General features: G+C 34.1%; 7 protein-coding genes across 8 annotated transcripts; 4 read left to right on the forward strand and 3 right to left on the reverse strand.

Moving 5' to 3' along the window:
• Positions 1–2,514: 2,514 nt before the first annotated feature.
• Positions 2,515–3,651, forward strand: LOC113766213 (probable leucine-rich repeat receptor-like protein kinase At1g35710). The gene has a single exon (XM_027310425.1). It carries the CDS (start codon positions 2,515–2,517, stop codon positions 3,649–3,651), a length of 1,137 nt encoding a protein of 378 aa, XP_027166226.1.
• Positions 3,652–11,284: 7,633 nt separating this feature from the next.
• Positions 11,285–14,806, forward strand: LOC113764745 (MDIS1-interacting receptor like kinase 2-like). 2 transcript variants are annotated; one of them, XM_027308724.1, is made up of 4 exons: positions 11,285–11,586; positions 13,323–14,096; positions 14,202–14,502; positions 14,598–14,806. In XM_027308724.1, the coding sequence occupies exons 1-3, from the start codon at positions 11,310–11,312 to the stop codon at positions 14,492–14,494; spliced, it is 1,344 nt and encodes a 447-aa protein (XP_027164525.1). In that variant the 5' UTR covers positions 11,285–11,309; the 3' UTR covers positions 14,495–14,502; positions 14,598–14,806. The 2 variants fall into 2 exon arrangements, with proteins under 2 accessions (XP_027164525.1, XP_027164524.1); XM_027308723.1 differs by having other exon boundaries at positions 14,202–14,475.
• A 2,611-nt stretch (positions 14,807–17,417) lies between these two features.
• On the reverse strand, positions 17,418–18,421 carry LOC113766215. Its single transcript, XM_027310426.1, has 2 exons — positions 18,054–18,421; positions 17,418–17,939 (listed from the first exon to the last, which is right to left on the reverse strand). The coding sequence occupies exons 1-2, from the start codon at positions 18,369–18,371 to the stop codon at positions 17,418–17,420; spliced, it is 840 nt and encodes a 279-aa protein (XP_027166227.1). The 5' UTR covers positions 18,372–18,421.
• A 13,588-nt stretch (positions 18,422–32,009) lies between these two features.
• On the forward strand, positions 32,010–32,690 carry LOC113766216 (monodehydroascorbate reductase 4, peroxisomal-like). The gene has a single exon (XM_027310427.1). The coding sequence runs from the start codon at positions 32,010–32,012 to the stop codon at positions 32,688–32,690; it is 681 nt and encodes a 226-aa protein (XP_027166228.1).
• Positions 32,691–38,841: 6,151 nt separating this feature from the next.
• Positions 38,842–40,658, forward strand: LOC113764744 (UDP-glycosyltransferase 92A1-like). The gene has a single exon (XM_027308722.1). The coding sequence runs from the start codon at positions 38,998–39,000 to the stop codon at positions 40,504–40,506; it is 1,509 nt and encodes a 502-aa protein (XP_027164523.1). The 5' UTR covers positions 38,842–38,997; the 3' UTR covers positions 40,507–40,658.
• A 1,520-nt stretch (positions 40,659–42,178) lies between these two features.
• Positions 42,179–53,691, reverse strand: LOC113764743 (signal peptide peptidase-like 3). Its single transcript, XM_027308721.1, has 15 exons — positions 53,280–53,691; positions 52,011–52,169; positions 51,353–51,464; positions 51,049–51,168; positions 50,061–50,218; positions 48,822–48,995; positions 47,667–47,701; positions 47,396–47,552; positions 46,186–46,239; positions 45,991–46,083; positions 44,152–44,294; positions 43,690–43,760; positions 42,814–42,897; positions 42,580–42,701; positions 42,179–42,495 (listed from the first exon to the last, which is right to left on the reverse strand). Exons 1-14 carry the CDS (start codon positions 53,430–53,432, stop codon positions 42,586–42,588), a joined length of 1,629 nt encoding a protein of 542 aa, XP_027164522.1. The 5' UTR covers positions 53,433–53,691; the 3' UTR covers positions 42,179–42,495; positions 42,580–42,585.
• A 3,614-nt stretch (positions 53,692–57,305) lies between these two features.
• On the reverse strand, positions 57,306–60,758 carry LOC113766217 (MDIS1-interacting receptor like kinase 2-like). The gene is made up of 5 exons (XM_027310428.1): positions 59,831–60,758; positions 59,214–59,425; positions 58,212–59,103; positions 57,672–57,952; positions 57,306–57,347 (listed from the first exon to the last, which is right to left on the reverse strand). The coding sequence occupies exons 1-5, from the start codon at positions 60,756–60,758 to the stop codon at positions 57,306–57,308; spliced, it is 2,355 nt and encodes a 784-aa protein (XP_027166229.1).
• Between the last annotated feature and the right edge of the window lie 11,331 nt (positions 60,759–72,089).

The following is a 72,089-nucleotide window of genomic DNA, read 5'->3' on the forward strand; positions in this document are numbered from 1 at the left end:
ATTTGGTCCGATCCGAAACTAGGATTTGGCTCGTTCCAGTGGATTCTCTCTCCATTTTTATTTTTACAATGCACAACTAAATACATGATAATGTATTTCATTTATTAGTAAGGGTTAGCATTAGTCAAATTTAAAAATAATCATGTGCCTTCCTAATAAATGAAACACGTACATTTGGCTGTGTATTATGCAAAATGGAGAGGGGATCCTCTAGAGAGAAGTTGAAATCTATGAAGATTCAAAAGCCACGATAAGAAATAAGAATTGTCTATAAATACTTACTTAATTGTCTGTGCTCTTCATAATTTGTTTCTAATTAGTATTCTTGACTTTTTTTGGCTGCTAGTTTTATTTTCATGAAACAAATTAATTTTATCATTGACTTGACTTGTTATTGTGAACACACAAGTTTGACTTATTAGTATTCCGGACAATGGCTTGATTATTTATCCAATCAAGTTTGACAATGGCTTGTCAAGCATGGATAAATGGGCCCTAAATGCAACAACCTTAGTCAAATGAAAAGTGCAGCTCTTATTGTAGGAGTGAAATTTCATTGGACGTACATACTCCATTTGTTCATGCATCGACCGTTTTTAGACACATTTAGCCTAATTGACTAGTTTTGATAAATTGTTGCTAGAATCCACTCATGTGAGTAGCACGTGATGGTAGCTAAATTTTGAAAAAAAATTAGAAAAAAAGAAAAAAAATGTTGGGTGGCCATATTCTGTAATTAAAGGGTACAAATTAGTCATATGTTGACTCGGTTGTATATACAATATGCCAGAGGTGGCCTAATTAGCGCCTTTAATTGTAGATTATGTCCACCAACATTTTTTTTTTTCCATTTTTTTCTATTTTTTTTTTTCAAAACATAGCCATCAGCACGTGCTATCATGTGACTGGATTCCAATAATAATTTGCCAAAACCGTCAATTGAACCAAATGTACTTAAAAAACATTTAGAATTGAATTTGCTTTCATATGAACTTTAGGGATTAAAACGGCCGATGTCCCAAAAATTTGATACAAAAACTGCAATTTTCTCTGACCAATTTTAATAGACTTTGCCACAAAAGAAATTCTCGAGGAGTCACCGAATAGTAAAATTTATCTTTATTCTTAAAACTAAATTTTAAAATCAACAAAAGAAGAAAATTTTCTGTAACAAAATATTTAAAATTGATTATTGATGGTGCATTACCTTTCCTTACTTCTTGGAGAAGGAGTGCTAATTGCCTAATATCTAAACCACAATCAGTAGGCTGAGCCATTTATGTTGTAGTTCTATATTAGATCAGAAGTAAGATTAATTTTGGCCAGAATTAGGAGAAGCATTTGTTTAAAATTCGAGAAATTTTGGACTAATTATATTGATGGATTCTAAAATTTTATTAGCCTAAAAAGTTCAATAATAAGATAACTTACTCAATAGAAAAATACAAGCATAAAATTGTGGGGATACATACAAGAAAGCTACTAATTTTGTTTCAAGAATCAATTCTAGCATACAACTCTTTATCATTTTACAATCTATATTAACACAAATTATTGTGCTTCACAGAATTAGAAGAAACTTGAAACTTCACACTTTTAACATGTAGCATTCATAACCGAGTCAGCTGTTTGGCCACTTGGGAGTCTCTGCCACTGACTAGTTGGTTGTGTTTGTTAAATTTGTACTCTTCTTCTTTTATCTTCACAATCTTTTTTCAAAGATTTTTACACAGTAATTTTTTCCCTCGAACAATAAAATTGAAATATTTGTCAATTTATCTAATAATCTTTTCTCATCTAGAACAAATTTTTACTTTTTTCAATGATGAGTTTAAAAAAAAAACTATTTTTGTTTAAAAATTATTAAAAACAGCCATAGAAAATGGATTAAAATTTTTTTATAGTGAAATCATTTTGGTTTTTTTTTTTTTTAATTTTAATTTTTGATGAATGAACTAGATTGCATCTACCACACTCATTCAGTATTGAAGCATATAAAATAATCAAAGGAAGGATCCAAAGAATCGTTAAAATGCGCAATGAAATGATAAAAAAAATAAAAATACTCGTTTTGAAGTTGCACTCCGAAGAGCTCAATTACACAGTATAATTCCAATCTCTAATCGACTATGAACAAAATGGACTAAAATTTAACTTCGAACAAAAAGAAACTAATTGGAAACTAAAAAAAAAAAAAAGGCTAATTGGAAACTGCAATTGACTAAAAGAGCCAAAATAATATGAAAAATGAGTGCTGTTGCTGTTGGCAAAGGTCCAAAGACTTGTAAGTCAAGATGAGGACATATCCCAAATAAGGATGTATTGCCTCGTCTTTCTAGACCATTTGAGTGGACATCTTATGTTTTTCAATCTCAAAATTAAATGAGAATAAAGAAGGGGGGTACAGAGCAGGAAGACCTCTGAAGTCTTCCATATACAATTAAGATAAATACCGGCTTCATTTGTGGTACAAGTAACAAGGTTAGCCAACTTGAGTTGAGTTTGAATGTAATCATGTGTTCTTTCAAAATAATCTCCATATTCCTTCTGGTCATCCTACTTTTCCCATCATTTCAACCCAAATGTGGAGCTTCAGCTTCTGTTGAAGAGGCTGCCGCTCTTTTGAAATGGAAAGCCAGTTTTCAGAACCAGAACAATAGCAACCTAACCTCATGGAACCTTCAATCCATCAACGCCAAGAATTCTTCTAGCCTTCCATGCACTTGGGCTGGTGTTTCTTGCATTCATGGAAGCGTCAACAGGTTAAACCTCTCAAATTGGAGAATTAAAGGTAGCCTCTACGATTTCCCATTTTCATCCCTCCCAAATCTTGAATATCTTGATCTCAGCCTGAATCAGATCTTTGGCAGCATACCTAAACAAATAGGTAGCCTGTCGAAGCTCATTTATCTTGATGTTTGGGTAAATGAATTGTCACAAGAAATCCCAGCCGAAATTTGCAACTTGAGAAACTTGACTCATTTAGCTCTTGCAAGAAATCAATTTTCAGGTCCAATTCCATTAGGAATAGGGAAGCTGCAGTATCTCGTGGAACTTTATTTGGATAATAACAATTTAACAGGTTCAATTCCAGCCAGTTTTGGTGACCTCAACAGGCTAGCGGATTTGAGACTTGTTCAAAATAACTTATCTGGTCCCATTCCCAGTGCAATCGGGAATTTGATCCCACTTCGATTTCTTCACTTGAATCGAAATAATCTCACTGGTGCAATCCCAAAGTCACTAGGTAATTTGACCAATTTGATTGAACTGGTACTCTCAAACAATCAACTTTCAGGTTCAATTCCTGTTTCAATTGGAAACTTGAGTAATTTGGAAATACTGCATCTCCAAAACAATCAATTTTCTGGTTCGATTCCGGTCACTTTTGGTAATCTCAATAGGCTGGTGAATCTAAGCCTTGACCAAAATCACCTATCTGGTCCCATTCCTCCTGTGATTGGAAATTTGACCTCACTTCAATTTCTTAACCTGTGTCAAAATACTCTTTCTAGTACAATCCCAAAGTACCTAGGCGATTTGACCAATTTGATTCACCTGAATCTCTCGGACAATCAACTTTCAGGTTCAATCCCTGTTTCAATTGGAAACTTGAGTAACTTGCAATATTTGTCTCTGGGACAAAATTAATGTTTTGGTACCATTCCACAAGAGCTTGGAAACCTGAATAAGTTGGTTGTTCTGAGATTGTTTAGAAATTAGTTCTCTGGTCCATTGCCAGAACTATTATGTCAAAGTGGAATTCTCCAAAACATTTCTGTAGCTGAGAACATGCTTACTGGTCCAATCCCTAAAAGCTTGCAAAGCTGCTCAAGCTTAGTTAGGGCCCATTTCAACGTTTAACCGTTTCCAAGGAAGCTTATCAGAAATGTTTGGATTTCATTGATCTTAGCAATAACAGATTCTATGGGAAACTCTCCAGCAACTGGGGTAAATGCAAAATACTGAAACTCTTGTGGTTGCAAAGAACAACATCACGGGTGGTATACCTCCAGAAATTGGAAATTTGACTCAACTACATACACTTAATCTTTCTTCGAATTATTTATCAGGGGAGACACCTAGGGAAGTTGGGAAGTTAGCTTCTATGCTTAAATTAGCACAAGAATTAGCACAAGAATTGCATTTGCACTCTCAATTGCATTAGCCCAAGACGAATCATTTACACTTTTAATTCCTCTATGTTTGAAGCTGAACCCGACCCAGAAATAGCAATGTTGATGGTTCAACCGAATGATTCGAACTGAGCTTTAACACAATATGTAGGACTTATGTATACATACTGTTAGGCCTAAAATGAAAACGCCCAAAAGATAATTATTCTCATAAGGGAAAAATGACAAATTGTTAAGTTAGGGAGTTTACAAGGAGATAAAATTTCATCTCCAAATTGGAGGCAAATTCACTGATACATTCCTATAAAGACTGAGAACGCAATCAGAAAATAGAATACACGCTTGTCAACATCAACAACCACTCATTCTTCATAATATCATAATATATTTTCTCTCTTTAGTACATTCATTAAGAATTAGAATAAAAAATAAATAAATGATGCCAATGTAAAAGAATTTCAATCCAATTTTTATGGTTGCTTTTAGGTTTTTGTTTTTTTTTTTTTTTTTGTAAAACAACAATAGTTTTTTAAAACTCATACAAGTAAAAGCATGTTTTAGATGATAAAAGATTATAAGATGAGTTAATAAAATTTTCAATTTTATTGTTTGAGGAAAAAATTTATTGCGTAAAAACCTTTGAAAAAACATTGTGAAGATAAAACAAGAGCAGCACAAATGTGACATACATGATGAGGAGGTTTTGATTTAGTAACCAAAAGTGAGGTTTCAAGGCTTAGAAGTCTTCAGCTCAATTCTCCGTCCCCCCTCCCCCTCTCCGCTTTCTAAATCCCACTCTTCTCCGACTGGAAAAAAAAACAGTAAAATAAAAAATTATTAGAAACAAAGTGACATACACAATCAACTAGCTTAGTGGCAAATACTCTTCTGTGTAACATGATCTATCTATCATTCTATCTAAGCCGAGTGGCTGATTTTGTGTTTGTATTTTTATATTGCGCAAGTTATCTTGGACCTTCTTGAACTTTTGGGTCTAATAAAGTGTTGGCATCCGTCAATATAATTAGTCCAAAACTTCTTGAACTGGCTAAAATTAACTCACTTCTGGTGAACATTGCAGGCTATTAACTACAGGAAAAGAAAAGGGTACCCTAACTTCAATGCACAAAATACTGGAAATCAAACAGACGGATATAGGAGTTTTGACAAAACTCCAATACCAATTAAATTCCATTTGGGCAAGTGCTACAACCAACTAAATCTGCCTAAAAAATTGGTCAACTATGTTAGGATTGTGAGTTTCCACTGAAAATTTTTACAATATTCTGTTGACATATTTTTCGACTACCTTTTTATTTTATATACATCACATTATTATAGTAAATTTTTCTACAACTCCTAAAAGCTCCAATCCAAACGGTTGATGTAATATTCTACCATAAAAAGTACATTTTCCTATAGAAACATTGCTGCAGCATTTCATGAAAATCGGTGTCATGTAATTTAACATAATCTATCTCCAGAAAATATAGAACTACAACATAAATAACTCATAGTATAGACCGATCGTGGTTTAGATCTCAGGTAATTAGTGCTGATTCTCCAAGAGGTACTAGAGTTACCTTTTTATGTATATTCAGTAAGAAAATTAGTCATAGAAGATAAAAATGGTCAATCTCACTAAAACGTTCCAATATTGCTTTAAATTTCATGGACCATTGCATCTTTAAGTGTTCCAATCTCAAAAAGAAAAGACAATGAACAAGGGAAGGATAAGGGACTGAACAAGAAGACCTTTGAAGTTTACCTCGTACAGTAGGGGTAATCATGGGTTCTCACCAAATAATCTCCATATTTATTTTGGTCCTACTTTTCCCATCATTTTCAAGACTTATAAATGCAGTTACCTTTGATTAAATCATGATGACCAAGTCAATCATGAGATGTTTGAAAGATATTGATGGAGGACGAGAAGGGAAAAGAAGAGAAATTGAGAAACGGGAAGCATTGGCAATGAACGCGTTGAGTTGAGCGGGGCAGGGATTGGAGGCAGAAATTGGACTTACAAGACTAGTTAGGGCCAAGTTTGACTTTAAATATATTGTCCGGAGATAAAAATTAAATTATTTGATATTCAAATTGAGTTTAGCTCGATAAAGCTCTGCTTGAAAAGAAATAATACTCCAACGAAGGCTAAAAAATGAATAAAATTACTTGATATTCGAATTAAGATTGGCTTGGTCAAAACTCGCTTGAATTTGGTTTCGCCTACTATTCAAACTAGACTTAATAAGCATTTTGTATTATGTAATTGTCAAACGCAACTCAAACTTGACTCTATTAGCATACAAGTGAAATTTACATGTAAAAATAATTTAATCTACTTGAACTCGATTTGTGTTTGATTAGATAAAAATCCATCTAAATTTGACTCTGCAAATAAACAAGTTGATGTTTAGCACAATTTCAAATTCATTGAAATTAAGAAAATAAGTTTGAATATTAAGGTGTTCAATTTGATTATATTCCTTTACTCCTCTGATTATAATATCAGAAATAAAATTTTTAAAATCTTAGGGGTTGGTCGCCCAAACTGCCACCCCACGTTAATGCATCGTGATAAGAAAGATACGAGGCAATACATCCATGTATCTTAAGGACCGGGATGGGTCCTCATCTTGATTTACAAGTCTTTGGACCGTTGCCAATCAGACGGGATCCTCTGTCCAATTTTCTGTGTCCAATTTCCTGTCCAACACAAAACTACGTAATTCCACTTATTCTTGTAACTGACGTGGCACATAAAAATAAATGTCTGTTTGGCTCAAGCACCAAGCAACAGCCCTGTCAAATTGTAACGATTCACCGTGAATTCCTCCAAAGCAAACCACTAGCCTAACGGAAAGACATAGCAAAATTTGGGACATACAGAGAGACAATCAAATCCTTGGAAGTACAAAGCAAAATTTGCAGCTGGGCCTAACGGAAAGAATAATCTAAAAAATTGGTGAAGGAAAACAAATTGTCCTTCTCGCTTTCTTTGAAGGACAACAAATTGTGTTTTAACATTTTCAGATAGAAAAAGTGTTTCTTGTACCTTTTGCAATCTATTTTTTATTCTGGTAAATTGATTCCTCTTTTTGTTTTTTAAGTAGAATTATCTCTTCATTGATACAGAAATATGGTTAAAAACTGACATATTTCATTGGCTTGGTTGACAAAGTTGCTAATTGAATGAAAAACCATGTGATGGATAAAAATTGAATACCTTTAAACATCATGGAGACCTCTGCTATTTTAAGATGTAATAGCTGTTTTCTTTTCTTACCCCCCCTTTCCCAGAGAAAAAAAAACACCACCCCACCCACATACACACATTTTATAAGGCATACGGATTGCGGTGGTAAACAAATATATGTGCTGCAATTTGATTCACGATGATTGTTGTTTCAGATGTCAATGCCTAGAAGATTATATGCTTAGCCAGTTTTTTTATTTTTTTATTTTTGGTTTTATGGAATTATATATTTCCTTTTCACATACAGTGATTTTTGTGATCACTACTAAACCGGGGGAAGTAGAAGGTGCTGTGATTTGATTGCGTTGTCTTTGAATTGTTTATCCTGTTTGAGCACTTTTTATGATGTTGCGGAGAGCGTCTATCATCGGCATCTTCTATGAGAAGCACTTGGGTCATTTGATTGATGTCATAACATCCTCATGCTCACCTAATAGCGTTGCTCAATAGGTAGTAATAGGGTATTGTTATGGATCAGTGTTGGGAATTGTTATGGTAGTAATAGAGTTTTGGGAATTGTAATAAAGATATGTAAATAAAGAAAATCCAAAAAAGAAGAGAGATCCAAAAGTATAATGGAGCCAAAGAGGCATTTATTTTTATGTGTCACGTCAGCCACAAGAATAAGTGGAACTACGTAGTTTTGTGTTAGACAGAAAATTGGACACAGAAAATTGGACAGAGGATCCCGTCGGGTTGCCAGACCAATACCAACAGCATTCGTTTTTCACATTATTTTCGCTCTTTAAGTCAATTGCAGTTTCCAATTAGTTTTTTTTTTCAGTTTCCAATTAGTTTCTTTTTGTTCGAAATTTAATTTGAGTCTTATATTTACTCAATAATGTTCATAGTCGATCAGAGATTGGAATTATACTTTGTAATCATGCTTTTCAGAGTGCAACTTCAAAACGGTTATTTCTAATTTATTTTACCATTTCATTGTATATTTTGACAATTCTTTTGATCATTCCATTTACCATTTTATATGTTTCAATGCTTAATGAGTGTAGTAGATGCAATCCAATAGATTAATTAAGAATTAGAAATTAAAAAACCAAAATAATGTCACAGTAAAAGAATTTTAATCCATTTTCTATGGTTGTTTTTAATATTTTTTAAAGAAAAATATTTTTTTTTAAAACTCATCATTGAATTAGAAGTAAAAATTTGATTTAGATGAGAAAAGAATATTAGATGAATTCACAAATATTTCAATTTTATTATTCGAGGGAAAAAATTACTGTGTAAAAACCTTTGAAAAAAGATTGTGAAAATAAAAAAAGAAGAGCACAAATTTAAAATACACGACCAACCAACTTAGTGGCAAAGACTCTCTAAGTAACATAATCTATCTATCTTGGTCAAGTGGCTAATTAACAGGCGAAATAGCTGACTCGGTCAGGCTTTGCAAGTGTTCTTTGGAATCTATCTTTATGCAATTTCATTTAGCTAACGTGCACGAACTTACATTGCTCATTGATTATGAATTCTGGCATGCTTCTAACTCTGTGAAGTACAATAAGTTTTTGGACCTTTGCCAACAGCAACAGCACTCATTTTTCATATTATTTTCGCTTTTTTAGTCAATTGCAGTTTCCAATTAGCTTTTTTCTTTTTCGTTTCCAATTTGTTTCTTTTTGTTCGAAGTTTAATTTGAGTCCTATTTTTAGTCAATTTTGTTCATAGTCTATCAGTGATTGGAATTATGCTTTGTAATTGTGCTCTTTCGAGTGCAACTTGAAAACGGGTATTTCTGATTTTTCTTTTTTTATCATTTGGTTGTACCTTTCAATGATTCTTTGGATTCTTCTGCTGACTATTTTATTTGCTTCAATGCCTAATGAGTGTAGTAGATGCAATCTAGTATATTCACCCAGAATTAGAATTAAAAAATAAAATAAAATGATGTCACTGTAAAAGAATTTTAATCCATTTTCTATGGCTGTTTTTAATAATTTTTTTAAATAAAAATAGTTTTTAAAACTCATTGTTGAAAAACAAGTAAAAATTTGTTTTATATGAGAAAAGATTATTAGATGAATTGACAAATGTTTCAATTTTATTGTTCAAGGGAAAAAATTACTATGTAAAAACCTTTGGAAAAAAGGTGTGAAGACAGTGGCAAAGAGTCTCTATTTAACATAATCTATCTACCTAGGTCAAGTGGCTAATTGACAGACCAAATAGCTGACTCGGTCAAGTTTTGCAAGTGTTCTTTCATTTAGCTACTGTGCTCAAACATGCATTGCAAAAGCATTTGCAAAGCAGTCTCCATATTCCTTTTGGTCCTACGTTTACATTCATTTTCGAAGACTTGCAAAAGCAGTCTTCATATTCTTTTTGGTCCTACTCCTTTTGGTCCTACGTTTACCTTCATTTTCGAAGACTTGCAAAAGCATTTGTCTGTTGATCAAAGTAATGATAACCAAAGTCAATCACGGAACGTCTGAAAGATATTGATGGAGGACAAGAAGGGAAATGGAGACAATTGAAGAAGGGGAAGTCTTTGCAATGAATATGATGGGGTAGGGGGGAGCTGGGAATCGCAGGAGGAGGAAACTTGGACATGTACAAAACTATGAAGGGCCAATTTTGAAATTTTGATTTTAAACATATTGTCAGGTGACAAAAACTAATTTTGCTAAGGATCCACTTGAAAAAAAATAATTTGCTAATAGGGGCTCAAAAACAAATCAAATTTTTTTATACTCGAATCGAGTTCGATTTGATTAGAGCTCGTTCGAGTTTGATTTTTCAATTACTCAAATTAGACTTAAAAATTATTTTGTATTCGATAAATTATAAAACTCAACTCGAACTTGATTCTATTAGAATAAAAATATAATTTACATGTAAAAAAGCTCAATTTGCTAAAGTTCGACTTGAGTTTGATTTGATAAATATTCATTTAATTTCAGCTCTGTAAATAAACAAGCCAATATTGAGCACAATTTCAAATTTATTAAAAATAATAAAAAATTTTGAACATTAAGATGCTTGTTTGATTAGACTCTTTTATCCCCTAATTTCAATTCCAAAAACTAAGAGTTTTAAAATTTCAGCAGTTGGTGGCCCTACCTGCCACCCCATTCCCCACATTGGTGCATCGTGAATCATGATAGGAAGGAGTCAGTGCAATGCATCTTTATACCTTAAAGACTGGGATACGTAAAAGTCCTTTGTACGTTTGCCAGCCTCAAATTTGATTGAAAACAAGCATGACTGCTCTGTCCCAAGATAGTTTTTAGTTCTGCGTCATTGGATTTATATAATAAAATCAAATATATGTTTTTTGATAGATAAAAGCCTGTAATATTAATAAATTGAGGAGTCCACATAAAGAGTGGACGGTACAAAATGTGGAGGAGAATCCCCCCAGGTGATAGAATCATCAATTGAACTAGCATGCTTTACCATCTCAAGGGCACCCAACTAACTTTCTAAGTCGAAAAATTTTGCAATGCATTCGTTACATCAGCAATTAGCTTTCTGCAATTTCTGACTTCCATTGCATTTCATGAAAATATACTGTCAAGTAACTTTGCGTAATCCATGTCAAGGAAATATAGAACTATAACATAATTTGCTCAGCCAATAGGTTCATCGTCATTAAGGAAGCAGGTGACAAGTGTTCCTTCTCCAAGAGGCACTAGAGTTATCTTTTTCTGTAGATTCAGTAGGAAAAATTAGCGGTAGAAGATAAAAATGGTCAATCTCATGGAAGCTTTCATTGCTTTAAATTTCTTGGCCCATTGGAATAGACATCATACGTGTTTCAATCTCAAAATTAAATGAAAACAAAGAAAGTGGGGCAGAGCAAGAAGACCTCTGAAGTCTTCCATGTACAAATAGGATAAATGCTAGCTTTATTTGTGGCGCAGAGTAACAATGTTGAGTTGAACTTGAAAGCAATCATGGGTTCCTTCAAAATAATCTCCATATTCGTTCTGGTAGTCCTACTTTTCCCATCTTTTCACCCCAAATGCGGAGCTTCAGCTTCTGCTGAAGAGGCTGCTGCTCTTTTGAAATGGAAAGCCAGTTTTCAGAACCAGAACAACAGCTTCCTAACCTCATGGAACCTTCAATCCATCAACGCCAAAAAGTCGTCTGTCCTTCCTTGCACTTGGGCTGGTATTTCCTGCATTGACGGAAGAGTCAACAGATTGAACCTTTCAGATTGGAGCATTCAAGGTAGCCTCTATGATTTCCCATTCTCATCCCTCCCAAATCTTGAATATCTTGATCTCAGCCAGAATCAGATCTTTGGCAGTATACCTAAACAAATAGGTAACTTGTCGAAGCTCAGTTATCTTAATTTCTATGCTAATGAATTGTCACAAGAAATCCCGCCTGAAATTTGCAACTTGACAAACTTGACTCATTTAGATTTTGGAAGTAATCAACTTTCAGGTCCCATTCCTGTGGCCATGGGGAATCTGATCTCACTTCAGTTTCTTTACTTGTGTCAAAATAATCTTACAGGTGCACTTCCAGAGTCACTAGGCAATTTAACCAATTTGATTATACTATATATCTATGAAAATCAACTTTCAGGTTCAATTTCCAAAGAAATTGGTGATCTGAAATTCCTTACCGACATGGAATTATCTGACAATCAACTTAATGGTTTCATTCCTGCTTCAATTGGTAACTTGAGTGCCTTAGAAGTACTGTATCTCCAAAACAATCAATTTTCTGGTTCAATTCCGGTCACTTTTGGTAATCTCAATAGGCTGGTGAATCTAAGCCTGGACCAAAATCACCTATCTGGTTCCATTCCTCCAGTGATAGGGAATTTGAGCTCACTTCAGTTTCTTTACTTGAATCAAACTAATCTCACTGGTGCAATCCCAAAGTCACTAGGTAATTTGACTAATTTGATTGAACTGGACCTCTCAGACAATCAATTTTCTGGTTCAATTCCTGTTTCAATTGGTAACTTGAATAACTTGGAAAAACTGTTTCTCCCAAACAATCAATTTTCTGGTACCATTCCACAAGAGCTTGGAAACCTGAGTAAGTTGGTTTTTTTGGAATTGTATAGAAATCAGTTCTCCGGTCCATTGCCAGAACTATTATGTCAAAGTGGAATTCTCCAAAAAATTTCTGTACGCGAGAACATGCTTACCGGTCCAATCCCTAAAAGCTTGCAAAACTGCTCAAGCTTAGTTAGGGCCCATTTCAACGGTAACCGTTTCGAAGGAAACTTATCAGAAATGTTTGGAATCTATCCAGTCCTGGATTTCATTGATCTTAGCAATAACAAATTCTATGGGAAACTCTCCAGCAACTGGGGTAAATGCAAAATGCTGGAAACCCTTATAGTTGCAAAGAACAACATCACTGGTGGTATACCTCCAGAAATTGGAAATTTGACTCAACTACACAAACTTGATCTTTCTTCGAATTATTTATCAGGGGAGATACCAAGGGAAGTTGGGAAGTTAGCTTCCATGCTTAAACTAGATTTACATGACAACCAGCTTACTGGTGGTATACCTCAGGAATTGGGTGTGTTAATGGAATTTCTAGACCTGTCCAAAAACTCCTTGAGTGGAACTCTACCCGAAAATTTGGGTGATATGAAGCACTTGTTTCACATGAACTTGAGCAATAATGTTTTAAGTCAAAAGATTCCATTGCAGATTGGGAGTTAACCCAACTTTCTGAACTGGATTTGAGTCAAAATTTCTTCACAGGAGAGATACCATCTGAGTTTCAAAATTTGCAGAGTTTGGGGACATTGGATCTCTCCCAAAATAACCTCTCTGGTTTGATCCCAAAGGCTTTGGCAGAATTGCCTGGTTTATTGCACATTAATCTTTCTTTTAATAATTTGGAGGGCCCAATTCCGAGTGGTAGAGCTTTTGTGAATCTAACCTTCGAAGAAGTAAAGGGAAATAAAGGTTTGTGTGGCAATATTACAGCGTTACGAGCCTGTGAAAGTTCCCGGTTGATTAAAAAGCATGTCAACGATAAAAGCAAGGAACTTGTTCTCATAATTGTATTACCTCTTCTGGGATCGTGCATACTTCTTGGTGCATTGTTCGGTGTTCTCAGATTGCGTGATCGGAGAAAACAAAATTCGAGAGCGGGAGATACGGAGGTGAATAAGGGCGGTTTATTTGCCATATGTGCTTATGATGGCAAAGCATTGTATAAAGAAATCGTGAGGTCTACAGAAGAGTTCAGTGAAACATTTTGCATTGGGAAAGGAGGTTGTGGAAGTGTTTACAAAGCACAGCTTCCATCAGGCGAGGTAGTAGCTGTAAAGAGACTTCACAACGTACCTAATGTGGCAAAGGATAAAAGTTTCTTGAATGAGATCAGGGCCTTGACAGAAATCAAGCATCGGAACATTGTGAAACTCTTTGGCTTCTGCTCAAATGCTCAGCATTCAATTTTGGTTTATGAGTACCTCGAAAGGGGAAGCTTGGCCAAAATCTTGAGCATAGAAGAAGAAGCTAAGGAACTAGACTGGCAAAAGAGGTTGAATATCGTCAAAGGCGTCGCTCATGCTTTATCTTACATGCATCATGATTGTTCACCACCAATTGTACACCGAGACATATCAAGCAACAACATTTTGCTTGATCCAGAATGTGAGGCTCATGTTTCAGATTTTGGCACTTCCAAGTTTCTCAGAAGAGACTCATCTAACTGGAGTTCTCTTGCAGGCACATATGGATATGTTGCACCGGGTAAAAAAGTTTTTTTTTCCCCTTTTCCTGTCATTAATTTGTTAACTAGTAAATTCAAGTATGATCACGTAACATGAAAAAACATTTTCCAACTTTCTCTTGCAGAATTTGCCTACACAATGAAAGTTAACGAGAAGTGTGATGTTTATAGCTTTGGGGTCCTGGCAATGGAAGTAATCAAAGGAAAGCATCCTGGTGACTTGATTGCTAATCTATTGTCTTCAAAGCTTGAAGAGATAGAGCTAAAAGACTTGTTAGACCAAAGACTTCTGTATCCCAATCAAGAAATTGAAAAGAATCTGATATCCATTCTCAAACTAGCAAGAGAATGTCTACATGTTGATCCTCAATGTAGGCCAACAATGCTCATTATTTCCAGGTTGATATCTACATGTTGATCCTCAATGTAGGCCATGTGAACTTCTTGTCCATTTCTTTTCTTGTTAAATTAATAGGTGAACCAGATATGTTGAACTTGGATGATGTTTTTGATTTTTGCAGGTACTATCAGCAGCAGATGATATGATGCAGAGTATGTATTCTGTGTAAAAATAAACTCTGCCTAGCGAATAGAGTTTATGGATTTGATACAAAAACTAGTATAGGGAGGAAATTGAGAGTTTGGAGATGTATGGTAATCTTGTCCTGAAAGTAATAATTCTATGACATTGTCTTCAGTCTTAATAGTCTTCGATCTACATTTATTATTATCTCCCTGAAAATCAAAAGTTTCTTCAGTTTTTTGGGACCATGAGAACCGACCAAGTTTCCATCACATGGCAAGGATTTGTGGTAGAAGTTTTTCGAGAGGATTAATGAGGCCTCAGTGATATTGTAGGAATAACTCTTGCAGAGTTGACACCTGATGTATATCATCAGGAAGAGATCCTGTGATCGAATTGAAACCTGCACGTAATATCTTCAGCTTTGAGCATTTGCAAAAGAGCTATTAGAACAATTGAACGAAAAGTCAAGAACAGTAATTGACGAGTAGGAGAAGTTGCATATGACGGTAGGGGGCAATAGAAATGAATCCAATTCCAGCTAATGTAGGTCTGTTGCACCCACATGACCCTGTTAAAGTCTATGACCAGTCATCCGCCCTTCTGCAGCTTGCTACATGGGAAGTCAGGATGGATAAGTTAGGTTCCCCTTCTCTTAGATCTGTTAAAGGCCTGTCTACCAAAATCCATATGATGTATGTTATGTGGCATCTTTTTTTTTTTTTTTTTTTTTTTACAGTTAATTACTGTACTCATAATGCAACAGTCTCCCTGAACTTTTAAGAAACAAAATGTATATTATTGAAAAAGGCTTTATGCATTAATTAATAACTTAGTATCACCCAGTAGCTGCCAAGTTCTAACGATTGGGAATTAGAGCCAAAGAAGCCATGCTGGTGATGGACCGTGGAATTGAAAAAAGGCTTTATGCATTGGTAATTTGATATCACCCAACAGCTCCCAAATGCTAATGTCATTTTAATATTCTACATTTAATTGAAATTGTTTAATTACGATAAGAAATTTTAAAGGCTCTAAGCCTTTGATTTCACAGGTTCGTCATAGTTAGGGGTGGCAAACGGGTCGGGTTCGGGTTGGCGGGTCGGGTTGAGGCTTAAGTATAACAAAGAACCTGCTGACCCGAACCCGACCCGCCAACCCGAAACGGGTCAGGGTACCTGACACGAACCCGAAAATTTCGGGTTGGCGGGTCGACCCGAAATGACCCGAAACTTAATTTTAATTTATTAATTTATCACTGTAATTTCTAATAAAATCAATTTTTCACAAAATTAATTACATCATCAAGTAATAAAAATTTAAATAAATAATTTCAAACCAAATCTAAAATAAATTAAACACCATAAAAGTGTTTTATCCCAAACCAAATATAAAATAAAATAAAACAACATAAAAGTAAAAAATAACATAATATATTATTTGTCCAAATATAAAATTTTAACTTCACACAAGTTAAATAAATTCATTTAGGATTAAGTAATTAATGCCTTTGGAAAAAAAGAATGATTTAGTTTAGTTAGATAAAATAATTTTTATGTTTATTAAATTAGTTTTAATTCGTAAACGGGTCACATCGGGTCATATCAGGTCACCACGGGTTGACCCGAAATTGACCTGTTTTCTTTTCGGGTTCATCGGGTTCGACCCGATTCTGACCCGAACTTCCAAAACCTCAACCCAAACCCATTAATTTCGTGTTAGGTTCGTGTCGTGTTTTCGGATCGTGTCAGGAATTGCCACCCCTAGTCATAGTTTTCCCCCATTTTTTTCCTTTGAAAAGTTACTTGTATTTTGACGAATGCCTAAATTTTTACTCTGAAAATTTACACTAATTACTGCTGGAATTTACACTAAATACTGCTAGAATTAACACTTCACTATGCAGTGATTCTTTTATTTTATTGTTAATTAGAGAGTGTTATCTACATTTTTCTTAAAGAGAAACTAGTTTTGAATATCTTGTGAATGACTAAACGTACCTCTTTTTTTTTTTTTTTATTTACTTTTAGGGTCCGTTTGGTTGGACTGAAAATATTTTCCCTAGGAAAATATTTTCCATCGAAGTCATTTTCCTGGAAAATCACTTCCTTCCCCATAATTTTCCAGTGTTTGGTTATTAAGTGAAAATATTTTCCAAATTCCTTTTTTCATAATTTTCCGGTGTTTGGTTTGTCAATGAAAATATTTTCTGATATATTTGTTGATATGTTGCAAATATCTGTTAAACCTGTGCCAGAGCCTGTTAAGATGCAACCCCCTCCCAAAACAACAATGCATGCAACTATTGCAGATCTTAGATTGGACCTCATAATGCCACACCATATCTATTAAAGGCCATAAGCAAAAATTGTCCTTCCTAAAGAAAACAAAATTCAGTTACATGCACTTCAGATTGCATACTAAACCCATGTACCATCGTATGCTGTAAACATCCAGCTAATTCAATAATCTAAGACATAAAATTGCCAGATTTTAGAAAATTCGAAGCAATAAAAGGCAATGGAGATGAACAGCAGCAAGATGTCAAAAACCATACCAGAAAACTGATTGTAATGAATCTTCAACGTCCACACTTTTAGAAACCAAAATAATGAATCAAAATATTCAAACTCCAGCCTCACGTACTATTGAAAAAGTAATATCAATCTACGTAACTGGTTTAAGCAAGTGACGGATGTACTCAGCCTACAGAAATCCAAAAGGAAACAAGTAGGATTCAGTAACTTCTCCATCATTATCAAGTACAGAAAAAACTCCTCTCATGCCATCGAAGCAGAATTTGCAACTTCAAAGTACTTTATTCGACGCCCCAATCTTTCTTGAACCTCTCGAGAGAAATCAAACGTAGTCTTTGACTCTTCGCCATAAATGCTTTTCCTATCTTCTCATTTTGCACCAAATGCTCGAATACCAAGTCTGGAAATTCTTCGCTATAGCCTTCTATCTTCATAATCTCTTCATGTAGTTGGTTGATATCAAGGTTGTTTGCACTAATTTTGTTCAAAGCAGCTGCCACTTCTCCAAGTTGTTGAAACATCTTTTCAATGTCTTTATTGCTGCGATTTCTTTTACGATGTTGTTTGGTTCCCGATGATGTTGCTCTCACTTCTGAGGATCTTGCACTAGTCACATCCTTTTGTTCTACACTTGTCTCTTCACTTGTCTCCACACTTGTCTTAGGAACAAATGGAGTTTCCAAATTCACATCAACAAATGATTTTGCAAAAGACCTGGTGGCCAGATCTTTCCCAACCACAACAGCCATTTCATCATACAACTCGATTTTATTATGAATATACTTGTCATGACCTGGATTTTTCTGCGTAATCATAAACCAGAAATTTCAATCAACAATATAACAAATCCAGGTTTAGTGCAAAAATTCAAAAGAACAAGAAGTCCTCATTTGACATTCCTAACTTCATTAAATTACCTGGATATAGGCATGATACACACTAGGACTGGCCGTTATCATCTTCAAAGTATCATCCCAGCCAAATCCACTTTTTTCACGAATTTTTACTATGGTGGACCAAGATGATCGCACTGTTCTTAGATGATTTTCCACATGGTCTACCGAGCACGTAACCCCAAACTTATCTTTCATGGCATCTACCACACGTGTAAATGAACTTGATTTAAAGCTATTGTTAGGCCTATTCCCAAGTTTCACCTCATCGGCAAGAATCTCAATCATCAAACGCTCCATAGGTCTTGACCACCTAAACTGTTTCTCTCCCTTCTTGCCCATCTTCAAAAAATTAATCAATTTCAATAGTCATCACCAATAAAACAAACTTATAACAATTATAGCCAACTATTTGCAGAAACATTAACAATTGCAACAAGAATGAAAATCATGACCCTGGAAAGCATAAGTTAGTTCTCAATGGACAATCAAGGTGGTAGTGTTAAACCTCCTATCTTGCAATAGCAAATCCCCCTGTCTATCTATCCATGTTTAAAGCAACTGCAGTAGATAAATTCAATCCATAGAGTAGTCAGAGTATACTATCCTAGTAGATAAATATTGGAATCTAGCAAAGCTCAATTCACTTCATGTTCAAGAGTAGTTAAACAATTGTACCACCATTTGACAGTGACAACATTGCTGGCCAAAATGCATGTTCTAATCTTTGCAGACCTAAATGACCCTTACTACTCAAAAACTTAGAAAAACATATATGCCAAAAATCACCAATCTCAAACTGAATTGAAACTGTTATGTCTGCTGCGGTTTGATGATCCTGTGTTTCTAAGAGCTTCTTGTCAACACTGTAAGAGTTTCTAAGAGCTTCAAGCCATTCATCCAAAACAAAACTAAAAAAGAAACTACAACCACCATCTAGATTATCTACTTTGTCTTCTTTGCATGTAATCTACATACATAGCATGTGCAATTGCGTCTCTTTTCCTTGCCCATTCTCTATTTTCTGCTCGTCTCTCACTTTGTGTTTGATAAGGTTGTGTGTAAGATGCTTGTTCAGTCAGAACATTTGGAGTTTCAGATTGTTCCTCTTGAATGACCTCTTCCATGAACATGTCATTTGGAGCTATACCCATAATGTGATTATGTATGATACAATATGCCAGAATCACATCTACTTGGGTTTTAAAATCCCAAAAGGGATCATTATCCACCACCTTAAATCGTTTCTTTAAAACACCAAAGCCTCATTCGATGGTTGTTCGCAATGAGGAGTGACGAAGATTGAAAAGCTCTTTTTCATTTTGAGGGGGATTGTCATCATACTCCTTTAGGTGATATCGAACTCCAGAATAAGGAGGAATGAAACCATTGCGAATGCCATATCCAGCATCTACAAGATAGTACTTGTGTAAAATTGAAAAAAAAAGTTACTTTTGCCTAATCTAACGATGTTTTACATAATTATATGACTCACATAAATTAAGACAAGTACCTTGTGGTACTTGTAGACCCCTTGGTCTTGTAAGAGCATCTTCAAGAACACGAGAATCGTGTGCCGATCCTTCCCAACCAGCAAGCACGTATGAAAACTTGAGGTCGAAAGAAATAGCAGCTAACACATTTTGAGTTGGGTAACCCTTTCGACCTCGAAATCTTCCTTGAATTCCAAGGGGTACACTTGCAACAACATGTGTTCCATCTATAGCCCCTACACAATCCTATTTTGTGATATCAATTAGATATAAAATAATTTCTATTATTTGAGTTAATTAATTTTTATACAAAGAACTGGACTTACAGCAAACCAGGGGTAGTATCTTCGACTATTACGGATCTCTCGTGGAGTCGCACCATTTGGCAATTGTATTAAATCTGGATATAGTTTCAATATGGCATCAAGTACAATGGAAAAATAGCGGTGTATGGTTTCAGTTGACCTATACAAGTACCCCCCAACCACTCGAAACCTCAAATTATAGCCAACTATTTGCAGAAACATTAACAATTGCTCTCTTACTGACATATGAATGGTAGGTTGTAATAATCCTCTAATGGTGAGAGTATTTAGTAATTGAAAAAATGTAGTTTGATCCATTCTAATTTGGTCTATACAATACGAACTACTTCCATATAATATGCTATCCATGTAATCCTCTCTAGCTCGCTCCCTATTAACATGAGGTGGTTTAGGTATAACAACTGGAGTTTTATAGACTTCAAGAGCTGCATATCCTGCTGCTAGGACTGAAGTGGCAGCACCAATTACAATAGCATCCTCATCGTCATCACTACCGGGATCCATCTATGAAAATTCACGTAGCAGTAGACTATTAGTAGTGTACCAGAAAAAGCCAGAGTGATGCAGGGGTCTCAATTGCAGAGTGATGCAGGTTATACCAATAGCAGTTAATGTTCTCCTTAAATGTGGACGGGCCCAAGAAAAATAAGAGTATAAAAGAGGAAACAGGCCTGAAGAATGAAAGAGTAAAACATAAGTGCCCTGCAGGTGTTAGAGAGGGATGAAATCATGAAAAGGTTTCAAGAAGTTATAGCACAATTGGAAAAAGCTCTAAGTGGAATATCTTTTGAAAACCTTGACATATCTGATGAAGTGAAAGAACAGGTATGGTATATATGCCTCTCTGCTGGAATTTTGTGCAGATGGAATATCTTTGGATTTAAATGAATTCCTTTACTTTCTCTCGATTTAAAGAAGTTTCATATAAAAATGTCTCTGTCTTACCTATTCAGCAATATTGAGATGCGGTTCACTATCTATAGCCCAATATGTTACATGTACTCACTTGGTCCGTCATTATCTTACCAGCTAGGTCTATGAGTACCTCCTATGAGTTAAGTTCATGATGGTTCACAGCATAAGTTGAACAATATCATGATCTCAATTAGCTTTGTTATCACAACTTGCAAAAGGAGTTGAAGATTTCCTGAGAAATAAATCAGCAAACAACTTTTCTGTTTGCAGGTTGAGCTTGTTCTGCCAAAACACAGAAATAAGTACAGATATTCAATACTTCGGATTGTTTTTTCTTTCCTTGTGGAAAAGGAAATAATGCACCAGAATGTGAAATACCTGATAAAGCATTGACATGAGATTCAGATACTACATTCAAGAAGTGAAAGCAAAACAACCAACGGAAGCCTTCAAAGGAGCTTTATTTGATGCTAAATAGAAAACCAAATCATGTGCACAAAATCTGCTGCCTTTGCAGCTTGTTGCTGAATGAAAAATGTCTTATCATTACCACCACAAAAGCCTATTCTTCTTTTCTATACTAGTTTTCATTGCATCACAATGCCAAGTGAAATCGTAATAGAGAAAAGCCAGTGAAATTAATAATCAGATTCCTAGAATCATAAAACCCCCAAAATTCAGCAGCCAAATTGATTCATTAGCATCAATCAAACCAAATGTAACCCTAATCAGGTAAGAACAAACTAAAACAAAAGCAACCCACAAAAATTCATTCAAATCCAACTTCGAAAGGAAACAAACGAAATTTGTGTGCAACTGTACATACAGACGCAGTGAAGGTGCTTGTGCGTGAAGACGAGAAATTGAGAGTTAAAAAAACCTGTAATGAAGACGAGATAGTGTCGCCGGAGGAGGTGATCGCCACTGAGGACCGACGCCAGAGGAAACGGGAATGGGGGTTCTTCGGGAATGAAAGGGAAAAAAATGAGAGAGAGAGAGAGAGATGTCGGAGTAGTTTACCTGGTGAGATGCCGGGAATGAAAGGTATTGTCAAGTAAGCCTTGCGATGTCGAAAATCATTGCGAGGCTGAAAGGAAGGCTGCGGAAAATAACTTCACAAGGAAGGCTAAGGAAGTTATTTTCCATCGATGGATGTAATTTATTTTCTGTCTGAAATTATTTTCCCCAATTATTTGGTTACCAAACATTGGAAAACGTGGAAAATGTTTTCTGGAAAATGTTTTCCACCCAAACAAACAGACCCTTAGTGTAAGTAGAAAGCTTTGAACCTGATCTTTCTCACTTACATTTTTTTGGTTCGTATGACCCAACCTAACCCATCCCTCTTCTCCCCCTTCCCCCAGCGATTCAATGAACTTGCTTCCATACAAAACATTGACTTTTCATTTGATTTAAGCTTAATTAATCATACACTTTGCAATATTGATCAAATCTTCTTTTTTTTTTTTGGTGGGAGGCTTCAGTCGAAACTGAAGGCTAATTGTTAATTGTGAGTTGCAGCTGCCACATCGGATGATAATTACAAGAAATCATCTCGTACGATTTGATTTATATCGATGCAGTAATGGCAAGTTAAACGTGTACTAGAATAGATCTACAATATAACAGGACAATAGATCTGAAAAATTTTTGAACAGATCTGAAAATTACAAGAAATTTTCAAATTATCTTCTAATTATTAAATCCCAGCAAAAATTAAGACTAATCTTAATCAAAATATCAGTACAAGAATTGGATTTTGCATTCTTAATTTCGGCTTGACTTATCTCAAACCTTCCTTGCGAGATTAGAATGGCATGATAGACTAAATGCACCCTTACTTTAAAGTCTGATTCAACCTCCAAATGCTTAATCCCCAAATTGCAAGCTAATTGAAGTTCCTTCCAAAGAGTCCATAGTTCCACCACTAAACTTGTACCAAAACCCAAAAGCGCTGGGTTTTCTAGTGTGGACCTATCAGCATTAAGTTTATACCATTTCAATTTGGGAAAATCCCATCCAAGCAATATTGGCCGTCGAAGATGAACATCAGCTCTCTGATTGCATCTTGAATGATGGATCGCCTCCTTTTATTGTATACACATTTCATGTGTCTATCAAAGGATATGGTCTTACTTGAGAGGACTCAGCTATTAAGCATTTGAGCCAATGTCACAAATGCAACGTTAACACCGCTACTCAGAACGTCATTTCCCAATCAAGATATCTCGTGAGGAAGCCCAATCTATCCATTCCTCCAGCCAAATTTCAACCACGTAAGAGAAAGTACATTGCTTGAAGGACCCTTTTCCAAGACGAATCATCCACTGAGCAAATTCCATCTCGCTTTTGGAAGAGTTGCTTTAATTAGAGTAGCCGGATTGGGAATTAATACTTAAGTTCATTAGTGTGTTAGAATCAGAATATTTTGGTTCATCCTTAATGAAAATAACTTAAAATTTGAGCCATAATGTGATTTAGATTGAATAAATCAATTTTGACAATCACAACTAATCCAAAAACAAAGACGACAATTAAATTGTACCACACATGAGGCGAAATGGAAAAGAAAAAACAGAAAACGAACTAACTATAATAAAACACGATATTTAATAATGTACGCATGGAATATTTGTAAAAATTTTTAAAAAATTTAAACTAATTTTTAGATTACCTTTTAGAGTATTTTTTAAAAAATTGTATTGTATTTGAAAAACTAGTTTTTGAAAAACACTCCCATCCAAACAGAGTCTTAGGTTTTAGCTTTGTGTTTTTCTTTTTTCTTTAGCACTGATTTTAATTAGCTAGTGTGGAGGAACTTACATTGCTCATTGATTATGAATGCTGCAATGTTAACAGGCGTGATAAGCTTTCAAGTTTCTTCTAATTCTGTGAAGCACAATAATTTGTGTTAATATAGGATATGAAATGATCAACAGATGTATACTTGAAACGATTCTTGAAACAAAATTAATAGCTCAAATGCGGGATAGTTTTAAAACCCTAAAATAAGTATGATGATTTAATAGAAAAAATATTTACCTCAAGTCCTGATTGTCTTGTATTCCTAGGTGCCGTGCTTCTTCTTTTGCAAGAGATTTCTAGTCTCTCTCTCTGTCTCTCTCTCTCTTCAACTTTTTAAAAGTAGCAAGGCTGGTGGTAGTTTAGTAAGAACCATTTCAATTCGATGATTCACTGGTTCAACCAGACAAACCAATTCATTTCCATTTGTAATGGCTTTTTGATTCCTCTATGTTTGAAGTTCAACCCGACTCCGAAATAAAAGTGTTGATGGTTCAACCAAATGGTTCAAGTAGGACCTATCTGTACATACTGTTAGGCCTATAACGAAAGGCCCAAAAGATAATTATTGTCATAAGGGAAAAAAATGATGAATCGTTAAGGAGTTTATAAGGAGATAAAATTTTCATCTCAAAATTGGAGGCAAATTCACTGATTTGTTCGTATAAAGACTGAGAACATGATCAGAAAGATAATACACACTTGTCAATAGCAACAACCACTCATTCTTCATATTATTTTCTCTCTTTTAGTCAATAGCAGTTTCCAATTTGTTTCTTTTTATTTGTACTTTAGTTTGAGTCTTATTCTGAGTCCATTTAGTTCATTGGATCTTTTAACGATTCGTTGGATCCTTCTGTTGACTATTTCATTTGTTTCATGCTTAATGAGTGTAGCAGATGCAATTTAGTACATTCATTAAGAATTATAATAAATTAAAAAAAAATGATGCCACTGTAAAAGAATTTCAATCCAATTTTATGGTTGTTTTTAGGTTTTTATTCCTTTTTTTTTTTTGGCAAAACAACAATAGTTTTTAAAAACTCATCATTGAAACGCAAATAAAAGCATGTTTTAGATGATTAAAGATTATTAGATGAGTTAATAAAATTTTTGATTTATTGTTTGAGGAAAAATGTACTATGTAAAAATCTTTGGAAAAACATTGTGAAGATAAAACAAGAGCAGCACAACTATGACATGCATGATGAGAAGCTTTGATTTAGTAGCCAAAGGTGAGGTTTTAAGACCTAGAAATCTTGAATTTAAATCTCCTTTCTCCCTCTCTACTTTTTAAATCCTACTCCTGTCCTACTAGACAAAAAAATATATATATTAGAAACAAAACGACATATACAATCAACTAGCTTAATGGCAAATACTCTTCTCGTAACTCATATATAATAAAAAATTTTCATTTCTCAATAATTACAGCTGATGAGAACACATGACCTCGTTACATGCCTAATATTACGAGGTTTATAAGCAATGCATTAAGAATAAGTAATTCTTTTCAACTCTTTTGTACTAATACAAAATCAAGGGATGAGACCTTACAAGTTTTTACAACTCTGTTTTCACTTGTTCTAAGATTAAAAGAAAAAATTTAAATGTAGAATGCAGCCGTCAATACACTTTTGAAAGCAAAGTTCGAGCATGAAAACAAATCAAACTCAATCTCAATCTACTATTGCTTGACCTCTTCCACTTAAAATTTATTTGATAACACCTTCTGTCAACGTTCAAGGCATGAAGGAAAGCTATCGTTAAAGAAACTAGAGTCCAGCAAAAATAAAATCAGGAAATCAGTAACTGCATCGGATTGAAATTTTTTTAAATTATATAGTCGCTGGACCTTTTGGTTGGTTGCTAATTCTTAAAAGGGAAATTTGCCAAATTGGTTCCTAACATTTGCCAAAAAAAAACTTTTTTAATCCCTAACATTTAAAATCAACCAGAATTATCCCTAATATTTAAATTATGATTCATTTTGGTCCTAATGCTCGTATTTGCTCATTTCTCTGACTGAAAATAGCACATCTCTCTCACGTGGATATATTTTCAAGGGCAAAACTGAAAAACATACTTCATTTTCGGTTGAGTAAAGCCATCTTTTCTTCATATTTCTCCATTTGTATCCTAATTGCCTCACTAAAAGAACGAAATTGAAGAGAAAAAATGCAGCTGCAATTGAATGACTGTGTAATGGAGGAAGAATAGCAAGAAATGTGAAGAAGAAGCTGACATGTTGAAGAGTAAAATGGATCCAAAATATGGTCCACAAAGACATCGCTCGTTTTCTCTCACACAACAATGACAATGTCTAATCAGCATAGTTGTAGTCTTTTGTTTCAAGAAACAATGTTATGAATCAAACATAATCAAACACGTTTATGTTCTGCTTTTAAAAGCAGAATAAGTGTTTTGATTCATTTATAGCAAAGAACAAAAATAGAAAAACATAAACGTTACCAAATGGCCCCTAAATAACTCTGTCCATTGTAAATAAATCATTTATGAACAACTCTATTTTCCTAATAGTTAAAGGTGTAAACCATGTCACTATCTCTCACTTCGACATTTGAACAATATTGTTTTATAGTTTAGTAATTAAAAAATCATATTAATGAATTTTATGATGTAGATAGTTGCCAAATATCAAGTGAAAATCTGTATACACTAAACGCTAATTTAAAATTTCTAAAAATAGATTACTACCAAATTAACGGGTGCAATATGTGTAAGAGTTAGATTTAATTTAGTAGTAAAAAATAAAAATTGGGATTTGGATTCCCATTTGCAATGGCATTCTGTTGAAAACATCCATAAATACCCAGAAGCAATAAGCCTCCTTCATGCCTCATTCAGCTTTCAAATTTATATTTTCTTGATAGTCATAGTCTGTACTCAATCTTTTGAATGATCAACTAATGGCCAAGTTCGCTTTCTTAGTTGGTTGCTACTATCTAAATACAAGATATGAGCTAAAAGGCTGCTACAATGAGCTAAGCATGTAGGCGTATACAAGTGTAGAGATAATTAATCTCGATCCCACAGAAAAACTTATCAACTACCAAAGCTCTTAAACTTACTCTATTATTTAGAGAATGCAATAATTCAAGCACATAAATCTAGAGTACTACTACAAATTGCAAGTAATTAAACGATGGAAATACTTATAGAACAGTTAGGAGATCGAATCCTAGGGTTTTCAACTTCCTTACTTGCTCAACATCAGGATTTAATTTGGTTGGTTAAAGTTATTAATTCATGTCTTGAGACGACCCCACCTCCCACTAAGACGTACCCAAGAGTTTGGCGGACCGTTTGCCCAACTCTCGTCAGAATTCACTCACTAACGTTCTTGAAATAGTCATTCAAGCCTCGAAATTAACATAACAGTTTCATTTCCAATCAACCATTCAAACTTAATTTACAATCCAAGAATAAAACATAGGATTACATTTTTAAAGATTTCAAATACATCTCATCTACAAAAGTACAAGTACGAGAGATTATATACACTAGTTCACGGCTACTTGCTCCATCCTCCACCCCTATAAGGAAAACAAACTAATGGGATGGGCTAAAAGCTCAGTGAGGTTTCCAAACAAGCAATCAATGTGACAGCCCCACCTCCCCCTAAGGCGAACCAAAGGGTTTGGCAGACCACCTACCCAGTTCTCGTCAGGACTACGGAGTCAAATCACACAAAACCCTGCATAACACGCGATAGAACCCCACAAAAACAAACAATCGAAGACTACTATGTTTATAGGCAGTAAAGCTTAGAAATTATTTTTCTAGTATAAGTTAGTTTATGTGACATTAGTAGTGTATATTGGTCGTGGGACCCGCTAGTACGTTAAGTGCGATAATTTTTTTATAATTAGGGGAAGTTTTGCATAAAGGGTTATTAGTGTATAAGGTGTTAAGGGATAATTAGGAATTAGCTAGGTAGATTAGTGTTGGAAGACAAGGAAATGAGAGAAAACTCTAGAAGAAGCTAAGTGTCATGACACTATTCGAAGTTGGACTTTGACCAAGGTTTAATAACTTTTCTAAAATCAGATTTTTGACCAAAACTCCCTTCATTTTCTTGTCTTGCTGGCCGAAATTTTGAGGGAGAGAAGGGAGAGAAACCTTCAACTCCAACTTCAATTTGTGCTTGAATTTTGAGTTCCAACCAAAGTTTGTGCAAACTACTCCATAAAACTTGTTTACTAAGGAGATTTAAAGGCTTTGGTGGAGTGATTTTTGAGAGAAAAGTGCTAAGCTACCATCTTTCTTGTGGTTATAAGGTAACTTGCCAAGAAAACCCCTCTTTACTTCTACTAGTTGTATAATAATGGGTTAGAGTTGTTAAATGTGTAGTTTTGTGAGAAATTTTATGACTTGAGGTGGTATCAGAGCTGTTTCGCGTGGTCTCTGCGCGGAGTGAGTTTGGGCCAAGTAGTGTTACGGTCCTGATTTCGTGAATGTGTGTAAAGGTCTAAGTGCTCCTTTGAGCATAAGTTATGAATCATGGCATGTTATAGGCTTCAAATCTTTATTGTGGTACTTGGAGTCATCACAATCAAGCAGGCATACACAGGAATATTTACATTCGTACACTTGGCGTAGTAATAAGTAGTCATTTAGGAATCAATCATTCATTCGTTGAAAGAATACATGCGTTCACTTGGAGACATTCATTCAAGTCATTCATTCATTCATTCGCCAACCATTTTCCTTATCCCTCTGACATTAGAAAACATTTGCAAGTGAAAATTCCTTCAGTGTTCATGTCATTCATTCATTGATTTCATTGCATTGAATTCACTGGTCAGTTCTCCACCAGATTTCGTGGTAGTACTCGAGTATACCAAACATTGTCCCAGGGTCACCAACCGCCCGACCAAATTCGCTTCTGGCTCGAGTTGACTGGCAACGAAGGGTAAGGGACCAGTTCAGCCAAAAGGTTTACATTCATGCACAAGCAACATTCAATCATTGAAAATTCACTTTTGCTTGGGTCGAGTGCGATAAAGTACACATTTGCCCATCGAAAATTTATTTAGCAATCATTGGAAAACATTTAACATTCCGGCAACATTCACAACATTTCACATAGTCATTTAAAGCATACACATGCAAGGAACACTCACCTTTTAAAGTAGACCAAAGCTAAACGTTCGACACCCGATCGTGCTCGTTCCCACCGTTAAACCCTAAAAGTAACCAAGACAAGATGTCATGGTCCAATCATTCAAAACTTAGGTTAATAAGGTGCTCACTTTATCCTTAATTATGAGCCATACACCTATCTAAAATTGACCCCTCAAAACACGAAACTTAAAAACAAACTTGAAAGCCAATCGAAGAATGTCAAAGTGCATTCTAGGGCTATGAAGTACAGTTGTTTAAGGCCACAAAACTAACCAAAATCACACTAATTAAAGTTTAAAACCTAGAAAAGTTTTCTCAAAGTTTTTCAAGTTCCACTCAATTCATTTGACAAAATTTTCCAGCTTTGGCGACATTCTTTGAAAAAGTATAACTTGAGTTCCGTAGGTTGAAAAATCACAAGACTTATACCATTAGAAAATAGACTCTAAGTACTAATATGCATTAGAAGACATATTCATGAAATTCAACTCATAGATTTGTCAAATTTTCAATTCAAAATCACTGCTATCTCATGTGCAAAACAGAACAATCATGGTTTTTAAGAAATTTTGTAAATTTGCTGGTATTTATAGGAGTTGAACTAACCCCTAATTTTTACACGGTTAAAAGAGCTATGAGTCTAGTTTCAAATGCAACAAACAAAACTCAATTTGGATTTTTCGACACCAAGATATAACAGATTTCCCAAGACTGTTCAAAATCTCCTGCAGGAAAAATTTTCAACAACACTTCCCCTTATTTTCCTTAATTTCCAGCCATTTTCAAGGCTTCATTCTCAACACAAGACAACCTTATTTTAGCCACAAAACTAGCTATAACCAACATATACCTAAGCTGGAAAATTTTCTACCAAGGCTGGAATTTTGCAACTAAAGGCTGAAAATTCTTGTTTGAAAAATAAAAAGTCACAATAAAGCTACAAATCTTCATACAAGTCCATAACAAAACTAGATACCATCATACCATAGCTGAAAAATCAGAAACAAAGCTGGAAAAATGAAACCCTAGGCTAAAATTTCACCAATCTTGGTTATCAACCATAAAACTTCTAATTTCAAGTCATCTTCTCCATAAATTGCAAGATAAGAAAGAGCAAGGAAGTTATCCAACTTGGTACCTTCAAAACCCCTTGAGAAGGTGAAGAACTAAGCTTTCCTCTCCAAAACCTCTCCACTACAAGCTTCCTTGCTTCCTTGGAGTAACTTTGTTCGGTTTAGTTTTATGATTCTAACTTAAACAAGGCAAGAATCAAGATGAACTTGGTGGTTTTTCTTCTCTCTTTTCCTCTCTAAACGGCCAAGAAGATGAAGAAATGAAGGAAAATTGTAGCTAAAGGAAAGATAAGAAGGAAGAAAGTTTCTTAGTCAAAGGTTGCATGGATGACCAACACTTGGCAAGCCACCAATTTTCCTCTTGTTTTTGGTCAAAAATTTCGGCTAGGCTTAAGGTTAAATTAGGGTAGGATAAATGATAGGAAAAAAAGAAGATTAGGGTAAGAAAGTATTGGTCAAGTGGTGTACTCAACCGATAACAAACAACGCAAGTCGGTTCAAGCCTATTTCCTTAACTCGTTTGTACTTTTGTTTTAACTTATGATTCACTAACTTACTCTTAGAACTTTTAATCACATACTTCCTCTTACTTAATACCCACTTTCATCCACCAAATTTAGTGCACACAACTCACTAATTAATCACACTACCATTATACACCTTAAACCCTAGTATGCACTAACTATAAAAGTAAAGGTAAAACTCTCAACTCGATTATTTATTATACCTACTAAGGCAAATAATTTAGCATTAAGGAAATTATAAATTAACTTATTCAAGAATAAAGGAAATTATAAGAAAATATAAACTAATTTGCAAGTGCTCACATGTCTTGCCATGAAGCAATTTCTTAATGTATACAATACCTACTTTTTCCCGTGCATCAACTATACTTATAACAAGTTTATACTAATTTTTGTAGTTGAATAAACTAGCACAAGTTCATTAAGGTATGTGAAATTGCTTGGTTAAATCCACCTAATTGTATGTCTACTTTTGTGAGCTTATTCCTTAGGACTCATGTATTTCTATCCACTATTGAAGTTCAACTTTTTGATTTATTCAATAGATTAAATCATTTGCAATTAATGACCAATTAATCACGAATATGAAACATGAACTAATAAGTACACAATGTAGCAACAATCGACCATACGTAATCCATAATTAAAGTATAAGAAAATCTATCTCAACCCTAGGATAACATAACTTAGCTACACATAGATATTATCAAGAGAAACTTCATTATTTTCTGGCAACAATTCACGAAATAAGATACAATAGTTCGAGAGAGAGAAAAAAAAAAGTAAAGATTCTCTTATTTCACAAGTGAACAATAAGCTCCTCTATTCCTCTTCCAAACTTGTCTTCAATCACCAAAAGTATGAAGAGTATTTCACCACTAAGTAACTAAGACATGTTGAGTACAAAAAATTTTCTTGTTGTTTTTGAGGTGGGAAGCTAAGTTGCTTAATATCCTAATAGGTCCCAAAAATCTCCAATTTTCCCTTATAAGTTAGTATTTATCGGGGCCACATGAAGTCAAAAATTGACAGGAAAAATCTTAGTCACTTTCGAACCACCTTAAGATCCACAGCTAAATTTGACGTCGGATCCGATGAATAGAGGGCTAGATCTGCTTTGTTTGTTTTCTCAATTTTGTTTCTAATATAGATTGGATCCTAGATCCAATACTGATCACTTCGTATCCCGCATGGATCTGATGAGCTCGGTTTGAACTCTGCTTCCTCTATCGATCCACATCTGGATCCGGCCTGCCTAGCCTTGATCTAGGGTTGGATCAAATTAACTTCTTTTTGTATTGCTTTCTGCTTTGGATCTATGCCACGTATCCGATTTGATTGGTAAGGGTTCAGACCGGATCCCACCTTTGTCCTTTGTCTTGGTTTTTCTTCTTTTCTTTTCTTAGTTGCACTTTATTCAATTGAACTTGTGACTTCTCGCAAAGGATTAATTTAGTTGGTTGAGATCGAATCTAGTAGGGGTGAGCAATTACGGTAAATACCGATTTATCGACCGAAATCGATTTCAATTTGGTAAATCGAATTTGGTAATTCGGTAATTCGGTCGGTAAATCGGGGATATAGTACTAGTTAAAATCGAATTAGGTTCGAAAACGGTTTTATAGTTTTTGAATTCGGATATACCGAATTCGAATTAATTTCGGAATTCGAGAAAGGTGGGATTAAGGTGAATGGGAAGATGCAATCGAGCAACACTTCAGTCTATGCAGTTGGGGATGTTGCCGCTTTTCCAGTAAAAATGTTTGCTGAAACACGCAGACTTGAGCATGTAGATTCTTCGAGGAAGTCAGCAAGGCATGCTGTTGCTGCTATCATGGAGCCAGAAAAGACGGGTGAATTCGACTACCTGCCATTCTTCTACTCCCGCGTCTTCACATTGTCTTGGCAGTTTTATGGAGACAACGCAGGGGAAGTAATTCATTTTGGGGATTTCTCGGGAAAGACTTTTGGGGCTTATTGGATTAATAAGGGTCATCTTGTTGGTTCTTTTCTGGAGGGTGGAACCAAAGAGCAGTACGAAGCTATAGCCAAGGCCACGAGGCTTAAACCGGCAATTGAAGACCTGGGTGAGCTTGAGAGGCAGGGACTGGGATTTGCTTTGACAGCAAGCCAGAAACCATCATCATCATCACCTCCTCTTGTTGCTGGCAGTTCTAATCTCGTCATCGAGAAACCATTACACGCTTGGTACGCAACTGCGGGTGTGATTGTGGCTGCATCAGTAGCAACCTTTGCATACTGGTATGGCAGGAGGCGACGAAGCAAAACAGGCTGCGATTGCTTCAGGAATTCGGACAATTCGGTCAATTTGTGTTTACCGAATTCAATCCGAATTGAATTCGAATTCGAAATTTGGTAATTCGAATACGAATTAGGTCGAAATATCTCAACACCATTTACCGAAAATTACCGATTTCAACCTACCGAATTACCGAATTCGAATTCGATGCTCACCCCTAGAATCTAGATGTGTTGCCCAAATCATCCTCGAATTCGCTGTACATCATGTAGTTCTGTTCTAACGTGATTCGAATTGATGATTGATCATTCAAAACTACAAAAACATAAAACTTTGCAAATAAATATATAATGCCACAAGTTTTGCTTAACTTTGATCTCTTATTGCAAATTCTAACCAAAATTACACCAAATGCATTCTTGTAATGACAAAACACATCGAAAAAGCACAAGATATAACCACACAAAAAGCTCAAAAAACGAACAACTATCATTTAGTGTAGAAGTTGAAAATGTGAATACACACACACACACACACACATATATATATATTGTTGTGGGAATAAATAAATATTATATTGTTGTGGTTGTTATGAAAAAAATGTTCCTAATAAATTTAAAACTACATTTTGTTTCTAGTTTTCATTTGCAATTATTAGTGATGTTATTTCTATAAAGAAAATTCGATTGATGTTGAACTTTGTGTGGATGGAGTACATTAGATGTTGATATTAGTAGTGATGGTTTAAACTTTTGGTATTTGAAAGGTGGCAGTCATGGATTGAAATTTAGGGATATTGATAAATATTGTTGCGTATTAAGCAAGCTTTGAGATTAATATAAGTTTGTAAGTAGACTTTTGGGTATCTCATATGGTGTTTGTAGTTGATACAACGATCTGCACCGAAAATTTTTAGATGTTGATGTGTATGTAATCGTGATAACAAATAAGTATGAATGAAATAAGTACAGTGAACCATTTCTTTCCTTTTTTTTTATATATTGTTGTGAATCATAATCTAAGGGCATTATAGGATTTTTGAGAAAAGTCTAGCCTTTTGGATCTAGAATATTACTTAAACAATGAAAATATGGGAGGTTTGTGAAATTATCCCAAATGCTTAATATCTCTCGTATTTATAATTTTGAAAAGTTGAGATAAAGGAGAAATTGGTCAAAATGGCATTGACGAATGACTGTCGGCCGATCGGTACGCAATAATGGCCGCGACCGCACAGATTCTCCACCAAACAAACAAAGACAAGTAAAACGGCAAAAACAGCTTTGACTTCATTAGTAAGTGATCGTTAGACAGAATATTCTTCCATATGATCTTTTTGTCTCTTTTAATTAAATTGTTTATAGTTTAAGGTGTATAACAGTTAAGATAATAAAATAGTAAAAAATTACATGGCATGATGTGATAAGATGCCTAAAAGGGCTCAAATCAAAGTTTCCAATATAGTTTAGACTCTGAAAAATATTACTGCTTATAATAAAATATTCAGGTTGCATTTCGAAATAAATATATTGTCAAGTTTGAATGTAATACAAACTTAAAAAATTCAATTACCTAAATGTGCGTCTCTTGCTTTTGTCATGGACTATAGTATTGTCCACTAAACTATATGACATAAAACCTAAGCATCAAATTATCGACAGGCATTTGTCTAATGATTAAAGTTAAAATTTCAGGATTTAGAGAACTGAATTTAAATCCTCCCTTCCCATTCCTATCTTTTAAATCCCACATCTTTTATGCTAGGAAAAAAATTTTAAAAAGAAAAGGTTTATGTCTAACCTACTTTTTTGTTCTACCCGAAAAAAAACTCTACCCAAAAAAAAAGGAAAACTACTGTTTTCTTTAGCATCAATCAATGTACATCCTTCCTTGTTTGGATTATATTTTTCGCAGAAAATTTTTTTAGGTAAAATTTTTTAGGTTTGTATGAGAATATTTATTTTCATATTTTTCAATCACTTTTTTATCTCACATATATCATATTTTACAAAAAATTCTAGAGTCATTTTTTCCCAAAAAATACAATCCAAACGAATATTCTCCTACATAGATCAAAGAAATGACTGTAGAATATTCTCATACATCCGGTCTACCTCTAACTATTTTGTGATGAAAAGACAGCCCAAGTTATTATAGCAACCTAACACTTGCAACAAAGATGGGCCTGGTGAAAGCCTCGAGCCTTTATTAATAAAGAATAAAATTCCAAAAAAAAAAAACCTCGTTAGCTGCGCATCTCCCCGAGCCAAAAAGAAACAAAAAAGGAAAAGTCACATGTCATAATGAGATAAAACATAGAAAAGTGTTCAATACAAAATGCACCCTCGAACTATACTCAGTTTGCAATTTGCCCACTATACTATCAATTATAGCGATTTATTGTCTTATACTATGAATTTCAGCACTTTGCTGCAATTAAATTAATGTGACAAGTAATTATTTATTGAAAGGACAACAATAACTCCATAAATAATGTGTTGCCTTGAATATCCATTTCTTTAATTTATTTTATCTTAATTTTTTGTTCTTTTTATTTCAACCATAAACAATCTTACATCTCTTGCTATTACCACTACAAAAAAATACCTACCATTGAACCACCACAATAGAAGAAGAAAAATTAAGACTAGACTATATAAAACTAGATCAAATCAAAGCTTTATATCAAGGCTAAAAACCCATCAGTAATCTATGCAAAAAAAAAAATTGAAGATGCACCTCATAAATCCACACCAAATCTTCAAATAGCAAAACCCATATCACAAATCTTATCATATGTAGAACCAATCACACATTTAATCAAACGTCAATATGTAGCAAGAAGAAATAAAAACACACAATAGCATAAACAATTATAGAAATTAGAAGGACACGAAACGATGGGATCTGAGCTCTTGATTTAAAAAGTGCTGGGAAATTGGCTAGTACCAATGAGGTTGGTAAATTTGAAATGGGTTGTGATTTTGAAACTTGAGAAACGATGAAGATTCAAAGAGAAGGCACTCAAGAGATGGAGGTGATGATAGGTTTATGAAGTTAAGGACTTGAAGAGGTAGATTTGAGTGGAAAACGTGAAAAGCGATCCATCTTAGAGAGTTTGATATGAGAGATGGAATGGATAATAACTTGATAGCATAGTTTAGAGAAGGAGAAGAAGGGGGAGGGGGGTTGCTAGTGATTTTAGAAAAGAAGGAGGAGAGATGGGGGCAATTTAGTTAATTGGTCATTTAATTAGGATAAATTTGTCACATCACCTTATTTTAAGCGATCTACAACGAAATCAGTAGTATAAAGTGCAAGTCTATGCAATTGATAGTTTAGGGGGCAAGTCGCAAATTAAGCACAGTTCAAGGGTGCATTTTGCATTTAACCCTAGAGAAAAAGCCAAAAAAAAAAAAAAAAAAAAAAACCTTCTTAGCCTCGCTTATTATTATAAGTTTAACATTTTGATAATGTGTTTCTCGCAGGATGAACTAAGAAAAGAGCATACAAGAAAGTATATACAGTTTTAGAGGTACTTTTCACTGGTTTTGATGAGGTTTTAGGTGAGATTATATGATCGTAATTGCATAAGTGAAACTGCTTGCTTTAGTGGTATACAATTATCTAACATTTATTCTGTGTTTGGATAAGAGGTTATTTGAAATATTTATTTGAGATAATTATTGTAGCACTTTTTGTGATATAATATATGTGAAATAAAAAGGTGATTGAAAATTATGTGTATAATGCAAGTAAAACAAAATTCGAAATTTTTTTTTGAAAATCTTGTTATCCAAAAAATGAAAAAAAAAATGATTATGAGTGGACTAGTCTGTACTTGGAGCCTTGGACAGTTTTGTGCGCGTTTCTTACCGGAGCCATGGTACTCTTAAGTCTTATCTGTATCGGTCCAATTTTGTCGGATATCCCCGAAGGAAAGGACCCTTGGACGGCTAGGTGTCTCTCACTATCTGAAATCGAGCTATGATAGACGCCGGTACCAGCGGCCCGTTGGCGCTTGAGAACAGTGTGTGAAACGCCTCCGGTTCGATGTCGTACTACCTTTTTTTTTTTTTTTTTTGGTTAATTTCAGAAACCTCACCTCAGGGAGGTTTTCTGAGGTGAGGTTTCTGACAATTTTCCTGACCTCCTTTAATATTTAAAAAATTACACTAATCTCTCTTGAGATTTATGATTTGGCAACAAAATCAGTTCATTTCTAAAAAAATATGATTAAAAAATTACTTCCAAGAGAGATGAAAATTTTGTTCCTCAAATGCCCCTTATGCATTCCGGTCGAGGTGTATTAGCAAAAATAATTATCAATTACAAATAATTATCGATCAAGATGTATTGCAATCGTGATTGTCTCGAAAAATTTCATAATTTTCAACTAAAATTGTAACTTTTAAACATTAAACTGAGAACAACAGGCATTATTTACCTGATTTAGGGTATGCCTTTTGTGATTTTGCATGGAAAAGAACGCCCAAATTTGCATTTTTTTTCTACCTTCTTTCTTAGCCACTATCACGAAATTACTCTAATACAAAAGCCATTTCTTTAGTTTCTAAATCAAGAGGAAAAACCCTCAAGAAAATACTTGTTTTTCTATTTCTTTCCTCTGTACTTCCTTTATTTTACCCGAGCCTTTCCTATATACGATTGAAATGTGGTCATGTCAAGTTCTATCAATCACAAAATGAAGCTAATCGGTGCAGCAAAATGGCACCATTTTGTATTTTTCACATTACAGTCCATGCTATTAACAGATAATTCCATTAATTAGTGGATTTGTGCTATAATTACTTAATTCTCAAATTTTAGTTTCTAATCTTGGATAATGCATGTGTTGGGATAAACCAGTAATTTCATAGTAGGGGATGTCAGTAAATGAGCCCCTTATTTTTCCAAGCGAGGTTTGTGTAATTTTTCAAACCATAACATGAGGATTCTTAAATATCCTCCATTAATACAGCTTTTAATTTTCGCATCAGTAACGGAATTTGAATATATGACCTTTTATGAGAAATGTCCATCTCTTACCACTTTTATGTGTGTGCCCTGCTAATTGCTTTTGGCTATATAGAAAAGGTTTCTTGGTGACATTCTATAAATACTTTCTCAATTGTTGATCTTTAGTTTTTTTTTTTTTTTTTGTTGAAAACAATAGGAAAAACGTACCTTGTGAGAAAACATTTGAAATTGATAATCACTATCAAACCCCCGTACAAAAGAGCCTTTCGAATTGCCGAAAAGAAATTCTAGCAAACCAGCCACGCTGCTGTAAGATGACGTTCTGTAATAGATATTTCCTTCTTAGAATAAATCGTTAAAAATATCTTCTTTTTTTTTTTTTTTTTGTAAGCAAATTTATTGAAGCAAACATCAATTTGGCTACTACAGTCAAGCGAATCGACAAGCAGATTAGGTGGGCATCAAGGTGACTTTCATTCTTACTTTTCGGGTTCTGCCGCCGGAATTTTCACTTTTTTGGCCTCGGGAATTTCCACTTTTTTTTTTTGCCTCTGGAATTTGCACTTTTTAGTACTAAATTGATATCTAATGTATGTCACTTCTTTACCGCCCAAAAAAAAAAAAGTGAAAATCATGAAGCATGGTTCTACCAACTTAGTCAAATCTTTCTTATTTCCAAGCTAGGGGCAAAAAATCATTGGCTGCAACTACAGGGAAAAAATGGTTAAAAAACACATTGAATTGAAAGAGCTTTTGGAAACAAGAAGAAAATGAACCCTCAATAAAGAATTTCTTGGATTAAGAAATTTAAGAGTGAAACCAAAACCCTCTCCCATCCTACTCCCTCCGTCCCATTTTAATAGTTTTGTATTCCTTTTTCATCTGTTTCAAATTGTAGTCAACTTTTCAATTGAAAAATGTAGTTATATTTTAATTTTTCTAAAATACCCTTAACCTACCCCATTTAATGAGAGTTGATTTTTTTTTTACCATCAATTCAAATTCCGATAAGGTTGTACCATATTTAATATGAGGGTATTTTAGAAAAATAGTAATCTAAATTTATTTTTCCAACAAAGTTAACTACTTTTTCTTAAACTGTGTGAAAAAAAAAATAGAACTATCAAAGTGAAAAACTGTGTGAAAAAAGAAACAGGACTATCAAAGTGGGACGGAGGAGGAATATTTTAGAATAAAGTCTTGCAACCATAAGGTTGGCCTTTATGGTTTGTCGCTTTACTGATTGGTTCATTTATATCTTCGCCTTTGTTTCTTTCTTTCTGGATGTCTGGTCCATCTTTCTGGTAGATAACCTATACAATTCTTCATTGTGCTGTTTGAGCTTTACAAATATTCTTCCTCGCTTTTCGCCTTTTCGCACCCCAGCACTCCCAGCTCCTAAAATCTAAATCACATCAAATTTTCCAGTCCTGAAAATCCAGGGAAGATGACTGGCTTGAAGGAGTATATGGTGATGATACCATTCATGGCTCATGGCCATCTAACCCCTTTCTTAGATTTAGCCAAGAAAATTCAACAAAGAACTGGCTTCGCCATCACCCTGGTTAGCACCCCTCTTAATGTCAAGTACCTCGAGAATACTATATCAAAGGATTCATCCCAAGAATCCCGAATCAACTTAGAATCTCTTCCTTTCAACAGTGTTGAACATGGCTTGCCACCAAATACTGAGAACACTGGGGCCTTGTCCTTGGACCATATCATCAAACTCTTCCAGGGTGCAGCTAATCTTGAAGGCCCCTTTCGCCGTCTCATCGCAAAAATCATCGAAAAGGAGGGACATCCTCCGTTGTGCATAGTTTCTGATATTTTTGTAGGGTGGGCTACTGATGTAGCAAAGGATTTTGAAACTGTAAATGTAACTTTCACCACAGGTGGTGCCTATGGCACTGCTGCCTATGTTTCAATATGGCAGAACCTCCCTCATCGATCCTCCGGCAAAGATGAGTTCAGTCTTCCAGGTTTTCCTGATTCATGCCGGTTCCATATCACCCATCTCCATAGATATCTGCAAGCTGCAGATGGTACCGATGAATGGTCAAAGTTTTTTCAGCCGCAGATATCAAAATCTTTGGGATCTCTTGGATGGTTATGCAATACAGTGGAGGAAATTGAGCCTTTTGGCTTGGATGTGCTTAGGAAATACATAAAACTCCCTGTTTGGTGCATTGGACCCCTTCTTCCACCACAAATGCTTGAACAAGATTCTTCTTCAGAATCCAAAAGCATCAGTCAGCCCAGCGGGAGAGAAGCAGGTTTGCCTACTGAACAATGCCTGGAATGGCTGGACTCACATCCCGAGTGTTCTGTTCTTTACATCTCTTTTGGTTCCCAGAACACTATAAGTCCTTCTCAGATGATGGCATTAGCTATGGGGTTAGAGCACTCTGGGAAACCATTCATTTGGGCTATTAGGCCTCCTTTTGGCTTTGATCCTAAAGGTGAATTCAAGGCTGAGTGGTTACCAGAAGGTTTTGAAGAAAGAATGGCGCAAACAAATCAAGGATTGTTAGTGCATAAATGGGCACCCCAATTGGAGATTCTTCGTCACAAATCAACAGCAGCATTTTTGAGCCATTGTGGATGGAATTCAATCATGGAGAGTTTGAGTCAAGGTGTTCCCATGATTGGTTGGCCACTTGCAGCTGAACAAGGGTACAACTCAAAGTTGATAATGGAGGAAATGGGAGTTGGTGTTGAGTTAACTAGGGGATTGCAGAGTACTGTAGAGAAAGAGCATGTGGAGAGGGTAATAAATACTGTGATGGAGAAAGGAGGCAAAGGAGAGGAAATGAAAAGAAAGGCAGTTGAGATAAGAGGGTTGATAAGGGCTGCCGTAAGGGAAGATGAAGGACACAAAGGGTCTTCTTTGCAAGCCATAGATGATTTCATCTCTGTAGTTTTGTCCAAGAGAAAAGTTCTTACAGCATCTTAATAAATTTTAAGTTGCCCTGCCAATGAAGTTCACCTTTGGCTGTTGAGGAAATTGGATATGATTTAATCCTTCCTCCACTTTTATCTCAAATAAAGCTTATTGGAGCAATCTGATTCTTTGAAGTAATTTCTTATGAAGGATTATCTTCTTTCTTGGGCTAGAATTACCCTTTCATTTGATCAACCTTTGGCCTCTCAACCAACCAGCATAGTATACATCAAAATCAATGCAACCTTTCAAGCATCAACTCCTCAACACAGGAAACGTTAACAACGAAGTTTAACTTTTAAATATCGCAATCACATGGTACTTGATAATTGAAGTTTCCAATTAAGCACTAGTAAACTAGAAAATCCTGCTCGCACTACCTCCTTGTCAATTCATGTAAAGGCTAATATTAAATTTGCTGAAAATGAAGACTGTCCTCAACTTTTAGCATTAATCTTCTATACACTAACAGTGTATATACTTTTACTATTTAATGCATAACATACAATCCAAAATTTACATATATGTTACATATTCAATCGTGATAATATATATATTATCAGCGTACATAAGATTTACTCAAATTTTTATAGCTTTTAAAAATAGGAAAACGGTGTGATAATATATATACTATCAGCGTATATAAGATTTACTCAAATTTTTATGCCTTTTAAAAATAGGAAAACGGTGAATAAATTTTTGCTGTATTGATGAAAGAAGAGTGTTTTCAATAAAAGCTTAAACTGCTCCCACGCCCTTCATCTATACTAGCTGTATTTCTCATGAAGATTCAGAACAGTTTAGAAAGACTTCACTGGAATAATTAAATTCCAAAACAGTAATTAACAACTTAAAAAAAACTAATCTTCTTTTTCCAGGCCAGGAGAATTTTACACCTATGGTAATACGAGGATTCCTTGTTTGCTTTTTTTAATCCAAACTGGCACAAAAGATTACTGGCACTAAACTCACTTTTTTCATTTTCAGGAACCAATTATATGCCCAATCACTAAAATCTACTTTACTCATTTAGTACTCTTGGTTGGCAGAAGAGCTTAAATGGCTTCTGAGTCCAACAATACATTCCCCAGCTCCTGCACAACAGATCCTGCAGGTCACTTCAACTCAGCTCCACTTAAGTATGAAAAAGCCTGCTAATGCCCAAATCTCTTAGTTGAAATATTAGCATCTGCAAAGCTCCCTCTAGAGCTGTAATCCCAATAGGAATGACAGAAATCAACTCACATTTCTACTCTTGGCATTTTTGCATTTTGATTGGCCAAATGGAACTAATACCTCCATCCATCCACTTCCTTTCCCACCCAACATTTTTCCTTGATTCTAGCACCTGTGTCCATAAATTTTTTTTTTGGGGGGTTTCTTTTCTCCCTTGCTGGAAAATGAGCTTCATGGGCAAGTTAAAGATCACGAAAGTATTTCTCCAGTTTCATTCAGCTAATGCAAATGCTGGAAAATAAAAAAAATTAAAACCCATTTTACTGAAAGCAAGTTGCGAAAGCTTAATCATACAAGTTGACCTCCTCTGAACGCAAGAAACCAAATTATTCTACCATGACATTCTTACATAACAGTAACTAGCTGGTATTCCTTCTGGCACTGAAGCCATTACTACCATTAATGCCTGGTTTGTTAGAAAGCAACATAAAAGTGTAGTCATTATGTAACAAATCAGTCATAGATTAACAGATTAGTTATTAGTCCAAGAAGAGGGAGCAGAGCAAAGTTCAATTGTTTCTCTCTTTAGCAATTAGCTGAAGAATAGGTGTGCATGTCCTGAATCCTTGCTCATGCTGAAACAAATCTCCAATGGTCTCTAAAGAAAGAAAGAAAGTGGAAACCTATGTATATCTTGACAATTACAATTTTAGTTGCTTGCTTTTGACAGAGAACCAAGAGACCAAGGTACAACACATACTTCTAGATAAATGGCAGGTGACCTTTTGCTGAGCAACATTCGAAGGGCTCAAACAGCATGCGTATCTACAAACACTTCCAAAAATAGTTAGAGGAGGAACACATTCTTCTAGATAAATGGCGCAGATCACAAGTCTTAACAATATTAACTGAAGATCAAGCTTCTCCAGAAGGTAACGGTGGTTGAGTTGAATCAGTGCTCGTTGAATCGCCATCATAGCTCCAAAGTTCTCTCAACTCACCTCTCACCAAACCCAATATAACACAAAGTCCTGTGTTATAAGAAATCCAGTGAAGGCAACAAGATGGGGCAAATAATTAGTGGTAAATGAGGTTCACAAATACAATAAAAACAGATAGCACGGGGATAGCAGAAATTCATACCTAATGTGCAAGGAACAAGGTACAGGAGAGCAGGTTGACCATGTCCATCCATTAGATACAAGCCTAAGTAAGTAAAGAACAAGCCTGCAAAAATACATCACCATGTTAAACAAGAAATTGAGAACAGTATCTGATACAGTTTCCTATAAATCCAAGTAGAAGTCTAACTGGACAAGAATAAACATAACCGGAATTTGTAAAACCGATAAAAGGGCAGAACACAAGTTATGGGAAATAAATCACTATAAAGTATCCGTTCCTTCAGTGAAGAAACCACATAAGTTCATAAAAAAACTTTATTAGCTCTACGCTCATTTTGAGGGATTTGACCACTCTCTTTTGGAGTTCCGCTCCACTTACTAATTTTTAGTACTCTAATTGGTCTAAAGATCTTCCAGCTGATTCACGTACTAGAAGTTCAGCTTTATAGCACACATCCATATAAAGATGTTTCCTCCTTGGACTTGAAAGACTACATCTTAACTCTACCTAAAATATGTTGTATCTTGCAACATGATAGCCCTGTCTTCTTAAGAGCCTATGCTCCCATCTCTCTCCCGCTCGTCTATCTCTCTCTCTCTCTCTCTCTCTCTCTCTCTCTCTGTTGACTCAAGTTGCTTGGCTGTAGACTAATCAAAGTTTCTCTTCCTTGCAACACTCAACTGATCTTTGCAAGCACATTCACTACAAGACATCCAAAACCCTGCAAAAAATTCTCTTCCCTTGCTTGTAATTTGTCTTAGAATAGGCTTGCCAAGAATAAATGAAGGGAGTTCTTTTTTTTTTGGCAAGGAAAGAGAAGAGTATCCATGTTGCATTAAATGTAGTTGTTTTACAAAGATCATAGTGAAGGAAACAAAAGTCAATGCTACTAACCACATGCATAGCCAATGGCCAACCAAAGGAAGTATCCATGTCGACCAGTCTTCTTTTTGGCTTTATCAAATCTGCAGCAAAAAATCACACACACTACTTACCAAATAAACAAAAGAACATACAAGAGAAACAGGAGAACAGCTAAAAAAAACTAACCACTCTATAAAATAACTACGTTGCTGCAACAAAGGAATGAGAAGAAATAAAAACTTTTTACAATGAGAAAAATCTAACAAGCATACAAAGCCTAAGCCTAATCAATACTACTTGGTTATACATGTCTTCTTAAACAGCAAGTTATGTAAGGATTCGAGAACAGGTCCTGGTTGAGAAACGTTGCAATGTTAAATAAAATTTGACATTTTCTAGAAATATTAGCCAAATGAAAACACCAATGCAGCATACTGGAAAGGCATCACAACATACTACTATTCATAAGATTGTATGAAAACAAAAAGCTACCTATGTGCAAAGGAAACAAGCAAACCGGGGAAGAGTATGTCCCCAAAGCCAATCATGTTATAACCACCCCAAGGATCAAAAAATCGAGGAATTCTCAAGAGCATCGGGATTGATTCTCCGCCAGCCTTGTCACCTTGAGCAACCTACAAAGAACAAACAAATAAATGACATCTAAAATTTGAAAAAGCTCGAGAAATTGATTGCTAAACCAAAACTATTAAGATAAAAAATGACAAAACAGCCAAAAATACAGCAACAGTTTGGTTGGTATTCACGACTAATAAACCTAGAATACTTCAAAACCTGAAATTGTTAATGCAATAGTCACAGACACAAAGTAACCCCTCACATAATGGACGGTTTATCTTGAGCAAAATAACCAAGTTCTTGAATGATTCGAACATCTAAATTATCGTGAAGTGAAATCAACAAAGGAAAAGATGAAATCATCAATTAAGTTTTACAAAAGAAAAGAAGAGTTTTATGTCAAGCTTAAAAGTGAGTTCAAGGATCTATTAACTAAATGAATCCATCAAACCAACCATCTATGAGATGTATTGAGGAAAAGAAAGCAGAATAAGTGGAATACAATCCAAGTAGCTCTAGAAAATTGCAACGTTGTCGGAATTGCATATGAATTAAAGAGCATCAACAATCCAAAAACCTCCTTTCAAAATTAATAGAACTAAAATAACTAATAGCCTAAACCTTCCCAGTAATCCTGCAGAAAAATCACCTCTCATGCAACTGCCAAAGATGTTTACTGATCATTCAATAAAAGTTCCTAACAGAAGGGAATCAACAAATCACAAGCCAACCAAGACCCTATGCCCAAAGTTACAAATCAGTTGGAGCAGTTCTCCGGAAGAAGGGTTAAATATGAATTGAGTAGCAATCAACTTTATAACCACGCCAAGTTTAAAAAAGTTAATGATGTAAGGTAAAACATATTAGAAAACTAATATGGACACTAGCAAGAACATAACCTGCATTGATTCAATGTCAACATTAACATCTGAAAAGCTAATAAAATCATCAAAGGCAATATGCTTATTACATATATTGTACCCATGCTGAACTTTTCAAAATTTTGTTGGCACATCCTCTCAATCACACTATCGACTACTTCATAAGAGATCAGTGGCAAGTCATTCAAATACTCATCCTAAAGTATAGAAGGAAAAAAATGGACTAGGGAAGAAGACTAGAACAGAATTTAACTTGATGGAAGCAAAAACAGAGGCTCCAACCAAAGCTGAAAAACCTTAACCATCCATCTCTCCAGCCCATTGCTTGCAGGCTTTAAAAAGAATCAATTGGCCCATGTGGAAAAATTGGCCAGCATTTAGGGTAAAAGAGGGAAGGAACATGACAGAAAAAGGATGCTTTGTGATACACAATCTGATTTCAATTCTCTCATATTCCAAATGGTCAGGCCATACACTGCATAAATTACCCTCAACGAGAAATAAACTGTTTGTCTCTTCCTTTCATATATTTGCTCCTATTTGGGGTGGGTGACTACCAAAATCAATATACAAATGCGGGATCTAAGCTTTGAGTATAGACATTTATGGAGTTTAGAGGTTAAAGTACAATAAAAACATAGGAAGGGAACACAAAAGTAAATAATGTCAATCCACACACCATTTCCAATATTTTATTGCCTCTAAATTTAACTAGCAATACTTTTCACTGACTTTATAAGTTTAATGGTTAAGAAAAGTAAACTAGAAGAATTTAGTGAGATGCAAAAAGAATGTAGCTGATCTCTGCAATCAAAAATATTGTTCACCTTGACAACAAAGAAAAACATCTTTATAGGAAAAGAGAACGTACCGCTATCATAACGCTGTCATGGAAAATGTAAGGTGACAGGAACACCCAGAAGATGTCATAAAGAAAAGCGCAACATAGAAGCACAGTAGCAACCTAAATTAAAACAAAATTCTCATAAGCTGGGAAGGAAAAAGCACGGCATAAGCAAGCAAGTGTAGGAAGATATGGAGAGGTTGCATCTCTGGCCTCACAAACCTTTATATTAGGTAATTGTGCCAACTGCAAGACAGTTATCATCAAACAGATGCCCTGACAATAAAATTACAGACGGTCATCCTCAAAATTTAGAATGATTGCAGAAAAGGAAGAGAATGAAAGACAAAACTTTGCAACAGCCAGTTTTAGATGTTAGATCTTTTCAGAACAATACAAAAATGCAAAATGAAACTTTTTTCTTAAGCAAAATGGAACAAATTAACCTACATAATTAACTTTAATAAGAGTAACTGTAACAAGAATAAGATAGCCACATATAGATGGCTAAATCGAATACGAAGAGAACACAGTTCTTCAGGTTAATGCTAGAGCTCGCAGAGATATCCTGTCAACATTTAGAGTCCAAATAGAATAACAAAGATCACCTAGCCATACAACTTTCCCCAGAACAATGATATCTGAATTAGGACAGCAAAATCATGCAGTGCTTTATATTGGTAAGATAGCACCCCTTATGTTTAAGTTTCTTTAATCATACTTTAAACTGTAAATATGAAGAACTGCTAATTAAGAAAAAATTCCAAAAAAGACTCTAGGCTCATAAAACACAATAAAAGATTTTCTCATAGGTACGCAATGGAAAAAAAGTGAATTGCAGAAGAAGAGAAGAAAAGACCCAGCTCCGTCTAGGACTTTATCAAGCCATACTCAATGTGGCTGGAGGAAACCATGCTCAACAAAGTAGTAGTTTTAGCCCAACCACGTATTAGCCTCCAACCACAAGTTAGAAGAAAGGATAGACAAAGAGTACTGATTAAATAGAGTAAATTGTTTAGACGACGCTACAAGCTCTAGTAGTACCTCATCTTTCAGCAATTAAACTCCTAGACGCTCGGTATTCTTATAGGCTACAGACAAAAACAAGAAGTAAAAAAAATATATCGTATGTTTACGTAAATCCAAAATAAATAACCATAAGAACATCATCCCCACCTGCCACTGCATCAGCATGCGTGGCAAATAAAAAAAAGAGCTAAAACCGTAGTTCACATGAAAAAGGAAGTCAATATCATTCACCATCAGAACAAAAGAGAAGTCTCAAGAATACCATGCTGGTATCATGTTTCTTACACACTCCAAGAAATGCTAGTATATCTACTCCCGTGCAGCCAAGTACCATATCAAAACAGCAAGCAAACATTGCAAAATGGGCATGTAATAAACCAAGGAAGACTTAAGCCATACTTACAAGAATATCCTGGCCTATCCAGGAGTATGATGCCTTACGATTTGCAGCCCAGAAAATGGCAAAAGCCAAGCAAAATAGCAACACTACCAGAGAGAGAATGGAGACCTCTCCTAGAAGTGGCAAATTAACAATTTTCCTTCCACAATTTTTGCATTTGCTGCTCAATTAACAAGAAAATATAAATATTCAGAGTGCAAGAGGATTTATTAAGCACATAAAAACAATTGACAGGTTAGGATGAGGGAAAAAGAAAAGAGTAAGTGAACTGTACCTCAGAACAAGAGATACTATACAAGAATGCATTCCCTGCCAAAAAGTATTGCCCACGGAAAAGTACATATTAACGGAGTGAAGAGGCAAAAAGGTTGTTTAGAGTATTAACATTTTAGCATGAAGAGAAATATAGCAGAATCAAATGAATGGCCACACAAAATCATAAATCAAGTTGAAAGGAGTTGAACAATTCTTTAAATTGCAAGGCAAGCTTCACAAAGAAAAATAAACCTGTTGGCAGATACAAATAAGGGAACTCTATAAATACTAATATATTTAAATTTGTCACAAGAAACAGATTTGTCATCCCAAAGTATTTTTCACCTTAATAAAGTTTTAGATACACAATTGAATGCACTCATACAAAATAATGAGCAACCTTCCTACTTCTTCAAGCTACTAGAGGACCAAGAAAAAGAAAAAGTAGACATAGGAAATGGTAAGATCCATAATAAATGGATAAGTTACATCACACCAAACAGGTAGAAGAAAAAAGTGATCAGATTAAGATCAGATCAATCCAGGAACCTCTTCAGCAGGAGTAATGATGTAAAGCCTATTAATTTGTCAAATCATTTTGCTCAGTCTACCAGAAAATGAGTTATCGTTAATATTACAGATTGGTGTTATTCTCTTAGTTGTCCATTCAGGTTGATTGGATTAATACACACCAAAAAATGAAGAAACAGAAATAAGAAAATAAGCATTCTTAGATGGGGAATTTGATCAAATGAAGAAATGAATTTGATTTGTGACATCCTCTGCATTAGCTTAGGCTCAATCCTTGTTTTTTTCCCAAGTCTGTAAATCAGACGAAGCAGTTCAATGTTTTTACATCTTTCACCAGCATTTCATAAAAGAATTAAATGGCAAGGAACACCAAAATACCAAACTCAATACACGTAAGAGCAACTATGAGACAAACAGATCAATAATCTATTCGTTCTTACATTGTACTCTACAAAATTTCAGTGTGCAATATTCATTATTTTCCATTTTACACTATTTCTGCAGACAGAAAAAAAGCCTGGGTACCCCAAACATCTTTGGTCTCTAAACCTCGGGTTGAAAATCCATCAAAAGGAGAACCGGCAGGTGTTGGATGTCTACGTTTATCCACAATGATATTGAGTAAAGAGATAAAATTAAATACCTCAACCGCACCAAGACAGAAAAGTACGATCAGCACCCAGACAAACCAAGTTGACATAAATAAGTAAAGCAGCACCAGAAATGTGGACGCTGATATGACAAAAATAATAGCACTCTTAATATTAATGCTGATAATCTCCTTCTCTGTTTCTTCCTTGGCAGCATTTGATGATTCCTAGCAAGCATAGAAGAAAACTTAATCCAGGGATCTTTAAATCAAAATTGGAAGGTTGAGCACAGACATTTTGTGCACTGCCATTTACATAGAATGCCAAAACCCAATGAACAAGGAGAAAAAAAAATGCATGCTATGCAAAGGCATATCATGAACAATGGCTCTTTATAAAAAGAAGCAACTTTGCAGTGGCTATGTTCCTCAAAATATCACATGTTTTTGCTTAATTTGAACATCAAGTACACTGCTGATAAGAAGAAACTTTGGTTTTGATTCTTCACGTGATCAAGACTACATGAGAGCATTTATAATTCAATCTTCACAAAGTTGACTTAACTATGTTAAGATTGAACTTATCTTCCATAACTTGCATTCTATTGATACCAATAATGCATCCACATGCGAGTTACATATAGGGGTCAACTTGTTTTGGATTGAGCCTTTGCTTATTAACAACAGCTATTGAAAGTTCCCCTTCACATTAAACAGTTTAAAAAAACTTGCAAGCTTGGCTTCTTAATAAATGGTCCTTCTTGGAGTAGGAACCTAAAATATACATAATCATAGTTGTATAGACTAAAATGCAAAAGTAGGTATAATCACTTTGACAGAAGTCCACACTGAACAACCAGGGATTTAGCCCCTTTCTGCATCCCAAAAAGAAAAGATTAAGATGCCTGGATTACAGAAGCCAGAAGTTACAAGACATATGAATGGGCATCTAAACCATACCAAGTATAAAATAGTTTGGGAAAGATAGAATTTCCTATAGAAACCAGCCTGAATTAGCAGGAAAGTTTTAACTAAGCTTATTTTGCAAAAGGATTCCACCAGGCATCATTATAACAAAAGGACAAACAAATAAGATCCCAATAGTATTTACAAATAACTAGGTAATCATAATTAGGCTATCAAAGCCCCATAACAATTTGCATAGCATGAAAAGCCAAATCAAAATTGATGAATGCTAAGCAAGACAATTTAAAAATTTTAAGTACATGACCAACAAAAGCAAAATCTAAGTACTAGGAAATTCAGGGCTAGTTGAGGAGATCGCTTTTGTACCTTAGGTGACAATTCATTATAGCGTTCATCAGTTTGCTCAGATGCTGTAAACTCTGACCAAAGTGATGCGCAAACAAGTGTTCCAACAGCCATCAACCATAAGAATACCACAGAAAAGTCGACAATTGGGCGATTTGGTGAATATAACAAAATTTCCACTACAGTGAACAATGCAAAATCGTTATAACTGAAATCATCAATGTGAAGATATTAAGCACATCCATAGCACACAGAAAAATGAATAAAAGATCTGCAAAAAGAAGATGAACACATGTAGCAAATAAAGACGCATCAATTTTTTTTTTTTTTAAAGAAAGGAGACACAATGTATATACGTATATGTTTGCTGTGTGTACATGTGTGCATATACATGTTATTTTGAAATTATATATTTCAAAATGAAAAATTAGATTTTAACAAATAAAAATCTGCAGAAAGAAGAAGAAGACGTGCAGCAAATAAAGAAGCATCGATGTGAGATAAAAATGGAAAAAAAAAAAGAAAGAAAGACAGACACAGTATTTAAATATATGTTTGTGCATGTGTGTGTATGTGTATAAATGTTATTTCGAAAATATATATTTCAAGATGAAAATTAGGTTTTCTATTTCAGAAAAAAAAAGGCATATATCAAATATAATTGATAGGATAATATTATGACACATAAATTGCCAAGCCAACAAAAAGGGCAACACTCACATGGCAGTGAGTGATAATCACACTAATAAACCATGAAAGCAGCACAGAACAACTATTGGTAATTGAATATAATTACCAACTCAATCACAAGTTCTTGAAACTGTTCTGCTAATTATTACAGAATCATTACCAAACCCTGCATAATTATTACACCATGTCCATTCTTTTTTATTCCTTTTTCCATTCCCCTTTAAACTATGCCACCCACAAGTTTTCCATCTTGTCAATAGGATATTAGGTATGTTAAACATGCCAAATCTTGAACAAAATAAATAAAGTCAATGCTCACCACTATGTCCACCAGACATAGATTTTTTTAAAACCTCTCCTCCTGACTTTGAAATCATTACAACAGGGATTGTAATGTTTAAGTTAGTATCTTTTTCAGAACATCCCATCTCTATGAGATCTGCATAAAATCAGAGGAAGAAAAAGTGTCATTCTTGGGAAAGAACATGTGCTGCATAACCTATTAGTTTCAAAAATATGCATATGCTGAGAGAGAACAATATGCTCTTGTGTGTGTGTGAGAAGAGAAAATTCACTCATAATTGTCCAATGATCTGATATTAGAAAAGAATCAAGGTAATAACCTTCTGCATCATTTATTATCAAAAGTCCGGCAGCACCTTGTGCTTGTGCAACTTCAGCCTTGGTTGTAAAATCACAATCACCACGAAAGGCGAGCACAATGGAGCCTGACAACTACACAGATTACAACACAAACCAATTTGCAATGTAATTAAAACTCATAATGATATAGAAAACAATGGCTTCTCATAATCACATGAAAAAGACAGTGACTTCTTAAATTTATATGCAAAAAATACTCCACTAGTGTACAGTAGGTGTCCCTCATGCATGTCCTTTGCTAAGTGATTCTCATACATGAATTACTTTCTCAAATCTATTATCTATAATATGAAAAAAGGAACAAGATTAGTTTCTCATATTATCAAAAAAAAAAAAATAGATTTCCTAAATCTGTATCTTAAAACAAGACAAGACATTTATGAATTTTATACAATCACTAACCGAACTAAACGTTGAGTACTCAAGGTATCAATAGCTTGTCATCAGATGTTTACGATGAATATTAGAAAACCGAAAGGATACAAATCCTAAACTTCAGCATTACCTCACATGTTTCATTCAAGGTTTTCTCATGAACAAGCATGTATTTCAAAATTCACAATCCCTATTTCTCTTGGGCAATAATAAGCAAGAGAATTTTGTATAAAACAAATATACCTTGGAAGTGGAACTAGTACAGCCACTCAATGGATTAGAAACCACAGCAGGCAATTTGGAGCCTTTTTCAGCTTCAGTAGGCAACAAAGAACCAAATGAAGCACTTATCCCACTTAATGTTTCGTCTTCATCACCATTGACCCATGATTTGACCTTAACCTGTAAAATATGTGGGATTCAGTGTATTGCTGAAGCAATAACCTCATTGATAGTAAAATTTTATAACATGAATCTTATATGATGATTGCAATTCCATCTTCTCCGTGGCCGCTTATCTACTTATATGAGAGAAAAATTATATGGATGCTCCTCTGTGAATCATTAAACAGTTTTTCACTATTATCTGTAGATTATAACACCAAACAATAACAATCAACCAGATGGCACAAGAAAAAAAGTCGTTCTGAAACCAAAATTATATACTTATATATCACCAGAGATCTTAAAACCCAAAAGAACCAAAAAAAAAAAAAGAATAAACAACTTAACAAAAAATAGCTGCAATTTTGACAAAGATCAAGAGGCCCCAATTTTCTACTTTCCCTCTGCTAACTTCATCATCCCCAAACAAATCCAGCTTAATCCAATATAACACATTACTATTCTCAGTAGATTTATCTCACAGTTGATGTACTTTCTTTCCATATTACTCCGAACAGTTCTTATAAACACTCTGGGTCAATCAAATTGCAACTGTTTCCCAGAAATGAAGCATTTCAAAAATTAACCCAGCACAAAAGATTGTTTGCAGTTTGATATTCTGTGCAGATAGATCTCTTTGCTAGCAAAATCCAACACCGAGTCACTCACATTGCAGCCCAGAAATAAAGCATTTTGAAACTTAAGGTAGCACGAAACACTATTTACAGCTTATATCCCCTAAATATAAATTTCTTTACCGTCAAAATAAAATCCGGCAATAACAACCAACATTATGCCCTAACATATTCGTAGAAAACTTCACATCCATGTTGCTAATTCCTACCATCAAGGCCGAAATTAACAAATATACATACTTAAATCGTCTAGCCTTAATTAAGCCCACACATTTCCAGTCAGTGCAAAGCAATTGCTAAATTAAGCAAATTTATTTATTGATTTAAACAGAAACTAAAAAACCAAAATCTAGGAAGTAAAAACCATCAATATTGGGAATTCCACAGAAGTAAAACACAAATTCCACTAGCTGAATGAAGCGGAATAACAATACAGAATAATTAAAATAACCAACAATTTACAAGAATTGGTGAAAGAAAAGAAAAAACTTACCAACCGATAAGGGTTGTTGCAGGAGCTAGAATTCAAGGCGTTGGGGGATGGGCGTGAGATATCATCAGCTTCAGCAATTGACGAGCAAAAAAGAAGAACAACAAAACCTAATTGAAAAATTAAACCGAAAGAGGAAGAAAAAACTGAAGCCATGACAAACCCAATTGGTTATTATTCACAAAATTTTGGTTTTACTATAGTATTTACATGAATAACTATCGATTAAATCCCCAAAAAATTTTCTTTCCCTCCCTCTTTCTTTTTGGATTTGATCTTTTTTTTTGGAAATTGGGACTGGTTGGAGAGAAAGATGGGAGAAAAAATGGGGAAGAAAGGTAAAGGAAAAGAAAGGAATATAGAGAGAGAGACGTGGGAAAAAATACTGCTAAAGAAAATGACCCAAATTTGCGTTGGCTCATTTGATACAGAGAGAAGAGGGAGAGAGATAACTGTTGAAAGGGTAGTTGGAGCATTAAAATCGCCTTTACAAACTAACACTGGTTAACACGTTTCTTAATTTTTAATGTGAAACGTGTTTGTATTAACGCGTTTAATTATGTTTTTATTGGAAATACGTTTGTGAATAAAAGGAAAATGGGATAAAATGGCAAACAATTACTATTGCTATCTAACTATAATTTTAGGATTAATTACAATTTATTTCCTTGACGTATACCCTAATTCTCAGTTTTATCTCCTAATATATATATGTATATATTATATAAACATATATGTGTGTATAAATATATATATGCATATGTATATGTATATATCGTCACTTAATTCTCCACAGGACAAAATTATTTTCCTCTCTCTTTTCTTTATTTTTTCGAACTAGTTTTCTTTTTTCAAATCCTTATTCTTGAGCAACCAAAATATTCCTTTGTTCATTATTATATTCATCAAAGAATTAAAATTTAATTGAATTAAAATTGAATTATTAATTTTTTACATATAGAAATTTCTATATTAATTTGTGTCTCTGTTATTTGGCATAATCTACCCTAATTAATTTTAGGATTTCCATTCTCTTACTACACTAAGAAATAACATATGTTTTTCTTTTTTCTAATTAATGTTCTCCCCTTTTCAGTCTAAGAAATTAAAGGGAAATTTTTTATTTTATATCCTTATAATTGGACAATTTGAATAAATGACTCTTTTTTAACAATCACGTTTACATGCCGATTATTTGGACACTCTTTCGTTCCTTTTCCTCTGAAGAATTATTAGATCTTTTACTATTTTGATATGCAAATAAATATTAATATATATCCTAATAAATCAACTTCGCTCCTTTGATACTTTATCATCACACATTAGAGTGATCAAAATTTAGCCACGACTTAAGATTACTTGAGAAAAGAAAGAAATAAAAAGATTTAAAAAATTTAGCATAATAGAGGGGTAGTTTTGTCTAAGGATATTAAGTGAGAAAAAAATATAAGTTTAGGAGATAAACAGTAAATATGACTACGACTTAGGAGGAGGCGAGGAGCTTTGAGATTTACTGACATTGGGCCTTTGGTCCAGTGGTCATTCCAAGCCTTCTTAGCCTTGGTGGTGTGGGAGGTCAAGGGTTCGAACCTTACCTCCCACAAAAATTTGTCACAATATGTGACGGTTTTCATTGACCAGTTTCGATGGAGTTTCTATTCACATCGAGTCCCCTCCCTTTGCCCTCTAGAATAGGCTAGTTTAAGTTATAGGAATTCTATCGTGTCGACAAAAAAAAAAAAAAAAAAGAGGAGCTTTGAGATTTACCCACATGTTTGTCCTACGTGACAAAGGATTGATGTATATTCAAGAGTAACATATGAATTATACGGCAAATAAAAATTTGAAGTATCCATTTCAAAAAAATAAAATAAAATTTTGAAGTATCAAACTGCCCGACATAACTTGCTTCACATGTTCAAGGAAAGTATCAATTATAGAAAAGTGCCAACATATTTATCTAAAGTTCAACTCCAAGTTGATAAATAGAACGATTTTGTGGTGATTCTTAATGGTATATTTAGATTTGCCAGAGTGAAAGGTTTATTCAAAAGTTGTGTCTTAACTATGATATTCATTTGATTTTATTTTGCTAGGAAAAAGATTTAGGAAAGTTCTTTTTTGGCAGGAAAAAAAATTTAAGAGAGTTCAGCTCATGTCATCAATGCAAGTCAAGGCATGTCCTCAATATCATAAGTCACTTAAACGGTTTCATCCTAATCACTTATCAACACAGTTCTCACGTCGTCAGTAAAACTCAAATACAAGACCTTTGTTGAGGAAGTGGTTCAACCTTACCAGTCGAATCAGTTTGTGTTGACATGATATTTATTTGATAGTAGAGTAACATATTTTTAAGAAAGTGTTAAAAAAACACACCATCCAAATCTAAATTTTTTCACACCATCCAAATTTAGTATTATTATGGGTATAAAGAATTTTTTCTAGCTATGGTCCTATTAATACCAAGTACCGATAAAAAGTTAGTTAAACCACGCTTAAATGTCATCATTAAGCAACTGTTGTTGTGAAACAAGTTTATTTAGGCACTAGTGAAATGAGAATCACGGTTTACATTTGGTTAAGCTTTTTGTTTAAAATGATCCTTCTCTTAAATATATGGTTTGCTAAAATTAGGAACTTCTTGTGAACAGCTAATTAACATTTATTTGGCATTCAAAGATAATATAAACATAAACATGAATAATCCTACCATGTTTAGACATATATAAAATATTAAAGAATTAATCCAGATTGATGACTTGAGTTGCTCTTTATATCATGCATTTTGAATATTTCATACATGCGAATATTAATTTTATGTCCCTTTTAATTAAGACATTCAACTTCTACACCATCCTCTGTTTATCGTTATTGACAAAATTGGAGTCTTCATTCTTAGATTTATTTTTGTGCAATAACAGTTTCCAATAGGTTTTCTGGTTGGACGTTACAAAAGAGGCAATTGCCTCTGATGGAGATCAATATCGAGGTCTTGCACAAAAATGTTAAGGACAGCAGGATAGGGTCGAAATCCTGGGATATGATCAGGATCAAGACCCCGGGACTACTTCCATACCTTAAGTCCACGGCAATTATTGTAGAGAAGAAAAGGCAGTAGATGAGGTGAGGATATTTAGGGGTAAAGGGCAATTATAATGGCAAGAAGGAAAAGATGCCTATTTCATTTGGGTTCAATCAACAGCTCCCTATTACTAGATCAGAGCCTCATAAGTTGAAGTATGTTCAATTCAAACCGATTCATGTAATATGTAGTATAATTGGTGTAATTTGTAAAGTTTTGTTCAATATTTTGAAACTCGGCTCGATAAGTGAATCGAATAAACTTTTGATTCATAATTCAACCGATTTGACTATTCAACCCTGATTCGGTGATTTTAAAAGTTTTAAGGCAAAAAATGTTTAGTTGGCTAGTTTTTTAGTAGTTTTGACTGGTTCAACTGGTTCAATTGGTTCTTGATCGAATTTGATCGATTCATTTGACATTTCGGGTTGAATATAAATTCAAACAAGTGGCACGGCCAGTTCGCCGGTTCAATTGTCAAATCGACTAGTTCGATCTGATTTTCAAAATATTGGTTTAAATGTAATCGTCAACTTAGTTGCATGAATTGACAAATTCAAGTTCACATTTAAATTGTAGGAATTAATACCGAAAGTTGAAAGAATTACACAAACCAATATGAACAAGACAAAAGTCAACTTGTGAGACTCTAATCCCCCTTAACATGTATGGTAAGAAGATATTATTAGATGTTATATCTATGTATCATCAACTTCCACTGTCTCCATGCTATCTCCATTCCTGATTTAATGTACCTAGTAGGTGGTACCGACATGTTTGTAGCACAGGTGCAGGGTAGATACATAACTTGCTATGGCATAAAATTTTTTTGTTTGGAGCTTTAGATTACTCAAAGTCAATACTTAATAATGGAGTCCGAAGGGCTGCAACTACAAAGAAATGTAATATTCAAGTTAATATGGAATTAAGGTTTTTCAGTTAACTTAAACAATCCAAAACGTATCTTGTACTACAAATTTTCTGCAGTTCCCTCAATATACACACTAGAAACACGAGTAAATCTTTATGAAGATAAGACATTCCAGTAATATGTTGCATTGATACTAAAACAAAATTGAACAGAATAGATGCACATCAAAACTGTGAAGCAAAAGATGTTACAAATATGATAAGATGAAATTGGAAAAAACCAAAAAAGCAAATACTAGAATACATTGAGGTTGAAGAACCATATAAAACTTCAGGAATTGAAATAAAATACATGTAACTTAAGATCCATTTAGCTGTCCAAGTGTAATGGAAGGTGGTATGCTCTTCGAAGGAAGTCCCTTAGCTGATAGCTGGGTGATGACTTCCTGCATGGACAACCTTAATTTAGGATTGGAGTTTATGCATGATAGTGCTAGTTTAGCAACCAAGACCACTTGGCCTAGTTCTTGCTGAACAGGAAGTGGTAATCTTGGGTCCAAAACATCTTGCAACATCATGTTGTTGGAAGCTGATGATGATGATGAAATTTCTAATGAGGAAATGAGGTCACCAGGATGCTTCCCCATCATCACTTCTAAAGCTACCACTCCAAAGCTATAAACATCACATTTTTCAGTTACTTCCATAGTGTAAGCAAGTTCTGCAATCAGTTATGAGAAAAAGAAACATGAAAATGAAGAATAAGAAGAAGAAGAAAAGCGGAAAATGAGAAAACCAAACATTTCGCATCAACTGTGAAAACATGAAGAAAATTGGTTATGGTTATTGAGCTAAATTCTGAATTGACCGAAAGGTAAGTAGGTCACCAATATCTTCTAAACCACAGATTGCAATAATGAAAAAACATGAATTTGGATGTTATGATGTTAGTACTAGTGAAATGGCACCAGTGAACATACCTGGAGGAGCATATCCATAAGTTCCAGCAAATGAAGACCAATTAGATGAGTTTGGCCTTAAAAGCTTTGCAGTCCCAAAATCAGATATATGAGCCTCATAATCAGAGTTCAACAAGATATTCTTGCTTGATATATCTCTATGAACTATAGGAGGTGAACAATTATGATGCATATAAGACAATGCATTTGCAACATCTTTCACAGCATTTATCCTCTTGATCCACTCAAACTCCATTGCTTTTTCATCTTCACTTAGTGTGTGCAGCAAGCTTCCTCCCTCGAAGAATTCATAAACCAAGAAAGAGTGGCGTGGATGTGAACAATATCCATGAAGTTTCACAATACTGCGATGTCGTATTTCTGTCAGTGCTCGAATTTCATTTTCAAATCCTTTTGCAGTGCCTGATACTCCACTTTCTGTTGCATGAAGTCTCTTCACAGCAAAGACTTGACCATTAGGCAATTGAGCTCGAAAAACACTTCCACATCCTCCCTCTCCAATGCAATGGTTTGGGTGAAAATTCTCGGTTGCTTCGATGATGTTTTCATAGGCGAACTTCCCATCAAAGCTCCAAATGGCAAACAAGTTTTCAGGTAATGTAGAACTTCCAGGCTGAGCAGTACTTCTTGTACGTGGTCGTATAATCAAGAAAATCCCAATACTGATCATTAGAAGAAATATGGTTGCTAAAACAGGAAGAACAATTAGAACAATGATTCTTTCTGTTTTGCTTTTGTTAGCCTTATTTCTCAACGATGAGTTGCAGGAATTCAAGCCAACAACATTGCCACACAGAGCTTTATTATTTCTCAAAGCATCAACTTTTGAAATGCACTTATGTTGGGGAGAGGGCCCTCCAATTGGTTGTATGATATATCCACAGAAAGCAAACTGAAGCATGTACTAAAGCTCTTAGGAATGGACCCTGATATGTTATTATGTGATAGATTCATGTTCTCAAAGCTTTTCAGGCTTCCAAGGTTCTGTGGTATATCACCAACCAACATATTTTGGCTCAGATCAAGAGTCTCCAATACATTCAAGTTTCCTATTTCAGAAGGAATACTTCCAGTGAGTACATTTTGGCTCAAGTCCAACTTCCGTAATTGTGCACACTCTCCTATTTGTTCTGGAATCGGACCGCTAAGATCATTTCCAGACAAACTCAGAATTTGGAGTTGGGACAACTTGCCTATTTCTGGTGGTACATTACCTGAAAATTTGTTGTTGTGCAAATCAAGGTAGAGTAACGAAGTCAAACTACCAAAACTTATTGGAATCCTCCCAGATAATTGATTGGAAGAGAGTTGAATTCGACCCAGTTGGATTGCCTTTCCAAGCTCAGGCGGTAGTGAACCAGAAACGTTGTTGTTGTTGATCAAGAAATTTGTCAATTTATAGCATTGTCCCCATTTTGTGGACAACTCACCACAGAACTTATTGTAACTTAAATCAATATACGACAAGTTTGGATACACACCGAAACCTTCAGATAAGTTTCCTGATATTTGGTTCAATGCAAGGAAAAGAACTTGTAGGCTTGAGCAATTTTTCAAGCTTCATGGGATGTCACCAAAAAAATTATTTTCGAACATTACTAAGTCTGTGAGTGATTGACTGGCGCAAATGTTTTCCGGCAACTGGCCAGTGAGATGGTTTCTGCTCAGGTACAGCCTTTTCAAGTATGTAATGTTACTAATTGCTGATGGAATGGTGCCAGTGAGCTCATTTGCATACAATGTCAACTCAACTAAGGACTTGAGTTCTCCTAATTCAGATGTGATGGAGCCAGATAGTTGATTTCTACTCAGCCACAAAATATTTAGTTTAGTCAAGTTTCCCAGTGAAGAAGGAATGTGGCCTGATAGATTGTTTTCCGAAAGATACAAAAGGGCTAAATTTCTCAAATTCCCAAGGGATTCTGGAATTACGTTGGTCAGATTGTTCTTTTGCAAGGCAATCTCTCGGAGAGAGGTTAACATGCCGATCTCTTTTGGGATGGAACCCGAAAGCCTGTTCTCGTAAAGATACAAGCGTTCCAAGTTAACCAAATTCTTGACAGAAACAGGGATGGAACCACTAAGATCATTACCCCGCAATGAGATTTGAACAAGGGATCTTAATTTCCCAATCTCTCGAGGGATGGATCCATTGATATGGTTGCTATGCATATCAAGGTATTGAAGATTTGTCAGCTGACCTATTTCAAGTGGAAGTGTTCCATAGAAAGCATTGCTGGAAAGATCAAGAAATTCGAGTCGAGAAAGGAAACACATGTTTGATGGAATGGTACCATAAAGTGAATTGTTAGAAAGGTAGATGCCAATGAGATGAGGCATGGCTGAGAAATTTAGATCATGAAGTGTACCTTTTAAACCAAAATGTGTGAGGTTAATTTGCACGATGTTTCTGGCCTTGTTGCATCCAATTCCATCCCACTTGCATGGAGTGTCTGAATTCCAGGATGACAAGATTGCTTGGCTTTTGTTATCAAGACTGGTTTTCCATGTTAAAAGGGCGCTGAGCTCTCTTTTAGAAGCATTCATTTGGGAACTGGACAGTGCTGCTAGTTGAAGAATGGTGAAGCATAAGAACATAACATGCAGAGAGAAAATATTGCAGGAACTAAGTAGCTCATACATTTGGGATCTCATTGTCACTGGTGAATAGATTTAGGAAAGATGTACAAGTGTTGTTAAGGCCTTGGAGGGTTTTTCTTAGACATGGGAGTATTTATAGATCCCAAGACTTGCTTTGGTGCATGAAGTAGCCTGGTAATTAACGTACTGCCATCGAAAGCATTCGAAATTAAGTTGCTTAAGTATAAATGTGTCTTTTAAACCATTATGACCACATGGTATATATTACATTATCCATTGAGCTAATCTTACATATACTGATATTGTATATAATATCACGACTGAATACATGACAACATAGAAAATTTAGATTTCAAATTTAAATTTAAATTAATTATCATGCATTCAGCAACAATAATGTATATACTGCAAGTGTACAAGAGATTTATTCTTACTCGTTTTAAAGCACAAGTGTATTACTATATTCATAGGGAATTTTCATGAAAATAATGCAACAATGTGTATTCAGGCCTAGTCAAGATATATGCTCAAAATTTCCTACTTTTGAGTTTTTTTTCTCCCTTGAAAACGGTGTTCCATGGCCCAAGTCATGGAATTCCTTGTTTGCTATGAAGATCTTGGTGGTTGACTGAGATTTTGAGAGTGACTGTTTGAAGAGTAGTTAAGGTGGCGTTTGGTAAAAGGGTTTGGGAATAGAAAATTGGAATAAACCCCATAATTCATGTTTGGTTCACTATTATCGGAATTGAAATTTTGGAATGATGTCTCAAAATTTAGCATTCCACCATTCCTTAGTAAGTTGATGGGTTTTGTCCAAAACCCAAGTGTGATTCCCAAATCTTATAATTACATAATATTTAGTATAATTAATATTTATATATATTATATATTTATATTCATATTTATATTATAATATATACATATATATATAATATATTATAATTATAATATTTTATTATAATATTAGTATATTATATAAATATATATTATAATTATTTAGTTAAATATAATTATAATTATATAATATATATTATAAATTTATTAATATTATATAATAATATATTTATAATATATATGTATATTTGTAAATGTATATTATATGTGCATATAATTATAATATATACAAGTATATAATATTAATAAATTATATAATTATATTTATATTTATTATTTTAAATATAATAATATATAATAATAGCTATATTTAATATGTAATATACATTATATTTATATAAAATATTACTATAATTAATATTTATATATTATATAATTATAATTATATATTTATATTGTAACATTTGTATAATTATAATTAATTATATATATAATATTTAATTTAATTAGTTACAAACTTATAATAATGATATGATTATATTATATTATTATATATTATAATTATTTAGTTAAATATAATTATATTTATATAATATATATTATATAATAATATATTTATAATATATATATGTATATTTATAAATGTATATTATATGTTCATATAATTATAATATATACATGTATATAATATTAATAAATTTTATTATTACTATTATTATTTTAAATTTAATAATAACTATATTTACTATGTAATATATATTATATTTATATAAAATATTAGTATAATAATATTTGTTTATATTATATAATTATATATTTAATTATATATAATATTTAATTTAATTAGTTACAAACTTGTAATAATAATATTATTAGTTATATGTATTATATAATATATATTAATCTCTGTAATATAATTGATATTATTAATTATACTAATAATTATACATGTTTAGTAATATAAATTATTAATTAGTTATACTAAATTTACTAATACATTTATACTAATATATTTAATTAGTGAAAATTTCTTATATCCCATTTACAAAGAGCCAACGAACCAAACATCAACTATAGTAATGATACACATTCCTGGCATTGAACCAAACAAATGTATTGTAATGATTGATTCCATTTCAAATCTAGGATGAATGATTTCGAATCCGAATCCGATCCCAACATGCGTACCAAACGCCACCTAAATGTACCAAACAACAGTCACCTTCAAAACAATAGTTGATTTATTTTTTTATTTTGTTGTTAGATCTAAATTTATTTTACGTCTGGTTGTCAGATGTGAAATTTTTTTGGATTTTGAATTAATTTCGACAGATCTCATAATCATTATTGGAGTTCCAAACAGCTGATTAGCATATTTACCAATTACAACATGTACAGAAGGAAGTTGCAGTGATTTATCTATTCAAAGACAATTAAGAAATTTCTTGCAATTTTCAAATTTGTTGAAAAATTTTTAGATCTATTATATCTGTTAAATTGCAAATATGTAATTTATAGTGCATGTTTAACCTATCATTAGGACAATGATGTAAATCAAATCGTGTTGTACAATTTCTATGATGTAAATCAAATCCGTAAATGAAATTTTCTTTTGTGAAAAAATCTATTTAAAAAAATTGAATATGCTAAACTTCCATAATTCATCTGTCAAACTTCTTCATGAAAGCTAACTCTACTAGTTTAGAACACGAATTTTTCATCAGAGTAATTGTTCACATTTTCAAAACTTGTAAAAATCAATAACATGGTCGAAGTCCAAAACTTCAAGTTTAATGAAAATAAATGTTGAATACTAGAAAAAAAATATAAGGACTTAATAGGAGTTCCTGATATAAAGGGGAATTTTTATGTCATATGTCAATTGGAAGTTTTATGCTCAATATTCGCATACTCTTTCATGTTTAATTGGCACTGTCCATCCATCTTCAGACTTTTACGACTGGGATATTTTTCCTCTTTTTTTATATTTGTGCGCCACACTCTAATTTAGAGTGTTTAGACGGGAGATTATTTGAAATATTATTCAAAATAAATTTTGATCAAATAATGACTATCCAAACACATTTTATAATTCCTCTTTAATATCACAGATCAAATTAATGAAAGTTGTTTTTTTGGTCAATCATCAAATATCTACTCTACATTTACTTCTATTCTAACTTATTCTAAGGGGAGGTCCCAATTGGACCTATAGGATAATTAACGGAATTGAATTACTATCAGATCAAACGGATACGTAATCTACTTTTACTTTGACTTATTTTAGGGGGAAGAGTCCAACTAAACCTACAGGAAAACTGACGGGGACTGAACCATTATCAGATTAAACGGACGCATAACACACTCATATAAACTTTTAAAAAATCACATATAATGACAAGTCATATATATTAATAAATGATAGAAGATAATGTTTGAACATTGATCTCCCACCCAACTTTGGCGGTGGTTAGATCAATGAAAGTTCAGTTGATAGGTAAGCGGCAAGGACATCCTGACTTCCAACAAGCTGATTTGACACCGGAGACTTGACCTCTAGCTTTAGTACTCACGTTTGCGTCTCGAGTGCTGAGCAAGCTGGGTGCGTTCCCGTGCACGTTGGGAAGCAATCATGTTTGCTGGTTGAGCTAATGGGAAAATGCCATTTTGATCTCTCATATTTGGGGTCTTGAAAATTCAGTTCCTTATCTATTACTGTGATTATATTAATCTTTTTTTTTATTTAAAAAAACTTTTAATATAAAATGTCTTTTATTTTTTATTAAAAAATAATGTAAGATTTTCAACAGAAAATTGAAAATTTCTAACAGAGTACAATACATTCACACGATTGAAAATGACCATTTTGATCTATCATTCTTTCAACAATTTAGACCCTCATTTTCACAAAATAAATTTAACATAGAACTTTTTTTTATAAAAAATTAGAAAATCCTAATGAAGCTGGTTTCATGCACTATAAGTCTACCTTTGAAATGGGAAGGGTTGAGTTGAGTGATATTGATAAAGGAATTGTAAGTAAGAGGAGGTCCTAAGTTCAAGACCTCTTACTTAAAAAAAATTTACTTTTAAAATAAAAAAAAGAGCAGAATTAAAAAAAAAAAAAAAAAAAGCACATGCACCAGTAGGTATGCGGTGACATATAAGGAATAAAATTGAACATGACTCTAATAATAATGAAGTAAAATGGTTATTTTTAATAGTGCGTGCACTGGGCTAACTTAGTTAGCAATTTTTAGTTTTCTAGTAGAGGATCTAGATCGCGTTTGTTTAAAAAAAAAGAGTAGAGGATCTAGATTGGCTTTTTATAGTAAAGATAAGAGACTAAAATGGTTACGTTGATAGGTAAGGGACTAAATAGACCAAAATTCCAAAAATAAGGATCAAAATGACCATTTCTCCTCTTATACATATGCTATTGGGGTCAAATTATCCATTGAGCCCCTACAAGGACCAAAACGAATAATAAAAAGCATAGTTGGATGCATGTTATTTAGTTTTAATTTGAATTTGAATTTTGTTTTTTCTATTTATTTTTGATGTTTTCTTTTCTTTTTTTTTTCAAGGTAATTATTTTAACAAAATGTTATCTAATACTAATGCCACAAGTACAATTTGTTTATTTTTTATATTTATAGAATCAAAAGTAGTTTAAGAATATACTTAATTATTAGGGTATAACATGATGAAAGAAAGGAATTTGTTTAAGATGGGACAAATTTTCATAGGGAAGTGCAAGAATATATGATAATTAAATATAATTTTTAGGAAATTTAAGAGTTTTTCTAAGTTGATGAGTGTGTCATTGCATACCTTTCATCAATGAAAATTTGTTGTCCTTTACTTTCATTTAGGGTCTGTTTGGTACGAAGTAAAATATTTTCTTCGGAAAAAGTCTTCCATGGAAAATCTTTGACAGGAAAATAGTTTCTTTTCTCTATTATTTTCTGGTGTTTGGATACTTATTTACAAAAACACCCAAGCTCGTCGTAATGACTGAGCCCATGTTACTGTGATTAACTTATTCCTCTTAGCATCCTTGTCGGCTCTTCTGCTATCATCATCTTCATCTATTTTCCCACATTTACATCTGTTGAAGAAACCAAAACCACGCATAGACATACTGATCATCACCACCAACCTTCACCCAAATATAGACAACTTGAACAGTCCTTTGGATCTAGATTAGTTAATTTCCCGAGATTTGAGTTTGTCAAAATTTTTTTGCCTTAGCATATATCTGTGTGTGAGAGAGACAAATAGAGGACAACGAAGAGGGTGCATGCGTAGGAGGAGGAGGAGGAAGCATGGCGATGTGATCGTTTGACTTCGATGTTTCCATTTCTTTAAGATAGGGAAAATAACTTCAGTTTCTTTTTTGCGGAAGTTATTTTACGCCATCGAGCGTAAAATCTTTTTTAAAAGAAAATATTTTCCTATGTTATAATTAAACCAAACACTTGAAAATTAGGAAAACATTTTCCAGAAAATGTTTTCAGTCCTAACAAACAAACCCTTAAAATAACACATTTTCATAGAGATTGACACTAAAATTGATACTATTTTTCTTTTTATCCTTTTCTTTTGAAATAACTCTTTTTTAACGACAAAAATTTTATTATTTTGATTTGAAATTATGCACGGGCCAGAATTCTAGTATGAGACAATTGAAAGCGTTAATTGTAGAGGGCCCTAAAATCTAGGAGTTTTGGTGCAATCACAAATCATATTTAGTGTATAGCTACTTTTTAATACTACATATATCCTTTTTTTCCTTTTTTTTTGGCCACGGACTTAATTAATTTTCAGTTACAGCCCAAGTCGATAGTACCTGTTTTTGGGACGTCCAGCATCAAAAGTTACTGAATGGAAAGATAATCTAATTTCATTAAGTGATTTATTATATAATAAAGAAATAAAAGATCTTGAAATTTCCTTAAAAAAATACTATTGAGATTCAGAAGAACTTTGTCGTCGGCCCGGGGCCGGGGGTCATTGAATACTTGTCCCCATTGGAAATCTGAAATAGTTCAGGGTCATTGAATAGTTGTCCACATTGGAAATCTGAGATAGGATTGACTACCGAATTCTAAGGAACCGGAGTTAGGGTAAAAGATTTTTGAAGCATTAATCAGGGATGGAAACAATTCCTAATTTTCCAAGATATAGATGGCAATTATGTAACGACCGAAAATTTTTCCAAGAGACTTGACCACGAGATTCCTTGAAATTAATGACAGAAAAACCACTTCATTTGATATGGTGAAGATGATGAACTCGGACAGAGGTTTTTTAATATTTTAGGGTTTTTTCCGTTGAAAATTTGTGATTTTGGTTAAAGAGTTTTTATTTTTCTTGGTTTTGGTTATATTGGTTAAAGAGATTAAATTTCTTTGTCCGGTTAATCGATTAATTAACTTAATATAGTCTGAGTTGAGTTGTTTGAGGGTTTGGTTTATTAAGGGACACTTGGCGAGATTTTAAGGAGTGGGACAGGATGTGGTACAGAAGATCCGTTGCGATTGAATAGTTGTCCACATTGGAAATCTGAGATAGGATTGACTACCGAATTCTAAGGAACCGGAGTTAGGGTAAAAGATTTTTGAAGCATTAATCAGGGATGGAAACAATTCCTAATTTTCCAAGATATAGATGGCAATTATGTAACGACCGAAAATTTTTCCAAGAGACTTGACCACGAGATTCCTTGAAATTAATGACAGAAAAACCACTTCATTTGATATGGTGAAGATGATGAACTCGGACAGAGGTTTTTTAATATTTTAGGGTTTTTTCCGTTGAAAATTTGTGATTTTGGTTAAAGAGTTTTTATTTTTCTTGGTTTTGGTTATATTGGTTAAAGAGATTAAATTTCTTTGTCCGGTTAATCGATTAATTAACTTAATATGGTCTGAGTTGAGTTGTTTGAGGGTTTGGTTTATTAAGGGACACTTGGCGAGATTTTAAGGAGTGGGACAGGATGTGGTACAGAAGATCCGTTGCGATTGAATAGTTGTCCACATTGGAAATCTGAGATAGGATTGACTACCGAATTCTAAGGAACCGGAGTTAGGGTAAAAGATTTTTGAAGCATTAATCAGGGATGGAAACAATTCCTAATTTTCCAAGATATAGATGGCAATTATGTAACGACCGAAAATTTTTCCAAGAGACTTGACCACGAGATTCCTTGAAATTAATGACAGAAAAACCACTTCATTTGATATCAAAGAACCAGGAACTAGTGACTGACCAATTTATTAGATCTGTCTGACGGGTGCCTGTGCACTCGTCAAAATATATTTAAGGTGTCATGTTTTTTGAAATGTAAAATTAATTAGAAAAAATAAATAAATACAAAGAAAGATATATAGATATAAGGGAGAGAGTAATAATTGTTAATATATATATATATATATATATATATATATATATATACATAGTAAGTTAGGTAAATGTTAGGCGCATCAATGAATGCCCATAGGTACCCGCTAGAAAATCCATTTATTTATTCAATATAGCGCATCACTCGGTAATGTAAATTTTGACAAACTTATGAGATTAAGATTAAAAAAGGACAAATAAAGAAAGAAAAGAAAGGAGCTCCAGAATCTAACAATCTACTTACTTATTTGACAAAGATATGATATCAAACTGGAAAATTCACCCTTAGCAAAGCCCACATCAACTAATCTCAAGTCTCCAACAATGTTTTATACTCTCCTAAAATTAAATGATATTGTCACAGTTACAATTTTAACGCCACAACAAAAATGATGTAATTTTCCCTTCCAAGTTAATTTGTCATAATGTACGATTTAACTCAAGAAGGGCAATTTTGAGCTCTGGCATATAATACCAGCCCTCTTGAAATCCTTTTGTATTCAGTTAAATTCTGCAGGAGGAACTCAATAAATTCTAAGTAGCAAAAATTTAAAAGCTTGTTGTATGAAAATGTGTTGACCTTACCCCATTCAGAATAATCTCATCATCTTTTTTTCCTTGGTAATATTAAATTTAAAAATACACGCTATTTTTTCTAGCATGTTTGTCTATTCCTTTGAATTGACAAGAATGCAATAATAAAAAAATATAACTATATTCTTAAAAAAAGAAGAAGAAGAAGCCATTCCTTAAGTGCCATGATAAAGGTTAATGCTTTAAGATTTTGCTGGCGCACAAATCTTGCACCGAGAGAGAGAGAGAGAAGGAAGGAGATATTGGGGTTGAAGCTAGTGACACTCCAATGCTCAAGTCAATAAACTGTTCCTTTTAGAAAGAGGAAGCAGTTGACAGCATAACATAGAGAGTTTGCTTTATGTGCTTATGTTGTTGGTACTCGAGGTTAATTCCTATTAAGTGATAAGAATTTATTAGTGAAAAAATTGCATTTAAAAAAATACTTAAAAAGGAAGAAACAGAAGAAACTAAAAGGAAAATTGGAGCCAAACCTAGGACCACCTATGACCTAACCTTTTAGTAATAGTATACTAATAGATATTATGAGTTTATCTTGACAATTTTGCTCTTATTAGGTGGCCCCTTTTGCTATGTATCATGATATTAATGGCTGTCATGTTTGTTTATATATCATCATGCCAGAATTGTCTTAAAAGCAGCTGCATCTAGAAGGAGTTGCATGAGAGGAAAAAACCAACCATATGAAGAATAGAATTTTTTGCCTTGCGGGGTTAGAAAATAGATGTGATAAAGGAAGGGTGAGGTCCAAGGCAATGAATTTCTTGGAGCAATTAATGAATGATGCTACAAGAAAATAAACCCAAGGCATGGAATTCTTGGTACGATGTAAAGATGATGGTTGCATGGCTGAGGTTTTGGAAGTGACAGTTTGAAGACTAGTTACCAAACAATAGTCACCTTGGAAACAATAATTGACTCATGTGATTTTGATTCTTAATCTAGCAAACTTCTTTATTAAAGCTAATTCTACTTGTTTAGAAAATAACCATTGAAATTTTACTTTAACCCAAAAAAAAAAAAACATTGATATTTTACAAATTTCTAAAACACCGTTTATGAAAAATATAAGGACATAATGGGAGTTGCTGATACTAAAATTAAAGGGAATTCATATGCCTTACTTTCTAGGTGAACAATTGGGGGCTCATTTGGTGAAACAATAATGTTGTCATCTCCATGTTTGCTCACATAAATTTTTATTTCCATTATGCAGCTGTTTCTTGGGATAAAATTTCTAAAAGGAGAATTGGAGGATGCTGGTGGAGTAGGGGATCCCTACCGAAATTTTGATATAGCATGTAGAGGTCCAGGAATGTACTGTAGGGAGGAATGTAATAATGATGATAAGAGGATTTGTGTGTAACCTGATTTCCTGATATTAATAAAATTTACCATTTTTGTTAAAAAAAACAAAGTTGTTGAATGTCCCTTTTTTTTCTTTTTCTTTTTATTTTTGGCCTGCAATTGCTTCGTTTATGGCCTATTCACAAAGGCATTGAATGATGTAATCATGTTTAGAGAGAAATCAAAGGACGGCTACTGGAATGATTATGTTTATGTGATTATTGAGTTGTGTATGGTAAACCAGTACTGGATTAATCCTATCGATTTAAATGGTGACTCTAAACTTCGACATATGGTGGCCCGCACCGGCAATGACTAAACTGATGGGCCTAAGGGTGGCAATCGGGTCAGAAACGGGTTAGCAGGTCGGGTTGAGACTTGGGTATAACGGAAAATCGGCAGACTCGAACATGAACCGCCAACCTGAAATGGGTCAGGTGAACCCGAAAATTTCAGGTTAGCGGGTTAACCCGAATGACCCGAAATATAATTTTAATTTATTAATTTATCACTGTAATTTCTAATAAAACCAATTTCGCACAAGACTAATTACATAATCAAGTAATAAAAATTTAAATAAAATAATTCCAAACCAAATCTAAAATAAATTAAAATACCGTAAAAGTGTTTTATCCCAAACCAAATTTAAAATAAATTAAAACAGTATAAAAGTAAAAAATAATGTAATGCATTATTTGTCCAAATATAATAATTTCAACTTCACACAAGTTAAATAAATTCATGTAAGATTAAGTGATTAATGCTTTTGAAAAAAAAAACTTAGTTTAGTTAGATAAAATAATTTTTATATTTATTAAATTATTTTTAATTTGTCAACGGGTTATCGGGTCACCCACGGGTTGACCCGAATTCAACCCATTTTCTTTTCGGGTTCATCGAATTCTACCCGATTCTGACCCGAATTCGCGAAACCTCAACCCAAACCCATTAATTTTGTGTTAGATTCGTGTCGTGTTTCAAATCGTGTCGGAAATTATCACCCTAACAGATGCCATACATAATAAAAAGGCATACAGTAAAAGGGCAGAATTAATGTCTGACACGCAATGACACAATCAGCGCTACAGAGTGACTGCAACGATTCTGCTGATCAAACTCAAAAAAGACTGGTCTAGGCTGACATAAAAAACCCACATCCTGAAACATACAGGAAAATGACCTAAATGTCATACAGCTTGACTTCTTGAGCTCAATTTTCCTATTATGAAGGTCCAGCATGGCACCTATTGCTGCTGAAGCTCTTTTCTGGTCATTGATCGTAAAATTTGTATAGTTCTTAATTCCCAGAACTAGGAGTGCAAATCCGTCAAGTTTGAGCAGCTCACGAGTTTGCTCAATCAAAATTCAAACTTAAACTCGAGTTCGAATAGCCCGAACTACTTGACGAGTCGAATTCGAACTTAATATTTAAAGTTCGAAAACTCGTTAAGCTTAATCGAGCTTAATCAAAGTTCATATATAATAATGCTTTTATTAATTTTTTATTAGTATGAAACATCTATTTTGTCATTATTTAAAATTATTTATATTTTTTAAACTCGATTAGACTCGTTTAAACTCGATTGAACTCGAACCAAGATCGATTGGCCTCGATGAGTACGAGCTCGAGTTCGAGTAATACAAAACAGAATCAGGTTCGAGTTCAAACTCAACTTTCAAGAGTTTGAGGATCTCCAACTTGAGCTCAAATCCAAGTTTTTTAACTTGAATTGAGTACTCGAACTCGATTATACCCCTGTCCAAAGCTTAAAATTCAATGCCTGCTGAGCCCCTCAAATACATGCACCCACCAAATGACAGATTCAGTTCTTTCCGCTCAAACTACTCCTTGCTAACTCTCTTATCCTTGAAACAACTATACTGAGGAAAAACTTAAATGTAAGCCTCAACCCAAAGCAGGACATCCGGCCCCTACAAGTGAGCTACTTTTTTTTTTTTAGTAACAATAACTGTTTGTATAACCTATTCTAATTTAATCTAGAGGGAGGGGGAGAGAAAGCCACAAATAGTAGCCGGTGGGAGCTCTATACTTCAAGGAGCAATTTATTACTTTTTGTTAGTCTATTAGTGATTTCA

Source organism: Coffea eugenioides, chromosome 3 (assembly GCF_003713205.1).
Source record: "Coffea eugenioides isolate CCC68of chromosome 3, Ceug_1.0, whole genome shotgun sequence".
Classification (NCBI taxonomy): Eukaryota; Viridiplantae; Streptophyta; class Magnoliopsida; order Gentianales; family Rubiaceae; genus Coffea; species Coffea eugenioides.

Coding starts and splice junctions, on each gene's coding strand:
- LOC113766213 (XM_027310425.1), top strand. CDS start 2,515: ATGTGTTCTTTCAAAATAATCTCCATATTCCTTCTGGTCATCCTACTT.
- LOC113764745 (XM_027308723.1), top strand. CDS start 11,310: ATGGGTTCCTTCAAAATAATCTCCATATTCGTTCTGGTAGTCCTACTT. Junction 11,587..13,322: donor TTCAGATTGGAGCATTCAAG/GTAGCCTCTATG, acceptor GCAATATTACAG/CGTTACGAGCCTGTGAAAGT. Junction 14,476..14,597: donor ACAATGCTCATTATTTCCAG/GTTGATATCTAC, acceptor TGATTTTTGCAG/GTACTATCAGCAGCAGATGA.
- LOC113766215 (XM_027310426.1), bottom strand. CDS start 18,371: ATGGGCAAGAAGGGAGAGAAACAGTTTAGGTGGTCAAGACCTATGGAG. Junction 17,940..18,053: donor TGTATCATGCCTATATCCAG/GTAATTTAATGA, acceptor ATGATTACGCAG/AAAAATCCAGGTCATGACAA.
- LOC113766216 (XM_027310427.1), top strand. CDS start 32,010: ATGCAATCGAGCAACACTTCAGTCTATGCAGTTGGGGATGTTGCCGCT.
- LOC113764744 (XM_027308722.1), top strand. CDS start 38,998: ATGACTGGCTTGAAGGAGTATATGGTGATGATACCATTCATGGCTCAT.
- LOC113764743 (XM_027308721.1), bottom strand. CDS start 53,432: ATGGCTTCAGTTTTTTCTTCCTCTTTCGGTTTAATTTTTCAATTAGGT. Junction 44,295..45,990: donor ATGACAGCGTTATGATAGCG/GTACGTTCTCTT, acceptor TGTTCTTTGTAG/GTTGCTCAAGGTGACAAGGC. Junction 43,761..44,151: donor CTTGTTTCCTTTGCACATAG/GTAGCTTTTTGT, acceptor TTTTTGCTGCAG/ATTTGATAAAGCCAAAAAGA.
- LOC113766217 (XM_027310428.1), bottom strand. CDS start 60,758: ATGAATGCTTCTAAAAGAGAGCTCAGCGCCCTTTTAACATGGAAAACC. Junction 59,426..59,830: donor GCCGGAAAACATTTGCGCCA/GTCAATCACTCA, acceptor ACAAATTTTCAG/GTAATGTACCACCAGAAATA. Junction 57,953..58,211: donor TTATGGATATGCTCCTCCAG/GTATGTTCACTG, acceptor AACTGATTGCAG/AACTTGCTTACACTATGGAA.